This window comes from Carassius auratus, unplaced genomic scaffold (assembly GCF_003368295.1).
Source record: "Carassius auratus strain Wakin unplaced genomic scaffold, ASM336829v1 scaf_tig00008198, whole genome shotgun sequence".
Lineage (NCBI taxonomy): Eukaryota > Metazoa > Chordata > Actinopteri > Cypriniformes > Cyprinidae > Carassius > Carassius auratus.
Genome location: NW_020523920.1, coordinates 25,309 through 97,397, shown reverse-complemented (window position 1 = coordinate 97,397; position 72,089 = coordinate 25,309). Strand labels below are relative to the sequence as shown.

The following is a 72,089-nucleotide window of genomic DNA, read 5'->3' as shown; positions in this document are numbered from 1 at the left end:
GGTTCTTTTGTTTTCCTCTCGCTCCTTGTCTCCTGCTTCTCTGGCTCCTCCCACTCTTTCCACTCGGGCAGGAAGCTGATTGCCTTTTCCAGCTGCATCTACTTACCAACCAAAGGAGGAGCAGGAGGAGTTGTTTGATTGTTACCCTTTTTGGAAGCTGTAGGGAGGTGGGTGCCTTTTTTCGTTTGTCCTGTACATATTTTTCTCCTGGTTCGAGGATTAGATAGGGAGTGAGTGTATAACTTTTATTGTTGATTTTATTTTCATTTAACAGGTTTAGAAAGAATCTAATTTCCAGAATAGACACCCTTTTGTTTGTTATTTTGGTATTATTCCCCCTCCTGAAGTGTTGCTTAACTCCCACCATTCACTGAGCTGTTAATAAACCTTTTTAACAGCGACCTTGTTGTTGTTGCTATGCAGGGGCTCGGGTAAATGCTCTTCCCAAATAGTTAATATTGTTACGTTACAGTTAAACCCCTAGACGCATAAGACGTAACAGTAACACTATTAACAATGTATTGCTTATGGTACTTCCTGTATTTCTCACTATTCCTGTAATTTCTGATAATACTCTCCTTTTTCTCTCTGTATTTTTCACTCTGCACATAATTGTTTTTCATGGCTTGTTTTTGTCTGTAAATCAAATCATACTGGTATTTATTCTTCATTGCTTGGTTATGTCTTGGCCTGTATTCTCTACTTGTCTTAAAATTACTTTTCAATGTTTTATCTTAAAACATTTTTTCCTGCCGTTGTTTTAGGTAAACTTTGCGTCTTTGAGTCTTATTCAGTTTCTTTGTTTGCTTATTTAAGTTAGCTGATCCTAAATATTGAGGATTTGAATTTGATGGTGGTATAGATGAATCCAGAAGCCTGTTTCATGAGACTCACACTGCTGATTACTGGACAGAACATTGTCCAAAGACACCAATGTAACACATGGCTCTACATCAATGTTCTCACAACACTCCAGTGAGGCTTAACTGCTTACACAATTTTCTGCTGTTATGTTTAGAAATGATTAAGGCAGCAGGTCAAACTTTTCATGATCGTTCTGTGTGATACACCACTGAAACAAGAGCAGCAATCTCTCCAACATATCGTGCAAACTGTAAAAGGTGAGCATCACGGCAGTACCTGTGTCCCCCTCAGCAGACAGGCCATCTGGTGTTCTGCAGTGAGAATCGGAATAATCAAACCTTCCTGAACGATCCCTGAACACAGCAATGAATGTGCTTCCACAAATCAGCAACGCATCACTTACATCAGCTCTGAGACATTGCAGTGTGGTCTCAAGGTTTTCATACTCGCCAACGGCTGGTGTGTCTCTGAGAAATCCAAACTTTTGGAGATGTTTTAGGATGTTGTAGCACTGTGAGCTTGTCGCAATAACGTTAGGGAGCTCATCAAAATCTAAAAAGTTACCCACAAACTGACCCTTATCCTGCAATGTTCGTTTGACACTAGTGTACAAACCATCACCTTTCTGTATAATCAGTGTTGGGGAGTAACTAGTTACATGTAACGGCGTTACGTAATTTAATTACAAAATTAATGTAACTGTAATTAGTTACAGTTACTAAGAAAAAATGAGTAATTAAATTACAGTTACTTATGAATTTTTTAACGATTACAAAGGGGATTACATTTGAATATTTACACACATCAACATACATATTTAACTGATTTCTTTCCCAAATTGCAGTGACTATTCTAAGACATACGCCCTAATAATTTCCGGGATGCGGAAACACAGTCTGGTTCGTAGAATCCAGTCAGAAAAATGGAATGCCTAACGCGGACGGAATATGCCACATTTTGGATGACTAAATCAAAAGTAGGTCAGTACACTTGAATCAAAACATGACATGGACTGGTGTCTGTGAATATCAAGCCCCCAAAATGCAATATATGACTCCTGCACGTTCTGCGTGTCAGTTGAAATCACGCGCGGACTGGACACCGGGAGAACCGGGACAATTCCCGGTGGCCTGCCAGCGTCCTCAGTCTTCCTCAACTTGTCCCAATATTTTAATATCATTATAGTATAATTGCCTGCCGAATGTACTAAAGCGATCATTTGCGAATCCGCCATTTGATAATTAAATCTCTAATAAATCTGTTAGTCGTGACTCGCGTGCTCTCCGCGCCTCCGCCAAACGGTTTGGATCAGACTCCGAGTAATCAATGCGAAAGAGAGAGAAAAGAGTGGACTGTGGAAGCGCACAGCTGGAACAGAGAAGAAGAACTACTGTTCAGGGTTTCAGGTCAGTTTTATCTGTAAAGATGCTTTTTTTTTTTTTTTTTTTTTTTTTTTTTTTAATCAAGCAGCAGCACGTTGTTCATCAGTCATCACTCAAAATATATAAAGGACATCATTATTATCTGTTGTAATGTTACAGTAGTAATTTAGTAATTTAAATGTTTACTATTGTTTAACTGTGGTAACCAAAAATTTAAAATTATTTTACAAATTTATTTATTTAAAAATAAACACGAATCCATTTGCAAAACAAAAAACCATACAAGGTTATTGTACTTTTATATAGGCTAATAAAAGCATGGTAAATTTTTGTAAGGGAAAAACATGACTCGTGTACAGTATTAGGATTTTTCTATAAATATATTGTAGTATTGTAGAGTATTGTATTGTAAAGTACAGTTTTGTTCAATCTTGAGTATTAAGATGGATAAGGGGGCAAAATAATGAGACTGAAGAGAAAAATGGAAGTGAAGGTGCCATTCAGGAGAGAACTTTTAATTATTTGACATGTCCCCATATTAAAGATTTAAACCTTTTTTATGTCAGGTCCATACAAAAAATAGTATTGTCCATGAATTTGTTTGTATGAGTTTGAATTTTCCATTCTGATTTTTTTTCCCAGTCTGCCCCTCCTGTAAATTAATGGCAAAGACATGCAGTTTCATTTACTACACATAGGCCTACTGAAGCTCGCAGTGTTTTCAACCTCTGCCGTCTCAATATATGAGTACACGAGCACATACACATAATTTCTAGAACTGCTCTGTCACTTCATGCATTTTACTTATTTCGAGAAAACTATCATCATATCATATATAAAGAGACAGCAGTTTAAAAAAAAAAAAACACCAATGTTTCAGGAGTTTATTAAACAGCATATGACACATGCTTATTAGATAACTGTATTTGAGTTGATATATATGCTTTTTTTTATTATAATGTTCACAAATTTAGAAAAGTAATCAAAAAGTACTCAAAAGTAATTAGTTACATTACTTTAATAAAGTAATTGAAAAAGTTACACTACTATTACATTTTAAACAGGGTAACTTGTAATCTGTAACCCATTACATTTCCAAAGTAACCTTCCCAACACTGTGTATAATGTGATCTAAATCCAAATTGTTGAGGTCATTACACTCATTGTGCACAGCCAAAACATTAATGAATTGCAAGTACACTGACGGCCTCTAGAGTAACCACTGTATCTTGAATCATTTTGACAATGAGTCACGGTAACAAAGATCACATATTGGTTCAACTGGTGCTGCAGTTGGTGACAGTTGAAGCTTCTGCTTTTCTGCGTTGCTTCTGAGCTTTACTTCTCTTACCTTTTTTGGCATGGCAACAAAACAGCGTTTGAAAGTCAAGAAATATATGTTTTGGAACCCAGAAACGTCTGGTTTTATAAACAAACAATACCTGTAATTGTTGAAATTTAAAATAGTTGAAAGTAGTGGAAATTAATTTAAAAACTCAGTGCAAAACAGCTTATTTATATTTATATGTGAACATCAAACGTTTTTTTTTTACAGTGCCAACAACACTCTTACACTGTACAGTGAAATATGTTATAAAATTACCAAAAGTATATTACTTTAATGCCAAACACAGACAATCAATTTTTATTGTGCAATTAATGTACTATGTAACAAGAAAACAGACTGTAATATTATAAATATATAAAAATGTATGCTGTAATGTTGATGATTTGTTAAAAGGAAGTCCTCCAATCCAAGGTCTTCCTTAAAGGAAAGAACAGATTTCTTCAGACTGCATTCAGGGCAGTGCATTTTTTTTTTTACAGGTTAGTGTTTAGCACAGTAAAACATTTTACAGGTAAGCGTCTAGCACAGTAAAAAAAATTTAAGGATTAGCGTTTCGCACAGTACTTTTTTTTTTTTCTTACAGGTTAGTGTTTAGACAGTACAGTTGCATTTTTTGTGAACCTATAAGAAGGCAAAAATAACAGAATGAAGCAAAGGTGAGAAAAGATTCAGAATCACAAATAAGTGGACATACACAGGGCAAACACACAAAGGATAAACACATAAGACAAAAAAAGAGAAGTTAATTACATGATTTTTAATTAAATGACATAACTGTACACAAATTTCTGAATGCTTAAATGGATAGTTCAAGCTCACTTTGAGCTAAACTCCACAGCACAGTTGATCTTGAGTGAAAAAAAAAACAACCTTCCAGGCGAAACCAATACCAGTAACTCAATCCGCAGTCTCTGCAAACAGTCCTGAGCACTTTCATGACAGACTGGAGTATGAGCTTCCTTTTGCATAAATTACTTTTAATTGTATTTTGCCTGTATATGTTTTTTTCTCTCAAAGTGATGTTACAGTCAACTCACAGAGCACTACATTTTTCACTAAATAAATTAAACTAAAAGCTAATTTTATATTTTGGGTGAACCATCCCTTTATTTATTTTTAATATTTCAATGTACAAGTTTAAAAGTATTTATTAGTGATTGCTGACTAATCAAGTGTTATATGCATGGGAAAATAAGAGTTGCAGGATGCAAGACTGATTACTTACAACAATCAAGATGACTGCAATCAACATTGTAAAGAAAAATGAGAAATAATGTTAATGGCATTTTATTATTTGCAAACCAACTTAAAGGATCTAATTTATAATTATAAAACGGTTAGTTCTATTCCTTGATTCTGATTGGTCAGCAGCTGTGTTTTATTCAGAATACACCATGGCTGACCAACACCCTTAGCAACCACCCTTAACAACATAAACAATCAATAATATAGCACTAAAACTGTTCCATGTATTATGTATTTCGCAAAATTAAATGTTTGTTATTTATTTAATGAAGTCTGAGTGACCCTTGCTGGCGTTATGTTGCATCTTTCATCTGTAATTTTGAGACCCTTCCCTTCCCCTTCTGATAAACGCTTCTCATGTGGAGATATGTTGATGTGTGCGAGCGTTGTGCCTAACAACAACCTTCAGCCGTGATTTACACACATCTTTATAACTTACAGTGAATAAATTAGCTATCAGTAGCACTTACGTGAATAGGTAAAAAAGGCACTGTGAACAAGATAAATTCATTTAGTTTGCCATAGAATCCACTAAAGCAATTGTAAGCCTCCCGGTCAAGTCTCTGTCTGTCTCTCCATCAAGGTGCCCGCGTCCGTGTATTTTATATTTTGGGATTTTAATGCCTTTATTATATAGGATAGTACAAAGTGGATACAAAAGCACAGTTTAGAAAGAGGACGGGGGTGGCAAAGGACCTCGAGAATCGAAAACGGGGCGCAGTTGCCCTTAATCTAAAGTTACGTGCGTCAACCACCAGGTTATTGATGCCGACTGTTAAGCTTAAGTTTTGTATGTACACTAAAAGCCTCATTTGCAGTGTTTGGAATAACGGCATTTAAAAGAACGGCGTTAAGTAACAACGTTATTTTTTCTGTAACGGGGTAATCTAACTAATTACTTTTCCCGTCGTTATAACGGTGTTAATATTACTTGACGTTAAATGCAGTGCATTACTATCGAGCGGAAACCTCCCGCTCTCTCTAGTAAAGCCAATAAGGAGATGACTACAACTGCAATTCATCAACTGGCCGCTTGAGGCTGGCTGCAAAAGAGAGTCAATCCCATAGACTCCCCATGTTAAAATGCCCAACTTTACAGCAGAAAATGCTTTCAGCCTGGTTCAAAAAATTATTTTGGTCTATATAGCTAATTTTGCCCTTCATGACAACTGTGAGGGGGGTGAATTTTTTTATAACTCATCCGTTTAAATTATATTAAGCCTTAAAGTTCTGCATAATTAAGACGGCCGTCGCGCTAGGTGGGCGTGGCTTCAGCAACCAGCTCCCGCCCTTTTGTCCATTTTTGATTGTCCGGGAGAGTCGCGCTGTGACGCGCTGCCAAGATGGCGACGGCTCGCTCTGCACACTTTAGGCTTCAAAAACTCTCTTCAGGAGTCTACGGGTGACGTCACGGACACTACATCCATGTTTTTATACAGTCTATGGTTACTTTGCATTAATTTAATAAAACTATGTAATCCGAACGCACCCCTGGCTCACACAGTGAGTGAGGAGGTGGGTTAATAACGAGATAAGCGATTATGATTGGCTAAGGCAGAGTGTGTTTCATGGTAGCCGATCAGAGCCAGTGTTTTCACGCCAGCGGCGTCAAACACGCACACACACAAGATTCGCAGCATCAGCAGAGATGGCGAGTCAGGAGCAATCCAATGAAAAGTTGGCATTTTCAAGGTGGAGATACAAGCACTACTTCAAATTCATTGTGGGAATTCACTCACTGGTACAACTTAATTTTTGAAACTTTGTCCATGTTTAGCATGGGAATCCAACTCTTTAACAGTGTAAAAAACACAATAGAATTTTCACAATTTTCACAATAAAAAATAAATCAAACGAAAAACAATCACCTCAGATATGTAAACCCCTTACCTGCAACAGTGAGGTGCTGGGAAGAATTAGCCGCTTGGTCGTATTGTGGAAAGACAACGGATTAGATATTCAAATTCCCCCATCTCATTGGTAAGATTCAATCACGTGCTGATTATCTGATGACCGCTAACTAAAGTATACCAATTGAAATAAACTTTATTTTATATATGTTTAAATAATGAATTGCTATCAAATAACGATTTTTGATTAAAATATTTACGTTTATTTTAAATGAATAAAATGCTTTACTATAATAAATACACGTGCACAAAAAGCTATTTATCATTATTGTTAATGGAAAGATAACACAAACTCATAACTAGCCCTTTTAAGTTTGTTATAAATATGTCTTATCTTTGTATTATTATAACTGGCAAAGCTGTGTAAACACCTAGAATACGATAGTAAAAACCTAACATTTTTTAATCAAATAAACAAATCCATCAGTAATTGAATAGTCACAGGCTAACATTTCAGTTTTTTTTTTAATAATATTCAAGTAATTCAAAATAACACTTGTATTTCTTAATGTAATGATTGATTGATTGATTGATTGAACTTTATTGTCCAGTCTGTTTACACAGAGAGGAAATTTTTCTTTGACACTGTAACATACATTCACTGCTTAAAAAACACATCACACATCAACAGCACAAATACAAAAAATAGTTAAACACTGCAAGAAAGAAAAAAATAAATTTTCAATTAAAATACTGTACGATTCAAGATAATCACTGCCAATGGAAAAAATGATATTTTATAGAGGTTTTTCCTAGCCAAGGGAATTTTTAGTCTACGTCCAGATGGGAGCAATTCAAAAGCAAAGTAAAGAGGGTGTTTGTTATGTTTAAAAATCGCAATTGCCATTTTACCCATAAAATGATCGAACAAGCTCTGAAGTGGCTGTTGTTTTTGTCGAGTAATCTTATTTGCTTGATTAATTATTTGTGAGAGTATGTTCTTTTGTTTTAATGTTAGATTGCCGTACCATGAAATATTGAATATTGCTGACTAATATTGAAGCTTCTCAGTTTCCTGAGGAGACCCAGGCGTTGTCGTGCTTTTTTATGAATGTACTCCACATTACTTTCAAAATTTAGTTTCTCATCTATAATTGTACCCAAGTATTTAAAATTTGAGACCTGCTCTACAGTTTTTTCCTTTATGACAACTGGTTTATATTCAAATGCGGTATCTACTCTCCTCAACTGATTTCTCAAACATAGCTCTTTTGTCTTTTCAATATTAAGATGTAAAAAACTACTCTCAAACCAACAGATAATGCTGTCAATGTACTCAAAATATGAGGTGCAGTTAATTTCTTTCTGACATGACACCAGTGCCATATCATCGGCATATTTTATAAGGGTAAGGTTATCGTCATTGCATTTCAGTTCATTTATGTATACAGAAAAAAGTATTGGAGACAGTACACATCCCTGAGGTACCCCAGTATCTAAAACCAAGCAGTCCGACATTACATTATTAACACAAACTCGCTGAGGGCAACCTTTTAAAAACTCCTTAATCCATGAAATCATCCAACTACTAGCACCTAACTCATAGAGGCACTTTGAAAAAAGATGAGAAATCCATTGAAAGTATTCGAACATAAGAATTTGAGTTATCTAGATGATTTTGAACCTTATTTAAAAGAGTGAGAGAGGCATCCACAGTGCTCCTATTTGACCGATATGCAAATTGCATGGGATCGAAGCATGTCTCAATTTGGGATAAAAGTTCCTTACATACTATGCGCTCCATACATTTACATAGAATAGATGTGAGTACGATTGGGCCAAAGTCTTTGAGAGATTTTGCATTAGGTATTTTCGGCACCGGGATGACAGTGGAATTCTTCCAGGCTAATGGTACAAAACCATTGTCCAGGAAGATTTGAAATAACCTTGTACACACATGTCCAAGTTGTGCTGCACATTCTTTCAGGACTTTACCCTTCAGGCCATCTGGGCCAGATTCCTTATGTGGTTTGATTTTATGAAGCACTGTGACAACCTCCCCCTCCTGTATAATCATAGGCTGTGATTGAGTCATGGTCATCGTAAATTCATTATTAACAGACGAATCATCATTAAAATCATTATCAAATCGTGAATAAAAAATATTAAGATTATTTGCAAGATAATGAGGGGTCTTCATATTGTTGAACTCTTTTCTTTTGTCTACCCATCATTGTATTCAAACCCTTCCATGCGTCTCTTACATTGCCTGTTTTTAATTTCTCTTCAACATGCTTTGTTTAACTCTTTTACTTTCTGCTGATCATTCTGCAAGAAGGAAATTTTCTTCATGTTTAGGTCATGTTTCAAATCTTTGTTAATCCGCGGCTTATTATTTGGATAGACTCTGATATTCTTTGTTTGAACCACTGAATTTACACAGAAATTAACATAACAGGTTATTGTATCATTCAGCAGTTCATGATTACTACAACAGTCATCATCGTTAAAAAATAAGCCTCATTCAGTGCACTCAAAGCAGCCTCTTAGCTTTTCTATTTCGTCCCTGGACCACATTTGAACCTGCTGAACGGCAGGCTTGATTTTAAAAGCTCTTTAAAAGCTGCCTGTATTTTGGTAATAGATGAATAACGCTGTGATCAGAGGTGAAAATAGCTTTGGCACATATGCACCTTCCACGTTACCAAAGCATTTGTCCAGAGTCTTAACCAGTCTTGTCGGACAGGTTACGTATTGCTCAAGATTTGGCAACAGCGTAGATACATTGCATTTATTAAAATCTCCAAGCAAGAAGACTGGGTCATCGGCAGAATTGCAAAGTGCTCTGTTGTAACTAGCAGCTATGCACTCGGCAGCAAGTGCAAAGTTTGGTCCAGGCAAATAGACTAAGATAATTGTTATTTGTCCGAATTCACAAGGCAAATAATATGGCCTAAAAGACACAGTCCATAGTTCATAGTGAGCAGAGCAATGTGTTTCACGTACTGTAATATTATTGGCCCACCTGCTACTGACGAACATACACAGTCCTCCTCCGATTGTTTTGGTTGACTTGGCACTGTCGCGGTCCAGACGGATTAATGAGTATCCTTCCAAATGTATGTTGTCAATCGCCTCCGTCAGCCATGTCTCCGTAATGCAAATCAGGTTGGCTCTTTTAAAGTCTCTGTTATATTTCACCAATGCTGTAAGTTCAAGCATTTTATTTTGAAGCAAACGAGCATTAGTTTAAGTTATTGTAGGAAGAGGAAACCGACTGCCGCGAGATTTAAGTCTGTTCCGGATTCCGAAACTAGAGCCCCTCCGGTTTATTTTCTTCTTTCTATTTGTAGTGTGGTTGCAACAAACTATTTCGGAAGGTTCATGAAGGAACTTTAGTGGGGTTCTAACATTGTGTCGGAATCTCAACAGATCTTCGCGAGTGTAAAACAATGTCCTCATTAGTCTGTTGTTCCTTAGATTTCCCGAATCCACTCCATCTCCCAACGCAGACACACAGTCTATATCGCATTTTAGAATCCAGAACACAACGATTATCTTAAAAAGCACGTTGCTTTTAAAACGTGGCCTGTTTAGACAGTTTAAACAGTTTAAAACAAACAAACAAGCAAACGAACACACGAGCACACCAGCGTCCGGGGTGAGTACTTGCGCATGCGCCCCCAATACTCCAATACCAATTAAAACGTTTGTTTGGCCGTTTGAAATGTAAATCATTTCAAGTTCAAGTTGCACGTTCAGCATGTTTTTTCTTCTCTGTAGTACATGTACTAAACATTATTATTAAACTAATATTCAATAGCATATCATGTTCTTGGATAAATAACACTTAAAATTGAGATCTCGTATGTAAAAATTTCATGTTCTCTTTTACATATGTAAATAACATTTTACATTCTTCTCCTATAACACAAATAAGTTCTCTTATAAATAATATGCAAATAGCATGTAAATAACATTGTTCTCTTGTAAAAAAAAGAAAATGGCATTAAGTGCACTTATAAATAACATTCAGAAATATTTTTTTCTCTTGTAAATAACATGCAGATAGCGTGTAAATAACATTTTTCGCTTGCAAATAACGTGTAAATAGCATTAGGGTGTGCTTATAAATAACATTCAGAAAACTTCACAGCATTCAAATTCTCAACAAGTTATTTCTTCTCTGTATTACATGTATTAAATTAATATCCAAATTACATTTCAAGTTCTTGTATTAATAATACTTAAAATTTAGATCTCTCATATGTACAGATCTCATGTTCTCTTTTACATATGTAAATAACATTACATATTCTCTTGTAATTAACATCTAAACATCGTTCTCCTATAAATAACACAAATAAATAAGTTCTAGTATAAATAACATTAAGTTCTCTTATAAATAACCTTCTATTAGCATGTAAATAACATTGTTTGCTTGCAAATAACATGTAAATAGCATTAGGTATGCTTATAAATAACATGCAGAAAACATATTTTACAGCATTCAAACTCATTCAAAATGTTTTTCTCTGGTAAACGTTTTGGGATAGTTCACCTAAAAATGAAAATTGTGTTATTATTACTCATGCTCATGTTGTTCCAAATTGGTAACACTTTCATTCATTTCCGTAACACAAATAGATATTTTTGATGAAGAGCTTTCTGACCCTCCATAGACAGCAAAAATTCTACTATAATTAAGGACCAGAAATGTACCAAGAACATTTGACAAAATAGTCCCTGTGACATCAGTGGTTCAAGCGTAATAAGAAGGTATAAGAACACTTTTTGTGCTCTTGGTACTCTAAATAATGCTGGTAGACAGTAACTGTAATAATAAAACCTTCATATTCATCGGGAAGAAGGAGGCGGGAACCGGCGGACAATCAACTGAAACTTTAATTACAAAAATAAACACACAATAGCGCATCAGCCCCTCACGGACGACTGATGCGCACAAATAAAAACCAAAACATAAAATAAAACCCAGGCCTGGTCCTCTCTCGTCCTTCACTGTCATCGCTCCAGTTTTATATCCTTCCATCTCTGTGGGACTCGAGACCGGTGGTGGGTCGCAGGTGTCGCTCATTTCCCAATCACTCCACCGGCCTCGCTCGTTCCCACGTCCATCGACCCCGCCCCACTCGTCACAGTAACTCTGGGAAGAAGAATAGTCATTATTTTGTGCACAAAAAGTATTCTTGTGGCTTCATAAAATTACAGCTAAAACACTTGTGTCACAAGACTATTTTCCCAATGTTCTTGTTATCTTTTTGGGGCTTGAATGTGGTAAAACCTTTGCTTGTCTATGAAGGGTCAGAGCGCGCTCAGATTTCATAAAAAATATCTTAGTTGATATGATATGAAAATGAACAAAAGTCTTGCAGATTTGAAATGACATAAGGGTGAGTAATAATGACACAATTTTCATTTTTGGGTGAACTATCTATCCCTTTCAGTAAAAGACTACTCTTCCATTTCCAGTGGGTGTTCAATTTTTGAGATTCTCCTCTTTAGGTGTACGACGTAATTTAACTGGCAGCATTTCCAGCATCTCATCAACCGACATGCTGTAAACATCAGGAGTTGTTATGAACTCTTTGAAGTCTTTTGTCAGAAGACAGACCATCTTCAGTTTCAGATACGCTAACCACTTCAATATCCTCCTCCATAGGCTTTTGATCAACAACCTGGATGAAATTACAACATTTTAAGAGTGAAAATTTATATATCAGACCTATCTGCAATGCAACACAAAGATGATTGTGCTATAATGTAAAAGCAATAATGTGCACAACTGAAAGTGGCCCAATTAAAGCTAATATTTAATTGAATAATCCACTACACTAAAACTAGAACTCAAAAAATTAATTTACACTCTACAACAAGTAAGGTTCATTTTGTCTACATTTTGTCTTGTTTTTTGTGCATTTATCTTTACAATGTAACACACCCTAAGATGAGGTATTATGGTTTCTTTGCATTGGATAATCACAAGCAAAGTAAAAAACTTGGGTTGGGGCCAAAATGTAACCTATATATATATATATATATATATAGACACACACACCGCTCAAATGTTTGTGCACACTTGTAATGTTTTTATTTTTTATAAGTCTTACCCTCATTAAAACTACATTAATTGGATCAAAATACTGGAAAAATAATACTCCAAAATGGTATTACAATATAAAATCATTTTAATATACTTCAAAATATAGTTTATTCCCATGATGCAAAGCTGAATTTTTATCAGCTGTTACTCCAGTCTTAAGATCCTTCAGAAATAAATTTAAGAGTAGAGTCCAATTTAGTGGTTTTCATGCATTTTGTAAAGATCCGATGAACAAAAATCTGAACTTCCTTTTTTATATTTATATGTATCTAATTGGGCTCAACTGCTGAATTATGTTTTAAATTCAGAAAAACTGTTATTGATTAGCGCTAGCTCAGTTGTTGCAGAGGGTTACTTGTACCTTGACTGAGGTGTACGAGGAGCTATTAAGTTTGTTGACTCCATTTGAAGTGCTTGGTCTTAAATGAGTGAGAATTACTTCATCGTCCAAAGACATTGGAATCAGGGCTTCATCGCGCCACAGAGTGATGCTTAGTATGGAGCTTCCACACTTCAGGTCCAAGTCTAAGACGGGTATTTCTCCCATCTCAGACTGGGTCATTCTTATGACCTTCACCTGTAAAAGGTAAAATGTTAATAAAAATAATTAATACAATAGCAATAAAAACAATAGTTAACTACTTTCGTAACAATAAAAATACTTCTAAATAATTTATTAATCTTCGTTAACTTTAATTTAAAAGTTTAGTTTAATAATACATTGTTAAAAATACAAGTTTAATATGTTAATATTAATTATTGGACCTGGACTAATGTGAATTATGAACAGTTATTTATGAATAAAAAATTTGCAAATAAACACTTTGTTTATTTAATGTTAGTTAATGGTAGACAATGCATTAATTAGCATGAACTACTGAAACCTTATAAAGTGTTACCAAAATATGAACCAGCCGGCGATGATTCTTTTGCTCATGTGTATATAAATTGTATAACAGCTAGGGCTGGATGATATCTCAAAAATTATAATATCACAATATAAAATTTGTTTGATAAATGTTCGCTATTATGTTTATCCGCAAAATAGTTCATTTTAATAAAACATACTCAGAATAATTAACTTTCAGTATAAAAAAATAGGTTGCTACAATTTTTACAGATGTTACTTATTTTGATAATGAACATAAAATTACACCAGCATCCTTACTTAAGCTACTACTAATATCAAAATGCATTGCTGAGACAAAAAAAGTAAACTATATCGCCCATTAGAACACACAGGAACTTATTAATATTTCTATTATGATTGTTTTTTTTTTATTAAAATGACTGTAAAAGTGTATAGAATTCCAAAACATGAAGTGTTTATGATGTTATGACCATAAATATTAGTTTTAAACCACAATTAAGTCTTGGTTCTACAACTTTCACTTTGGTGCTGTCTTTAAAATTGAAAGAAAGATTTGACGATATTTTGATTGTGATAATCATCAATACTGACTAATATGAAAAAAGGACATATTGCCCAACCCCTAGTGTTTCTGAACGTGAAGTGTTAGAACCATAGACTGTAAAAAAAAATGGACGTAGTGTCCGTGACGTCACCCATTGAATTCAGAGGAGCATTTTTGAAGCCTAAAGTGCAAGCCTAAGCGGCCGCCATCTTAGCAGCACCTCACCGTGCGTCACTCCCAGATAATTGAAAATGGGCAAAGAGGCAGGACGTGGGTGGAGCTGAGGTGCCTGGTTGCTGAAACCACGTTCGCCTACATCGACATATTGGCGGTTGATTTTTGAATACTTCCAGAGGTTTCCAGCTTACTCGAGGTAAGTTAAATTAACATGAAACTACACATTAAAACTTTAAATAACCATTTATCTGTTATTGATATTACCAGGACACTCAAATCTCACGCATTTACACACACACACTGGAATCGCTATCTTTGTGAGGACTTTCCGTAGACGTTATGGTTTTTATACTGTACAAACTGTATATTACAGTGTATGCACCCGTACACGGTGTATACCCACTTCTTTAACAGTCGGCTTTGGATATACCCACTTCTAACGTTAAATCCCCTCTGATGCGCATCATTCAGTATTGTCCTGCATTAGCCAAAACCATTACAGTCCACCACATGAATAGCTATTCCAAAAGAATGTGAACAAATGCAAATATTCCCTAAAAACACCCAGTAAAGATAGTGATGTGGTCAGGACCGTTGCGCCGGCTCTCTCCAGCCTCCAACCCCCGACCCAGTTAGAGAGGATGCCTGTTCATGCGCCAGAGCATGTCACGGGAGGCGCGCAGAGCGTTAAAATAATAATTCATTATTGATTACTAATTTAATCATTACATTATAACGAAAACAATACCTTAAAATGAAAAGCAAGTTTTTACGATCACAGAACCTAACCATCATACAAAACGTTATGCATTTTTTTTTCAGTGATTAATTCCTTTTGCCATGGCCACTTGTGAAGCATCCACAGCAGTCTGTGCACACAGCTTAAACTGTAAGCACTAGTCTTGGCTACTTGACATTTTAACAGCTGATGTTACACGGTACGTTTTAAAAGGTCAGCAAAAAAAAATAAGACTGTCTATATTTTGAGGTGTTGCTCCCTTGTTCTATTTTCTCCCACATGTGGCAGTATTGTCAATGTAAAAAAATTAAATAAAACTAAGCTACCTTTCATAGTTAACTTCTTATTTTTCATTACCTCTAGCATTTATTTAACACATTTATTTTACTTCCATAGACACAGTGTGGATCATTGATGACAGCTATGCGAGACGCGGTGCACAGAGAGCTGCCCAGACCATTGGAAGCAACCTCAGTCTGCCAGGTGTCCGTGTCTGCTGGTTTGGCTGGGGTGGACTCCGGTGGAAAGGGCTTCTCCCCTTTTTCTATCGCTCCCTGGAAGGAAGAGCCGCACCGGATGTCCTCATCATCCACTGTGGTGGCAGTGACATAGGGGAGATCAGCGGCGTCAAGCTGGTCAATGCGATGAAGGAGGACCTGCACCAGCTTCAACTCCGACACCCTGGCATGAAGATCATGTTTTCAGCTGTGACCCAGAGGTGCCGGTGGAAGGCTGGTGCCAATCCGTGTTATGGCTACATTTGTTCGTATCCTAAATGGTGCCATGATTGAGCACCTTCACATTAGTCATGACAGTCCTGGGCTATTTTTGAAAGATGGAGTTCATTTCACATCTAGGGGAAATGATATGTTTTTAATTACTATAGCTAACTGCCTTAAAGACACATCCAAATGCAGTGAGCTGCTTACAATTGGCAGTGTCACTGCTTTTGAATTTGGCCTTTACCGCCCATTTGGATATGCTTAAATATAGCCCTGACTATCATGGCTAATGTTGAGTTTTTATGTTCATTATTAAGCAACAAATGTAGCCATAACACTATCACCTCTGCTCTTCCTTCACTCCTCCTTTCGTTTAATTGTTTTTATTTTTTATTTTGTTAAGCCTTCAATAAAATCACTTGATACAAATGTTCCTGCTATGTGTTTTTCTCTTATTGTATGAATTAATGAAGAGTGTTGCTTGTTTGTGAAAGATAGAGCTGGGATAGAAGAAAAGGGTTTATGAACAATGTTTGAAACATTTTGAGTGTGCTAAATAAATTAGATTTTTGAAATGATTTAACACAAACTGCTTTTAATAAAGAAAAAACTGAACTATAGGTTCAAATATGGGGTGCTTAATAAGTAGTGTTCATGTGGATGTGTGTTGATAACATAGAATACAGTGGAGTACAAGTTAAACACAAGGCTTAGCAAAGCAATAGTGTGCAGGCAACAGCAGAGAAGAGAATAAGCCATGATGGAAACTGGGACCACGGCACTCCACATCTGGAGGATGGGTACAGAATCAGCTCCTCTCGCACATCAACAGACAACATGAGGTACAGTTAATGACAAAAAACACAAGCAGGGAACATAACCTGTCCTACGTGAGAAAAGGATGACAAGGTAAAATACATTCAGTATGGCCTGTCTTGGTTAAAAGCCCACTCACCTTTGCAGGAAGATATTTCGAAAAATGTCAGTAACCAAACAGTTAACTGGTCCCATTGACTTCCATAGTAGGAAAAAATATATACCATGGAAGTGAATGGGACCAGTTAACCAGTTCAAAATATCTTCCTTTGTGTTCAGTAGAAGAAACAAATTCATACAGGTTTGTAACAACATGACGGTGAGTATATATGTTGACAATTTCCATTTTAAGGTGAACTATCCCTTTAATGTATTATTTCTAACTATGTGGATGGAGTATGTATAATATTAAATTTAGCAGAGAATATGGTATAGGACAATGTAATATCAGCATTAGCACTCTTTGGACTGTAATTGTTTCCCTTGGGGACATCTTAGAAATGAATTTTCATGGACTCTCAGGGATAAAACCATTGCATTTGGATGATCATTTATTCACATTAAAGAAAAAATCTAATACAAAAAAAAAAAAAAAAATCACATACTAGGCCTTGTAAATGTTGAAATTTCCTTACATCCCCATGAAAAACAGTTACTATCCAAAATAAAGTTTATTTAGAGATATATTAGAGAATGATTTAGAGAGATTCTCAAAGTGATTGAAATGAGTATTCGAGCACCCCTTGTCATGAAGGTAGCACTTAACAAATCATGTTGTGTTTAAGTCTTTGAGCTTCAGTGTTGTATGTGTGAAAGCACATTTTGAAGTTGGTCGTTTTTTTAATACAGCACACACAGATTGTGAAGAATAACTGATCAGGGACATGACTCTAGGAATCATCACAAGTGGTGGAAGATGTGACGGACCCCATTCCATGCGACTCTTATAATGTGGCCCTTGTTACAGAGGAAGCAGTTGTTCTGCGAGGACTTGGTGACATACCAAATGCGTATGTGAACATGATGAGATTGCTTTATGCTCTTAACATAAACTACCCAAAAAAACTCAAATACACATTTGAGGTATTCAAGCGGCTGCTGATGTACATTGGAGCGGACACGTGCAGTGCAAGAGTGCACTCCCTTAAAAATACATTGTTAAAGATGTTGTTGAGGTAAGGTGTTGTGTATTCCTACCAAAGCCCTGTGTTTGTTGAATATTTTACAGTTTTTCTTTACTAAGTTCTCTGCATCGATGGCCTGACATCTGTTTTCAACAAGATTTTTTATGTGTTTTAAAGTTATTTCATAATTAATGGGGCATTAATGTGAAAAGTCTGTGTTAGTTTACCCAAAATGAAAATTCTTTTGTTAGATAATCACCCTCATGTTGCTCTAAACCTAAAAGACCCTATGTTTGTCTCTTGAACACATATCAAGTTATTTTTAATGGAATCTGTGAGCTTTCTGTCCCTCCTTTGACAGCCTACACAACTTTCAAGGATCTCAAGGATCTAGAATGGAAGTAAAAGACATTCTTAAAGTAAGTCAAGTGATTACAGTGGTTTATATATTTGTTTACATGCAAATATATATGTATCTGCTTTCGCATTCAAACTAAAAGCATGTGCTGTCATGTTCTTGTGAACATGATGGAGAAAACTTTTAATAAAATGGAATGAAACACTCACAGTGATTAGTAAAACTGAGCTTAAACCACTGAAATCACTTGGATTACTTTAGGGATGTCTCTTCTGGACCTTGAAAGTGCCAGTTGTGTAGGCTGTCAAAGGTGGGACAGAAAGCTCACAGATTTCATTAAAAATATCTTAATTCGTCTTCCAACAAAAGCAAGTCTTAACGGGTATTGGATGGTATGAGGGTGATCAATTAACAATGGTATTAACAGTCTTTTTTTCTAATGAATACACTTTCCATGCATTTTTCTTAATACATTTTCACCATTAAACTATGAAATTGCAATACCTTTTTATTTGACAGATTGTTTTATTTTTAAATGAAATAATTTTTCTGTAATTACTATATAATGTAGTTTTGAGTTTGTATTTATAAATATTCAGAATTGTTTAGAATTTTACTAAGAGAAGTGTTTGCTGTATTTTACAGTTAGAAAGTTGTTACAAAGAAAAAAATAATGGTAATCCTTTGAATATGTTAACTGAGTTTGCCCTTAACATTTATTGAATTGTAAGGAAAAATAAAATCGTTTGTATTGAATTATTTGGTTGAATGTGTCATTGCAAGTTGAGAAATAAATTGAGTTCAATGAACAAAGATTTTAGTACAGATAACTTGAAAATGTAAGTTATCGTATTTCAACTAATCTTTACAAGTCCAGGTTACTTGAAATAAGTAGTTGGGTCAACTATTTTAACTATGTCAACTAAACTTTTTAAGTTGAACAAACTTGGTAGATTAAGTCAGTAAAACTTCAAAGCAAAAAGATAACTAAAAAATGTAAGTTGAGTGAACAATATTTTTTTTTACAGTGTAGTGCATATAAGTTGTATTGCCTGCTTTTATTTAAGCCATCATTTACTTGAGCGGATTTGGAAAAAAAGATGCAGTTTAAGTGAATGGCGACTAAGTATATCACTCCTTATCATTTTGCATGATCATCTCAATCTCATCTCGATTCCATGGAGGAAAGTAATAAAATTTATATATATACTTGTTACCAACAGGTTACATGCTTATTCAAACCGATTCATGCTTATTCATTTGGCCCAACTACTTTATTAAAACTACATTAAAAATAATTCCTGCTTTGATCAGATGCCTAGGAAACCAGCCTGTGGAAGTCATCAGTGCTGCAAAGGAACAGATTATTACAGGAACAAACATCGCAGTTCCCACAGAAACGGTGTGGGCAGATTTAAGCAAACAACTAAATAACAAAGTTTCACCAAAGAACCTTTATACTATTGTGAAGACAAACAGGGACAATATATGGCAAATCCTTTAGCTATGCAGAATCGACACAAACACCCAAGATCAAGGTCCAAACTGTAACAGCTCACAAGAAAGCTCAGCAGATTTTCATTCAGCAGCGTCAAAGGCAGTCACAAAGCAGTCAATGCTACGACATTACATTTGAGATCAATCTCTCATCAAAAATGGGTAGAAATCTGGCCTGAAAAAGTTGATTACAATGACAAATCACTCAACACATGTAAAAGAGAATACACCATCCAGAAACGTGGTGCATGGACGAACGTCCTGTATGAGGGGATATGGAAAAATATCAAGACCTCATGCACTCTTAGATTTAGGAGGGCAAAAATCTTTCCAATTGTTGCATCTCACTACATAGACGTTATTGGGCACTGCACAGAGTGTGACGCACAATTGTCTATAACAGCAGAGAATATGCCAGTGGATAATGAACCAGTTGTGCTTCAATGCATAATCCGCAATGTTGATGACAGTCTCCATACTGGCAAAGCAAAATGGAGGTTATCAGGGGATCTGAGAACATGTGTGTCCAAAGAACTCTGGGAAGGCCGAAAACCAGCACATGTATGGCGAGCAACTGAGGCTTACAAAATGATGGATGTTGGTGACCCAGAGCCTAGCCACCTGCCAAATCTGGCAACATTTAGAAAAGGCAAACAAGAGATGGGTGACAAAGAGCTAGGAGACACAGAACCAATCATGTCATTGCATCTACTAAAATACAGTGTACCCCACAATGGAAGCATTCATGACATAGGCCTTAATAGGTTTTTTTTTTTGCCATTACTGGACCCCATCTCAGATGCAAGTGTATCAAATGAAATCCAAGTACTCTGGTTCATTTATGAGTTTTGATGCAACAGGTTGAGTTGTGAAAAGAATGAGAAGACCCTGTGGCAATTCTGGACATGTCTTCCTGTATCAAGGAGTTTTGTGTTCACAGGGAGATCATATTCCAGTAGTGCAAATGCTATCAGAGAGCCACACCATCAATTCTATTGCCAACTGGCTTACTGAATGGAAACGCGCAGGTGCTGCTGTGCCCAAAGAAGCAGTCTGTGATTTCTCCTTGGCTTTGGTTGGAGCACTGGTTAAGGCCTTCACTCCTTACCCAGACTTGAAAACATACATCAATCAGTGCATTGGAGTGCTGGCAGGGAAGCCCGAAGACTCAAAGCTACCACTCTGCTTCATCAGAGTAGATGTTGCACACTGTATCAAGCTCATTAGCCGATGGGCCAGTTAGAGAATTTTATCTACGATCCATGGCACAACTTTTACAGTCTGATACACTGGAAGATGCAAGGGAGCTTATTAATTCAATTGCAGTTATTGCCTTCAGTGAATCAGAAGGAAACGATGACAAAGGTTTACCTGTAGTCTCAGAAACATGCAAAGCACAATTGTAGAGACGATTTGCAGAGGGGGTCTTGCCTTGTGTCACTGAAGATTACCATTTACCATTCTTATTATATTTGGGACAAGCTCCGGAAGAAAATGAAGATTGTCTCTGTCACCATGATGTGCTGCAATCATCTTACTTTCTTCACAGATTTCTGTAACCCATGTTTTCAGATCTGTGTGAAGCGTCTCCTCGACTCCGACCCCCTCTGCAAATTGTCTCTTCAATTGTAACATAAACCTGAAAAGAAAAAAGACAAAAATTCATGTCTTGAAAAATGGCAACTACCAGGCTAATAACCCCATCTTGGTTGACAAGATGCTTGTAAGTGCAAATAATACCTGTGCCTTTGATTCCTTTTGCCAGTGCCTTTGCTCTGCATTCTGTGACAGTGGATCTTTCAGTCATTATCTCAACAAAGAACACACAAAAAATGAAATGTTTGATTTGGTGAAGACCATAGTCACAAAAGGAGTTGGAAAAGATGCTTATGGAAGGAGGGCAAAAATGCAGGTCCAAGTGTCTGAAGCCACTGAAATCACCACAAGAGTGTCCAGATAGCTGGAAAATTTAGGATGATCCATCAATGAAATTCCTCTGCAATGGCTCGGTCACACACAGATTCATACCTCGACAACTGCTGTGTATTGAAACAAGTTTAGATACTAACCATCCACTGCCTGAAATCCCTGTCGACATTGAGCTGGACAATCAGCTGTTCACTTTGCGAGGGGTTGTCGCATTCATTCCAGGACCAACAAGAGAATCTCTTGGACATTACGTGGCTTACTGCAGAAGAAACTCTTTTGCCTGGGAGAAATATGATGACCTGTGTGAATATGTCACAACAGTCTCACGTTGTTCACGAAGGAGGACTAAAACCTTTGATTAATGATTATTTTGGACTGGTTTCTGCAGAAATTAGTTCATAATCAATAAGAGATTGGACTATATTGATTTTTCTATTGTTGTTAATCACCATGATCTCTATTCACTTTATGACTGTTTTAACAGCATTCTTTTTTTTAACCCTAAGTTCTATTTTTCTTTAGTAATTGTTCTGTTATTTGTACCCAGATGTATTAATTTTAGGACTACTCTTACATGAAGTCAACATATTTTTGTAGTTCTCTTATTTTATGGTTATTTAAAAAAACATTTGTAAATTCTTTCACAGAAATCGCTGTTATTTTTACATTAATCTTTGCATTTAAAAGGAAACAAGTTTGGGAGCTAAATAAAAAAACTTTAACCAGGTGGTTTGCTTCATACTTCACCCAACAACAAAAAAAAACTATATGACTTTCTTTTTTTCGGCAAGTACGAAATGACAGAATCCTAAACTGGTCAAAAGTGAGGGAAGACCTGCTAGTTAACCCCTTACTAGTAACCCCCCTTTTTTGGCATGGAGACAGAAATGACATACCCAAAATAAAAAGGTTTCTGCTCATGATTCTTTCTGACTAGATACATATTCAACATATGTTCAAAAAGCTGACACTTTAAAGTTTACTGTTCAGGAATCAGAATCACTCAGACTGTTATGATAATAGAGATATATAAGCTCAAACATAAAAACAAAAATAAAAATATTAAAAACATATGTTTTAAATGTATTTAAAAAATTGTTGATGTAGGAAATGAGTTTGAAAACACAGTGTAGCTAAGGCCAGAAGTCTTCCAAGACTTCATAAAAAATTTCATAATCGAATCTGTAAAACTGTGAATTTTATGAAATATTTTCTAAGGCCATGTCATGTGTGTTTTTAGAGAAGGCTAATCAGATTGATTTATGGCCCTTGTCATCTCTGTAAGATCTCACATGTAAACACTGATGTGTGTTTTATATGTGTGTTTGGCTGTGAAAACTGCCCGAATCATGATTGTATTGTTCTCACCAAACGAGTCTTTCACACCTCCGCCAAGTATGACACATTATCCGCATTATTCTTTTATCATTATTCTTTTGTTTTTATTCCACCTTTATTAGCCTTGATTGTGGTTTTTCAGGCTTTACAAAGCAACAAAGCAGCGATCTCACTTCAGTCTCTCTTTGCATTTAGCCCTTATTTATCAAAAGTCTTACTATAAAAATACAACAAAACATTTTCTTACGACCTTACGTGAATTATTGAGACAAAAATGCATTATGAAGAAAAGCACCTGCTATTAGTAGCATTGTAGCTAACGTTAGCATCTAGCTACAGCAGACAATTTATGAAATTATTAACACACTTTTACTCAAAACTCACTTTAAACCCCGATCGAGTGTTTATAATAACTTCCTTTAGCGATAAGGGATGGAATTTGGTCGTTTACTGTTGTAAAAATATGTTATTTGTAGCCTTTTTCATCGCTGCACAAGTTAGCATTTCCCATGTACATTTTCGATTTTTTTTATTAAAACGCCCCAGATCTCAAGAAATTCTCATACCAAGCTTTACTATCGTAATCGCGGGTTTATTATTTGGATATTTCGTGTGTACAGAGGTGTTTCAGTGTTGTTTTGGCCAGATAACTTCCAGGAAGTGTGCAGGAAGCATGTGACACGATGGGGCGGTGTCCAGATATGACACTCTAAGATTGACATTTGGCAAGGCCCAATCAGAGTCTGAGTCACACACCGCACGAGCTGTGACTACTGCACGCACACAGAGATCGCTGGGAGAGACTGTTTATCATCAGATCGCGTAAATCCGTGGAAAATGAATAGAAATGACGATTCTGTCTGAAGAAATATGAAGTAAACATCAGTAAAAATATCCATATATCTCCGCAGATATGCATCTTTTGTCTATAAATCCTTATTGACGCTGTTCAGTGAGTCTATGTGAACACAAATAAACCGCTGCTGACCTGACTGAATATTAGTTAGTGATTAATTTCTATTCAAAATGTGGCATAATACGGATTTATTATTTTGCACTTCTGACATAAATCACTAAATATGTCACTGCAACAATGTTTTATCAAAATATTGGTCAAATATCGAAACTAGAGTCTTTAAACTTTCAATTGATGCACAGTTTGTCCAGATGAAGTAAGACCGTGATGTTTAATGTGCTGTGAAAGTGAAACAATAATAAACTGGGGCCGTCGGCGATGTTCGCACTTAAAGGGGTTAAACAAGCTATACTGCAGACTAACAAGTAACAGTCATCGATTAGTTGCTTTAAAGACGTATTAAACAAACATAAACACTGCTTCTTGGTTCTCTTTCTCCTTCAGAGAAAGATAAAATGCACAGTTTGCTTTGTGCATCTGTAACAAAGGCCTAGATAATGCAATATAGCCATTTAAAACAAACTACAGTACCCTAAACTTCCATCTGATAAATTAAGCTCGATTTGAATAAAAAAAACATAACAAAAGGAAAAACAAACAAACAAAGAGTGTGCGTCGCAATGTTCCGACATGCTACAAAGTTTTCAAAAAGCTGGGAGACACCACATTAATTTTTTAATAAACAAGCAATAGCCTTAGCATCAATCAATCACATAACCTACCTTTTTTTATCTGGAGATTGATAAAGTAACTGAAAATAAAACATTTCCATATCTAACAAAGAAAAGAACAATGACAGCTGTGGCCCTGTGCAAGCACAAACCCGACAGGTTTGTATTCAAGATGGATGGAGATCGCGGCCTGCTTGCGTGACGTTACTACTCCTCCAAAGATTTTGTGATGTTTAAACTAAAGAATGGAATAATTTTTGATGGTTCTTTCTACGGCACAAAACAGCACAAATCGAGCACAAACAAACTGCACAGGTTTGGGGCGATTTGGATGGCATAGGGTGGAGAGTGACGTCACTGCCCCGAGTTATATTTGTTATTTCTTAAGGAGGGGATATAGATAGAATGTTAATTTTAACAACACAAATGGGCACAAACCAGCACAAACGAATGGCACTGGTTTGGAGGGATTTGGACAGTATGGGGTGGAGAGTGACGTCACTGCCCCGAGTTATATTTGTTATTTCTAAAGGAGGGGATATAGATAGAATGTTAATTTTAACAACACAAATGGGCACAAACCAGCACAAACGAATGGCACTGGTTTGGAGGGATTTGGACAGTATGGGGTGGAGAGTGACGTCACTGGCCCGTTTTGTGTTTGTTATGTTTGAGGACGAGAAATAGATACAATGTTCATTTGAATGGCACAACCCAGCACAAATCTAGCACAAACGAATGATACCAGTTTGGAGAGATTTGGCTGCCATGGGGTGGAGAGTGACGTCACTGTTCGTAAAAAGTTTATTTTTGTTATATAAAATAAGCGGTCATAGTTACAGAGTTTCTCTTAACAGCACAAACCAGCACAAATCGAGCACAAACTAATGACACCAGTTTTGGGCGATTTAGACGAACTGGGAAGGAGACTTCGAAAATATTTTGGATATATCTATGGAAGGAAAATAGATACAGTGTTTGTTTTAGTGGCAAAAATCGAGCACAAATGAACTGCGCTGGTTTGGAACGATTTGGGCAACATGGGGTGGAGAGTGACGTCATACAGTCAAAAAAAGAATGTTTAATATCTCAAACACCAAACCAGCACAAACGTTCATTTCTGCGGCACAAATCAGCACAAACGTAGCACAAACGAATGGCATAGTTTTGGTGATTATTTTTTTTTATGGGGTGCCAACACCAGTTTATTTCTAAACAATTAAATTTCTCCTTGCATATTTTGGAACCAGCAGGCCATTCTGGGTTGAGCGACTGACCCCACGGAGTGAGTGAGCAGAGCGGGATATATTCAGCAATGTGCTTATTGATGATTTTTTTCAATTCTTGACAAAATTAGAATATATTAAAGGTGTTTTTTTTTCTTGCCTAGTTCCTACGTATATGGCCCAATGACGCTACGATGGGCATTTACTACTTTAAAAAAATGCAGGTCAGGAAGCGGGTCGGATACAATATTGTCTTTTTCTTTTTTTGTGTGGTCCGAGTTGCGTGCGAGTTAGTTGAAAACATCGGTCGGGTGCAGGTTATTAATACATTGTCCCGCGCATCACTGCAAGGAATAGCCAGAGACTTTAACTTCTCTAGTAATTTAATGATTTCTCGGTTTAATTTGACATTTTCTAGGTCTAGCTTTGTCCATTCTCCTATTTGCAAGATCTCCTCTTCTACTTTCACACAGTCAATTTTGATAAGCCTATAGCTGCTATAGTTTGTTTTTATCGAGCTCATTTGGATGTTTCCTTCTCTTTGTATTTTTCAATTAGCAGTTCTTTGTCTTGTGTGTTCTCTGTACAAGTCTGGGTTAGGGTTAGGTCTCCCACTAATGCTGGCGCTACAGTGTTATCAGCTCAAGTTTCTGTTGCAGAAGTTGGCTGACTTCATGCAATAGCACCCATGGATGAATAAAGAAGAAACTTGCTTTTTTTTTTTTTACTTTACAGAACTGTGTCCTAATTCATGTAACGGGATAAATATTATAGATGAGGGTTCTTTAATTAAATCCTGCTGTAATGTGATCGCGCTTCCTATTGGCTGCGCTGGTGGCGCTATAGCGCACGGATTTCGAATGAACTGCAGCAGAGCTAGAGGGAACTGCTGTGGGTGAGTCGTTTCTGTTGCAGCTCCACATTAAAAGTAAAAAATACTGGTTTTACATTGAATGTTAGGAGATGTATGTTAGGGATTGCACACAGTGGACATTAATTGATTTTTGAGTGTGTTTTCTGTTCGTATTTTTGGGTAATTTGATAGTTTTATTTCTGTTTGCACAAACTTTTAATGTGCGCCATTTTTTCCATGTGCTCTCTAAAAAAAACTGATATCATTTCTCAAACAGATGGAGCTGTATTAGCGTGACTCACAATTCTCTTCTTTCCACTGCTCTGTGTGCAGGTAATTTTCATAAAGCATTTAAGAATTTACATTTGTTTAGAATGTTTATTGTAAACTGTATTTTGTAGAGCTCTCAATTCATTGTTTTACTTAGTTTTCCATTCAATTTTATTCTACTGTTACCGTAAAATGGATGATTATTTTGTACTCTGTATATTATATGATCACAAAACATTACATCTAGAAAGAGTATTGGAAAAAGTGTGTATAATTTCCTGGAGAAATTACATTTCAAAATGTGTTTTACTTTTGTTGTTTTAAGTACAACAATTTGAGTAAACCGTTATACTGAGAATAGCAGAGATAGAGGGAATTGCTGTGGATGGAGCTGTATTAGCGTGACTCACAATTCTCTTCTTTCCACTGCTCTGTGTGCAGGGAAATAAAGTAAAACATCATCCACAATCTGAATGTGTGTGAGTGCTGTGGAAGAATGGGGCAAACCGGGCCAGATTAACCAAAGGTCACATATATATATATATATATATATATATATATATATATATATATATATATATATATATATATATATATATATATATATATATATAATGTTGCTCTGACTTTTTTCTCTCACTACTGGGAATTTTGCCTTACACTGCTGTGTATCTCATCACCACGGTAAGCAGGGAGGGGACCAGAGCATATTACAGTGTCTGACATCGTGCTTGCAAGTTCAGACACCTCTTTAACCTGTTAGCCAGCACCCCCCATTATGGGACTCACATTATTATTTTTCTTTTTTTTTACCACACTTAAATATTATTTTATTTGATATAAAAATACATGCCACATGTCTCACGAGTTTCTATTTCAAATCTGAATAAAATATCATGAAAAATTAGACTCCTGCTAATATTTTTATGAGACTATGTCTACACCCCCCACCCCCCAAAATATAAAAAAACTGTACTATTTAACTATTTAATCAGTAAACATACCACTGCATAGTTTTCTTCAATTATAAAACACTAGACAGAAACTTAGACATCATATAAGTGATTTATTTGAGCACTAGAAAAATACAATAAGAATAATTTGAGTAAGAAAAATAAGAAAAATACAAAAAGATTTAACTTTGTTTGCCAATTACAGAAAATCCTGAGATTGCTTGAAATGCAGAATTTACTATGAATTACGATGCAAATAAGTGCTGGTGGCCACTTATACAGATGGTAATAACACAAATGTGCCATAAAGTAAATAATCCACTCTCTCTATTCATATAGACGCGTTCACTTTGATAGCCGTGATCATACAGTAATAGCGAGCTGATTTGTGCTGATTTGTACTCAAACAGATGGTAATCATGCAGATACATTCAACATAAAACACACTCTCACATATATAAAAAGTGTTGAAAAATAAAACAAACAAAGACAAAGGCGATCGCTATAAGTTCCGCCTCCATCAGCTGACAGGTGCGTCAGAGCGCGTCACGAGCCGCCATGAGCGCCAAAATTAAAATAAACAATCTTTCGCCTATCTTTCATTCATTCTTTTTTCCGGTGGAATGTCTCATTCCGTTTGTGACACTGTACGCTGCAAAACCATGCCGTGTTTTTACTACCAAGACGCAGTTTCCTACCGTGAGTTATTCCTTAACAGACGCAAACAATTGTGTCGCTGAAAAACACAAACGTAAACAAATGAATTATGATCCATAATACAAGGTTATTGCTTCGTTGGACCAAACGTGCTTCATGAGATGTCGTTCAGTGGACCCTTACCTTTCTAACTAAACCGGGATTTACAGCCGTGGATGTTTATGACTCGTTATTATGACAGATCTGGTATGTACAGCGTTTCTAATGTTCATGTTTTGATGTGTACTGCTTACACAAATCTAGCAAATACAGTCTTTATAAGCTTTCCATTGAAACCAGCGATCTGTTATCAATGCATGAGGCTTAGATCTTTATAATGAAATATAGTTTTTCAAGATTAAATTTGTCCCGTTTCATTTAATCTATTTGTAAACACAGACACATGCGAGTTGAGGGGCGTTGAGGGGCATTGAGGACGCGTCGGGGTGCAGGTTTAAAATAACAGTTTAATGTTATTTTTAGTGATCTCCAACTGGGGAAAAGTTGAAGATCATTAGTGCCGGTGTGAATAACAATCTTACTGTATTTACATTTAGCATCAGCCAGCACTTTTAAACTTGCCAAGATGTCAGGCGCTCTGGCTCCCAGTAAACATTTGACTATGGTGGCTGGTGTCTCTATATTCATGCTCCGTTCAATAGAATCACCAATAACTAGAGCACTTTCATCAGGTTTCTCAGTGGGTGCATCACTGAGTGGGGAGAACCTGTTTAATGTTTTGATCGGAACAGAAGAGCGGTGTTTTGACCCACGATTATGCTGCCTCACTGTCACCCAGTTGCCCTGCTGCAGAGGCTCTGTTTCCGGAACCTAACAATGTACAGGACTCCCTGTGCTAGACGCATCCAAAGCCGTATCTAGAGCCCTAACATTCTTACTGTCCTCAAAGTTTGGATGCATGTCTCTAATTCTGAAATCTTCCCTGTAAGCCTTGCTATTTCTCTGCATTTATAAAATGTATATCCCTCGTTGCCAACGGAGAAAGCTAAACTGTACATTTGGCAAGCGATGCAAACAACAATAGCAGGAGAAGCAAATAACTCACTCTGAATGAAGAATGATTCTGACTTACCAATGGCGTGTGAGATAAAAGAAATGAGGCAAGAGAAAAAAAAAATCGGTAGTAGATGCGAATAGAAGCACAAGTGGAAAAGTGAATGACAAGCTAATGAGTGCTAACGCGGTGTATGCGCAAAGCATTTGCAATGTAAAGTTTAAAATAGGGCTGTGCGATTAATCGAAATCTAATTGAAATAGCTATTTGAGACGTTGCGATTTATTAATTAAGCCTGTGACGTGGACGTGATATTACTCCGTTCCAGAGCATATGCATGACTGTCAGCATTGAGTGACAATCTTGCTACCCAATAGATTTGAGGGCAGCTCTGTTCTCCCCAATCAGCACCGCTCTAGCCAACTGTGTAAATGCCCACCATTAAAAAAAAAAAAAAAAACTGAAAGCAGGACAGAGACAGAGTGGGATTATGGCATCTACATTTAGGTCAATAGTTAGACAAATTAAAAGTAAAGAAAAACTTTAGGCTTTGAAAAGACAGACAACGAACAAAAAAGATAATTTACTAGAGCTGCGTCACAATGCATGTCAAGAACATGTTCGCTATTCCCCATTCAGAAGACCGCACACACAGCCTGTGTCTCTAAATGCTTCTCATACTCGCCCGGAGCCGTTCACACTTGCCGCACTCACGCAGCCTGTTTCGTAACACTCGGTTATATTCTCACACGGCCTTGCCCCGCAAATCCCACGAGCGCATCTGGCACATGTCGCAACCTGTGTCGACTCGCGCCTGGCTCCACGTTTAAAACGAATGTAAGTCCAGTCAAACTGCTTGCTAATTTCACTAGAATGTAATGAAACATTAAACACATTTTCCACTTGTTCTTAAAATCAATACAATGTAACATGTAATACTTAAATAATTGACTAAAGAAATACAGCTCTTTATTTATATAAAAATAAATATTTCCAGTGAAATTTCCAAGTCAATAAAATTAGTTTTACCATCATAATCATGATTGCTATATATATATATACAGTATTGTTCAAAATAATAGCAGTACAATGTGACTAACCAGAATAATCAAGGTTTTTAGTATATTTTTTATTGCTACGTGGCAAACAAGTTACCAGTAGGTTCAGTAGATTGTCAGAAAACAAACAAGACCCAGCATTCATGATATGCACGCTCTTAAAGGGGTGATAAAACACGATTTCACTTTTCTAACTTTAGCTAGTGTGTAATTTTCCTGTGTGAGCATAAACAACATCTGCAAAGTTACAACGTTCAAAGTTTTAAGCAAAGGGAGATATTTGCTTTTAAAGAAATCAATTTCTAAGGACTACAGCAAACGGCCGGTAGGGACTACACGACATTCCTCCAGGGTTGCTGACGTCACTAAGCCCAATATTTACATAAACCCCTCCTCCGAGAATAATAAATTAGGTGGGGGGCGAGGCCATTTTATATTGCTGTGGAGATTGAGAAGAGTTGTTGTATGCTGGAGTATCTTTGCCGCGATGCCGACGAAACGCTGTTATTTTCATCCGGATTGCAGGTCCACTTTGTTCAGCCTTCCTAGGGACGGGGAAGTTAGGGATCAATGGTTAAAATTTATTTTTAACTCGGTCCCTCAAAATTATTACCCAAATCTCGCTCTCTGTGCTGCACATTTTACGGAGGAAAGCTTCCACAATCTTCGCGAGTTCAATGCAGGATTCGCCCAACGGCTTGTCCTGAAAGATGGAGCAGTTCCAACTTTAAAAACAGAAGCTGTTTACGGGCAACAAGCTGTAAGTATGACTTATTTTTCGTCGATGTGTTTTACTGTATTGGTTTGTATCGGCTGTATTGCTAATTGTACGTTGTATCAAGGAAGTGAACAAATAACAACGCTGTTTGGCTCTGCATACCAGTTTGTTAAATGCTTATTCATACTTAACGTTATGCGACAAACCCCCTAACGTTACAAACTTTTTTCCTTAATCTCAACAACGAACTTGGAATTAGTGTATATTATTATTTGATTGGAGCGTTTATGTATTGTTTATCTACATGTTTGTTAATCTGCAGGCATGCTAAACATGGTTCTGCGTTTGATTTGGCTACTATAGTAAAGCCAATGTTTAGTGTTCGTTTTGGGTTTATAGTTATAGCGACAGATATTTGGCTAGAAGCGTTCTAAAAATACAAAAGTAACGATTCCATTCAGTACCGATTACTATAGATCTTCACTGTTTAATCAAAAAAATCCCTTTGAGGACTAATATAATTTGTCAGAGCAATTATATGAAAATCTTGCTTATGAAGCTTATTTTTGGTGGTCCAATGATTACTATCCAGTAATTTTTTCCTACTATTTTACATGTCAAATGTATGTTTTAAGCTGTAATTTGAACATTGATTACATATTGTCATTATTTCTTACAGACAACATCTCAGCAGGGTGCGAGTTCCCAAGAGCTCTCCACTACATCTACACTTCATGAAGTTGGATGTCAGTCAGACCCTATAGAGACCGAAACTGTAGCCACAGAGATAAAGCCAAAGATGCGATCAGTGGGCACACAACTTTCAATGGGTACATTGAGCAGTTTCCACTTAAGGAGTAAAGATATGAAATACACACATTAAATATGTTTGTGTTACTTTATCATATGCTGTTCTAGTACATATTGTCTTTTTTATTATAATTGTTATACCGGCTACTGAAACTTATGTGTATGAGAAAGTGGCTTATGTTTCTCACTGTAAAAAAAATTGTAATAGCATGACCGATGGTTATGAGTAATTGTATTTTTTACTTTTTTTTTTGTAGGCATTCAGGCAATATATTATGGTCATGATGTGGGCACCCAAACAACTGACATGTTTCCTGATGTGCAGCTGTCTTCAACACCAGTAAGGGGCTCAGTCTTCAGGCCCAGTAAGAGACCTCGTCTGGTGTTCGATGAGGAAGAAGTATCAGAATTAAATGTCGAACCCACTGATTCCACATATAACCCAGATTCTGTTGTCACTGAAGAATCAGAATTGGCGTAAGATATAAATACATATTTACACACTTTTTTTTACCAATACATTTGTGTTTAAAAATATATATATAAAACATGAAAGCAACTTCCTAATATTTATTCTTTTTATATCGCCTTAGGATAGATCCACAGCCCGACCACAGCGATAACAAATACATTGTTTTTGAAAGCTGTCTTCGAGAGCTGTTTGTGTCCTGTCCAATTTGTAAGACAAAGTGTGTTGTCCAGAGCAGACGAAGGGGGACTTTTGTTGCATTCACCCAGCTTTGTGAAAAGTGTAACTACTACAGACAGTGGCAGAGCCAGCCCATTGTTGGGAGTACCCCACTTGGAAACCTGCTATTGTCTGCTGCAACGTATTTTACCGGTGGATCTTTTAAACAACTAGAGAAGGTATTACAATTTACAATAAAATTCACAAAAAATACTGTGTTGTTTCAGTATGTATGTACTGTATGATTTCTATGTTAATAGATTTTCAAAGCCATGAAGCTCCAGATGATGCATTTCGTAACTTTTAGGATTCATGCCAGGAATTTCATTGAGCCTACCATAATACACCAGTGGAACCAAGATCAACTAAATCTTATAAGACAGCTGCAAGAGGGAGGAAATGTTGCTGTGGCTGGAGATATGCGTGCTGACACGCCAGGTACGTTTAGAGTATATTTGAAAAAATCACAGCGTTTATTTTATAGTCTTTGAGTTCTCCTAAAATATTATGATACTGATGTTCTCAGTAATGTTCTATATCTGATTATGATGTTTACAATAGGACACTCAGCAAAATTTGGCAGCTACACCATTTTGCACATGGAAACCAACAAAATTCTGGATCTTCAACTAGTTCAGGTTAGTAATTAAGCATTTAAAAAAGTGTTACATTTTCTTTTATCTGTTATTGTTTATACTCTACTCTTTTTGTACATTTGAAATGTTGTGTACCCAACACCAGAGCAATGAGGTTGGTGGAAGTTATCATATGGAAAAGGTGGGATTGAAGCGTCGTCTTGATAAGCTGGAGTCTAATGGTTTAGCTGTTGACTACATCGTCACCGATCGCCATCCGCAGATTCAGAAGTACCTGAGGGACCGCAATATCACTCAGTTCTATGACGTGTGGCACTTTGAGAAAAGTAATTATTTATCTTTGTATTATTAATTGATACTTATTCAGTTAATTGTTAAACCTAACATGTACATTTTTATTTTTGGGGTAATTTGATTTTCTTGAAATAATGATTGTACAACGAAGCTTTTACTTTGAACAGGTTTATCTAAGAAACTTGACAAACTTTCAAAGATGAAGGACTGTGAGGTGCTGAAAAAATGGTTGCACAGCATCAAAAACCATGTTTACTGGAGTGCGATTTCCTCTGAGTCTGGGCCAGAAAAGGTGGCGAAGTGGAATTCACTGCAGAACCACATACAAAATGTACATGTTCATGAGAACCACCTCTTCCCCAAGTGTGAACACCCAGACAAAGTTTCCAGGGATCCAAAAAAATGGTTCCAACCAGGTATGACTGTATAGAGAGACAAAAGACAATAGAATGACAGTAAAATAGTAAAATTATGAAGATTTTCTTCATATTTGATCTGTTTGGCTACAGGATCAATAGCGCTTCATAAAGTGGAAAAGCTATTATAGAACAAGAGAGTTCTCAAGGATATAGAAAAGCTCAGCCACAACTTTCAGACGTCATCACTGGAGGCTTTCCACAGTCTGATTTTGCGTTTTGCCCCAAAGAACGTGATTTTCCCTTTCATAGGAATGTTGTGCAGGTAATAATCTTTGACATGATCAGTAATATTTGTAAACATTGTTTCTAACAATTGTTATGGAAATGTTTTTTTATTCATTATTTTATTAATATTAATAATCTAGCAGAGATATAAAGAGATCGAGAGCCTCCCATCTTGGCGAGCACTCTCACATTGTCTTGACTGACTGTGCAACTGTGAGCCTTTCTTGCAAGAAAGAAACCATTATAATCATTGATTGAACATTTGTCTCTTATTCTGAATTGTTTGTTTATTTGTCACAACAGTCTACTAATCTTTCCATATTTTATGGACTGTGCACTGATTACAGGCTGTATCTTGCAGCGATGCACTATAATGAAAATGCTAACCGTGAGCAGGCAACAACAACAGCAAAGCCAGTGAAAATAGAAACAACATACAGTAAGTTGTAAAATGTTTTATTAACAATAATATAAAAAAAGCTATAATAAAATAAATATAAGCTTACAAAAAATATTTATGAATATTACACAAATGTTAATTATAAAACAAAGGTAGATTATTTATCAGTAATTATATAAACCCATAGAGGGACTCAGTATTCTGTTCTTTACAGACTATGTCGATGACCTTATGAGCCTTCTGTTACATAAAGTCTTTGTGGACCCCAAGCCATATGCGGAAGAGCTGCATGCAATCCCCATTCCACCTCCTCTGTCATCACAGTATGAAAAACCTTCATAGAAGAGGTGATTGCCCAGCGTGTGTCACGATTCAGTCGAGGGGTGGCCGGAACCCAACATACTGTCCCGCTGGATCAGGAAACTGTAGGCGGATCCGGTTAACAACACATGAGGGGATGACAATCCTCACACTACGTCCTAGGTAGCCCCAGCACCAGCTGACAAAGCTGCGATAGGCCAGATAACGGAAGCGCCTATGGCAGGAACAGAAAACGTCAATATAAAAAACCAGTGGTATATTGGAAACATGTATATGTGATGTGAAAATATGTTTGATAAAAATTTATATTTTGATTAAATTTTTTTCTTTGAATAACATGTCTTGTGTAAATGTATATTGTATCTATTGTCTTTTATTTATATTATTTTACACAACATAATTTCATAAAATGTAATAAATACTTACTCCTCTTCATTTCTGCGTCTCACTGGTCCATAGTCGGCTCTGTAAATATTATTGATATTTTGCAAAGTATACGGATTTAAGCAGTTTGGTTCAAAACCTGGATGCTCAACCATACATTTAGGAGGGTCTGGAACCTCCATCATTCGTTTTACAACCTAAACAGTAATGTAAGACAATGAGAACATACTCTACAATTAACCTATGTTCATCTTTTAAATATGAAAAAAGGATTATACAGAACTATTAAGACGTTATGCATAATTTTGGTACTAGCTTATTACACTACCTTCTGTATTTCTTTGCAGCAGATGTTTTCCTCTTCAGTTGGCATTTTTGCACAGTTATTACATGTACACCTAATAAAATATATATATATTTTAAATAAAAAAGGTTCTTGAATACTTTTGTTAATAGACAAACACTTATTATTGTTATAAATTCAACATCAACTATTATAATTAGTACAATTAAATAACAGCGTATCTAAAAAAAGTATTAGATAACAACAATAAAAAACATACCATTCTGAAACGTCATTTAACAGCCGTTCTTGAACAGGAAATGCTCCATCATCTTCATCAAAATTTTCTGGGTCCGATTCGGGCTCAAATTGGTATGGTTTTATTGACGCCATTGTTTCTAATACCCCCAAAGCACTGACTACTGGTAAAGGTAAGGGGCGTGACGTTACCGAAAAACACAGTGTGTTGTGATTCGCTAGGCGGTTAGCGAATCACAACACACTGGGGCAGCTATCCAATCTGAGCCCATTGCCATTTTTGTGGGACTGGCTTCATGGAACCCGGAAACCATCAGACCGTTTTACATGGAGGGACGGAGCAGTGTAGAGTAAAGGTAAAATATATGAAAAATAATGATTTTTTTTAAAAAACGAAGCATGAACATATGTTATAGTGCACCCCACGAACACAATCAAGCCTTCGAAAAACCGTGTTTTACCACCCCTTTAAGGCTGTGCAATTGGGCAATTAGTTGAAAGGGGTGTGTTCAAAAAAATAGCAGTGTCTACCTTTGACTGTACAAACTCAAAACTATTTTGTACAAAAAAATGTTTTTTTTCTGGGATTTAGCAATCCTGTGAATCACTAAACTAATATTTAGTTGTATGACCACAGTTTTTTAAAACTGCTTGACATCTGGGTGGCATGGAGTCAACCAACTTGTGGCACCTCTTTTATTCCACTCCATGATTCTTTAACAACATTCCACAATTCATTCACATTTCTTGGTTTTGCTTCAGAAACAGCATTTTTGATATCACCCCACAAGTTCTCAATTGGATTAAGGTCTGGAGATTGGGCTGGCCACTCCATAACATTAATTTTGTTGGTTTGGAACCAAGACTTTGCCCGTTTACTAGTGTGTTTTGGGTCATTGTCTTGTTGAAACAACCATTTCAAGGGCATGTCCTTTTCAGCATAGGGCAACATGACCTCTTCAAGTATTTTAACATATGCAACTCTTCTGCACATGCCTTTTTTTTAACAGAGGGACTTTGCGGGGGATTCTTGAAAATAGATTAGCTTCACACAGACGTCTTCTAACTGTCACAGTACTTACTGGTAACTCCAGACTGTCTTTGATCATCCTGGAGGTGATCATTGGCTGAGCCTTTGCCATTCTGGTTATTCTTCTATCCATTTTGATGGTTGTCTTCCGTTTTCTTCCACGTCTCTCTGGTTTTGCTCTCCATTTTAAGGCATTGGAGATCATTTTAGCTGAACAGCCTATCATTTTTTGCACCTCTTTATAGGTTTTCCCCTCTCTAATCAACTTTTTAATCAAAGTACGCTGTTCTTCTGAACAATGTCTTGAACGACCCATTTTCCTCAGCTTTCAAATGCATGTTCAACAAGTGTTGGCTTCATCCTTAAATAGGGGCCACCTGATTCACACCTGTTTCTTCACAAAATTGATGACCTCAGTGATTGAATGCCACACTGCTATTTTTTGAACACACCCCTTTCAACTAATTCAACTAATTGCCCAATTGCACAGCCTTAAGAGCGTGCATATCATGAATGCTGGGTCTCATTTGTTTTCTGAGAATCTACTGAACCTACTGGTAACTTGTTTGCCACGTAGCAATAAAAAATATACGAAAAACCTTGATTATTCTGGTTAGTCACATTGTACTGCTATTATTTTGAACAATACTGTATATATATATATATATATATATATATATATATATATATATACACATACATACATATATATACACATACATACATACATATATATATATATATATATATATATATATATAGAACCCCTCCCAAAACACTCTTGAAAGGTTTCATGACAACTGTAAGAAATTCGTTTTTTTTTTTTTTTTTTCAGCAGGGTAATGATACTCATACTGTGGTGCACATTATTGATAGTGATGTGTCGTTCGTGAACGAATCGTTCTTTTGAACGAATCTTTTAGGTGAACGAATCATTCTCATTCACGTAATCCACTGACTCATATTTCTCGTTCAGTGAAGTTCCTCCCTCCACAGCAGCGCGGCGCTATTAGTAGCGCATGCGCAGCTCGGTGAACCGGGTAACTGAACCATTTCATCCTGTCAAAGAATTACTCAACCTCGAGCCAATAGCCTTCAAGTATGAGATGTGACAGAGTATGTGATTTGTTCAATGCAGTGAACGAATACGCCCTTCAATGAACGAGTTTCATATGAGTCTGAACTACATCTAGAGATCTTATCGTTTGTGATTGAAATGACTGAACTGATACCCATGTCGCTCTTGCACGAGTTGAATGATTTAGTACATCTCGTTCGTGAATGAAATGAACTCTTACATAGCTTATCTCGTTCATGAACTTAATGAATGAGAGTAAACCGGGTTAGTCTGCCATTTAGCATGTCAATCTCGCAAAATGCAAAGGTACAGTACTTTGCACATACGCTTGTTTTGATATTTAGCAACTCCACGTTTAATCCCCGATTTATGAATGTTAATATATAATATACAAACTGTCTGACCAAACAATTAAAATGCTAATTAGACAAGAAAACCTTGTGCTTTGACTTTATATATTGAATGCGATTATACACACGTTTTAATAAAGCCAGATCAGTTTTTGTAACAAGTGAATACGTTCGTTGACTAAACCTTGACATAACACACTCTTTTTTTGCCACCTGCTGGCATATTTTGTGTAATACGAAGAAATGATAACTGAACGAATCATTGAACGATTCTGAACGAATCATTTTGGTAAACAAACTGAAAATGAACGCATCTATATAAAATAAAAATTGCAATTAGATATTTTACCCATATCAGACTGCCCTAGTTTAAAGTGAATGTTCAGAATAGTTTGATAGATAATATCGGATACATGGTTGGAATTAAGTTTATGTTTGATCACTTTAGACAACAGAGAGAGATAGTAAGAAGGAAATTCAACAGAAAAGCAAAGCTACATGGAGCTACAACCACACATGGAGCACTTATACACACAATGACAACTGGATGACAATGAAAACAGGAACTTGGAGAATACACCGGAGTGATCACTGGAAAGTGGGAGCACAGGTAAGCAGTTTATTCTCAATAGAGTGGCCACATGCGCCGTTCATACGGGACACGTCCCGGCCAGGAGTTTAATATTGCCTAAAATGTCCAGGTTGTGTGACATTCATGAGCTATAGAGAGCAGAGCAGACAGCTCCTAATGCTTTCGATTCACTCTCTCGAACCTACTTTGGTGTCTTTTTTTGCTTGGTGTGCAGCAACGTTTCAAGTCAAACGTTTTTTTATGGGTGAAAGATCTGGACTGCAGGCCCAGATCTGCATTTCAGTACCCAGATTCTTCTTCTACGCAGCCATGATGTTGTAATTGATTCAGTATGTGGTCTGGCATTGTCATGTTGGAAAATGCAAGGTCTTCCCTGAAAAAGACAACGTCTGGATGGGAGCACATGTTGTTCTAGAACTTGGATATATGCAACCCCATCCCATCAGAGATGCTAGCTTCTGAACTGAGCGCTGATAACAACTTGGGTTGTACTTGTCCTCTTCAGTCCGGATGACATGGCATCCCAGTTTTCCAAAAAGAAATTTTGATTCGTCTAACCACAGAACAGTTTTCCACTTAACCACAGTCCATTTTAAATGAGCCTTGGCACAGAGAAAACACCTGCACTTCTGGATTAAGTTTAGAAATGGCTTTCTTTTATAGAGTTTTAGACTGCAACGGCAAATGGCACGGTGGATTGTGTTCACCGACAATGTTTTCTGAAAGTATTCCTGAGCCCATGTTGTGATTTCCATTAGAGTAGCATTCCGTCTAAGCATGTGATGTAGTGCCGTCTAAGGGCCCGAAGATCGACGTCATCCAGTATGGTTTTCCGGCCTGGACCCTTATGCACAGAAATTGTTCCAGATTCTATGCATTTTTGGATGATATTATGCACTGTAGATCATGATAACTTCAAATTATTTTCATTTTTTAATCTGAGAAAATCCTTTCTCATATTGCTCCACTATGTTTCGAAGCAGCATTGGGGGAGTTGGTGATCCTCTGCCCATCTTGACTTCTGAGAGACACTGCCACTCTGAGAGGCTCATTTTATACCCAATCATGTTGCCAATTGACCTTAAAAATTGCAAATTGGTCCTCCAGCAGTTCCTTATATGCACTTTTAACTTTTCCTGCCTCTTATTGCTACATGTCTCAACTTTTTTGGAATGTGCAGCTCTCATGAAATGCAAAATCACAATATTTGGCATGACATTTCAAAATGTCTCACTTTCAACTTTTGATATGTTATCTATATTCTATTGTGAATAAAATAAATGTTAATGAGATTTGTAAATGATTCAATTCCTTTTTTACTCACAATTTGTACAGTGTCCCAACATTTTTGGAAACGGGTTTGTACAAATATTAATATGACAAGTTGTCACATTCAAATCAACAAGTTCTCGAGTTTTGCTATTCTTTTACCTTCATACTTAAAATGTATCCACCTTTTTCCTAACGTTAAAACGGGCGCCGTCATTTGTAAATTCTATAGGTCTAGCTTCTGGTCTCATTTGCGTTTAGCTATTTTAGCTGTACAAAACAGTTTGTTTTGCTGCTTGATATTGACAATTAATGTGTCCTATCATGTTATTTTAATCTGTTATCAACGGAAGTCTCACCCATAGGCTTACTTACACATCGAGGAAAAAGGTGTGTGGGGGGGGGGGGGGGGGGGCTATATAAAATAAAATATCAGTACAAAATATTATCCAATTATTCAATAGCTGCATGATAACCTTACTGGACATACTCTGTCACACCACACAGAGAATATGTCCAGATCAGGGATAGGCAACGTGGTCCTGGAGTGATGATGTCCTGCAGAGTTTAGCTCAAACCTTGAAAAAACCAACACCTGCCTGTAGCCCTTGTAAAAATGTAGCTTGTTCAGGTGTGTTTGATTAGGGTTGGAGCTAAAATCTGCAGGACAGTGGTACCCAGAACCAACGTTACCTATCCCTTTATTAGAGTGTTGAAATTAACAATCAGTTATCACCTTCAAGATATTTAAAAGGGTTTCCATATCTGTAAGAATCTCTTCAGTTTACCAGCAATTTCACATCTGAATTTCTCCATATGTAGCACACTGCTAAACTCTGTTAGCCACATCTCAAATTTGTGTACAAACTCTTTCTTTCACATCTTCAAAATAGTATTTTCTTTGTTATTGTCATCCCATACTGGACTGCTTGAGTTTGACTGGGACTATAGGTTTCCAAACATGGAGACCAGATGAATACAGTAACAAGAATTCCATGGGGAAAATCAGTCTTAACACCCTTGAATAAAAACAAAACAAACCAGAACTTATTTTTGGGGGGGCAGAACCAAAATAAATGACCCAAAGTTCCCTCATTGGGCCTACATTTAATACATAAGGGTGACATAGAGGGGTATGTAGAATGTAACCTTGTACAAGAATAATGCTGTCTGTGCACTTTATATTGAATGAGCTGAAAGTTAAATGTGACGGATTTGTAAGTTTCAAAATTGGGACAATATTTTTAAAATAAATCTGCTCCTGAATAAATGATAAGAGAGTAATCCAAGAAATCACTCTTTTTTTCTAAACCTCTTGTTATTCTGAGGAAAATGGCATTTTCTTGTCAGAATGACATTTCAAATGATGTTTCAGGTTTTTGTAAAATGAGAAACTAATTTCACACTGATCACATTTGAATGGCCTCTCTCCAGTGTGAACTCTCATGTGAATCTTTAGGCTTGCTATAGCCCTGAAACTCTTTCCACACTGTTCACAGGTGAAAGGTTTCTCATCAGTGTGAATCCTCATGTGATTCTTTAGGTATATGTTATGTGAGAAATTCTTTCCACAGAGTTTTCAGATAAAAGGTTTCTCTCCGGTGTGAATACTCATGTGGACATTAAGGGTATTTTTCCTTGTAAATTTCTTTCCACACTGAGGGCATATGAATAGTTTCTCTTCACTGTGAATTCTCATGTGGACAGTAAGGTGATCTTTCCGTGTAAAACACTTTCCACACATTTTGCAGGTGTAAGGTTTCTCTCCAGTGTGAATTCTCATGTGGACAGTAAGGGTATTTTTCTGTGTAAATCTCTTTCCACACTGAGGGCATATGAATGGTTTCTCTTTACTGTGAATTCTCTTGTGAATTTTAAGATCTTCCTTTCGTGTGTAACTCTTCTCACACAGCTCACAGGTGTAAGGTTTCTCTCCAGTGTGAATTCTCATGTGGACATTAAGGTGATTTTTCTGTGTAAAGCACTTTCCACACATTTTGCAGGTGTAAGGTTTCTCTCCAGTGTGAATTCTCATGTGGACATTAAGGGTATTTTTCTGTTTAAATCTCTTTCCACACTGAGGGCATATGAATGGTTTCTCTTCACTGTGAATGCTCTTGTGAATCTTAAGCTCTCCAATACGTGTGAAACTCTTCTCACACAGCTCACAGGTGTAAGGTTTTTCTCCAGTGTGAATCCTCATGTGGACATTAAGGCTATTTATCTGTGTAAATCTCTTTCCACAATGAGGGCATATGAATGGTTTCTCTCCAGTGTGAATCCTCATGTGGACATTAAGGCTATTTATCTGTGTAAATCTCTTTCCACAATGAGGGCATATGAATGGTTTCTCTTCACTGTGAATTCTCTTGTGGACATTAAGGTGAATTTTCCGTGTAAAACACTTTCCACACATTTTGCAGGTGTAAGGTTTCTCTCCAGTGTGAATTCTCATGTGGACATTAAGGGTATTTTTCTGTTTAAATCTCTTTCCACACTGAGGGCATATGAATGGTTTCTCTTCACTGTGAATGCTCTTGTGAATCTTAAGCTCTCCAATACGTGTGAAACTCTTCTCACACAGCTCACAGGTGTAAGGTTTCTCTCCAGTGTGAATCCTCATGTGGACATTAAGGCTATTTATCTGTGTAAATCTCTTTCCACAATGAGGGCATATGAATGGTTTCTCTTCACTGTGAATTCTCTTGTGGACATTAAGGTGATCTTTCAGTGTAAAACACTTTCCACACACTTTGCAGGTGTAAGGTTTCTCTCCAGTGTGAATTCTCATGTGGACATTAAGGGTACTTTTCTGTTTAAATCGCTTTCCACACTGAGGGCATATGAATGGTTTCTCTTCACTGTGAATTCTCTTGTGGACATTAAGGTGATTTTTCCGTGTAAAACACTTTCCACACATTTTGCAGGTGTAAGGTTTCTCTCCAGTGTGAATTCTCATGTGGACATTAAGGGTATTTTGTTGCGTAAATCTCTTTCCACACAGTTTGCAGGTGTAAGATTTCTCTCCAGTGTGAATTCTGTTGTAATTAAGGGTTTTAGTTTGTATTTTCTGAGTCTTTTCAGTCTGTGAACAACTAATTGATTTTTCTTTAGTTTTGAAATCATGATGTTTCTCATTTTTATCTTTCTCTTCTGTTTCATTCAGTCCTTGACTCTCATCTTTCAGTGCCATCAGGTCTGAGGTAAAAAGAGACAAATACTAGTTTAATTACACAAAACAACAGACATCTAAACATTTAGACTAATGCTGTCAATCGATTAAAAAAATTATTAATTGCATATTTTCAGTAATAAATTGCATATTTATATATTTATATTGTCACAACTTCACAGTGAATCTCCAAATTAATGTAGAAACAACATAAGTCATGTCAAGTCTGCTTTAGTCAATTCTTCCACATGTACAGTACATACATACGGAGAATTTAAATTGGATTACTCTCAGACCCTTGGTGTAGACAGGTAACACTAACAGTAGAACATTAAATACAGATAAAATATTAATTTAAGCTGCAAGCAGCGATGAAAGGGCCCTCGCACCCGGGCTCAGCACCACCCGGTTGCCATAGGAGAACAGCGAACGTTGGGCCATATGCTTATAAAATGGTAAATATTTGAGCCACATTTCCTGCTGCCAACAGGTGGTGCTATGATTATAACTGAATATCGGCATGTAAATGTGTTCGGGCCAGGACTCTAATTAAACTTGTGAAGTTTGAGGCAGATTGGACATTGTATGGACAAGTTATAGTAATGTTCTAGTTTCACTGCATTTATAGCACGTTTAAAACCTTAGCTAAGTGTTGCTAGCTTTTAGAATGCTTCTAAAATGTTGCAAAGCCTATACACTTGTTGATGCTTTTTATTATGTTGCTAGGAGTCCAACCATGTCACTTCCTGTTTCCAGCAGGTGGCGCTATGACAATAACTGAATTTGGGCATGATGATGTGTTCAGAACAGGACTCTTGTCAAATGTGTGAAGTTTGGGGCAGATCGGACATTGCTTGCCTTAGATACAGCAAATTTCTTTATCACTGCATTAGTAGCATGCTTTAGCACTTAGCTAAATGTTACTAGCATGTTTTAATATGTTTCTAGCGTGTTGCCAGCCTATTTAGAACTTGTTCACACTTTTTAATATGTTCCTAGGAGTCCAAAACAGTGTTAACCATGTCACTTCTTGTTGCCAGTAGGTGGCACTACAGCTATGTGCTCAGGAAAGGACTCTTGTCAAACGTGAAGCTTGGGGCAGATGAGACATTCCTTGCCTGAGTTACAGCAACTTCCTTTTCTCAACAAAACAAGTAAATTTGTCAGGTCGCGAGGGACACACCCCTTGACGAAAACTCAAAATCTTCGCAATTTAACTTCGCAAAGGTCTTATGATGGCCCTCACCTCACCAATTAATCAAATCACAGGTCTCCACGAGGGCATCTAGCAATATAGATGAGACTTGACCTGCCTTGGCTCCGATTAAAAAAAAATTACAAATTAGGCTCCACTTCAAAAAAACAAATCAGTCTAACTGTTTGGCTAATTTCACTTGGATGAAATTAAACATTCAGCACATTTTCAAATTGTTCTTAAAATCCCAAATACTTAAAAATTAATTTATCAGCCTATGTAACCCATGTAATACTTTAATAATTGACTAAAGTATAACAGTTCTTTATTTATACAAAATAAACAAATCTTTCCTGTGAAATTCAATAATTTGAGTAAATTCTGTAAAAGTAGTAATACAATTATAATATTCCCTGCTAAAAAACAAACAAAAAACAATAGAACTCCTCCCAAAACACAATAGAAATTTTCATGGATTTAAGGGTTATAATGGGAATTATTTTAGGCTTTATTGTAAACTATAATGGGGTCTACTGGTATATGATGGATCCTATTGGTGGGATGAAATCTTTCAGATGGGAAACAATAGAACAACAGTAATTCCTATGAAAAAATTTTTTTTTGTAACTGTTCTAATGGAAACCATGCAAATTTGTGTGATGGTTTTTATTGTTTTTTTTGTTTGTTTTTTGTTTCAGCAGGATAACGATACCCATACTGTGCTGCACACTATTGAAAATATTAAGCTGAAGCTTGACATTGCAAAAGTAAAATCGCAAATCAAATCGCAATTTAAATATCTGTCGCAATTAGATATTTTCCCCAAATCCCACAGCCCTTATATTGAGTACTGAAGATGTCACTTCCACTATGCTTGTCATAATTTTTGTATTTGATGTGATAATGAACACAGCACATCTGAGATTTAATAAATAACAATATATTAAAATAATAAATGATCTTTTATTACAATTCTTCCACACTGAGCCTGTAATTGATGGTATTTTTAGGACCTTAATATGGGTACAGCAAGTGTAACACTTAGCCCATAATAATGAAAGGTCCTGATCACTCTAAACACTTTTGAGTCAATAATAGTAAGAAATATAACTTACTACACAATCTGAAATTAATGTTTATTTAGATAACATTAACACAATTGATCTTTTTCATTAATATATTTGGACAAATCAATGCTTTATTTGTGAACATAGCCATTCAATGAAATCTTTAAAAGGGTCATGACATGAGAAATTATCAACAATTATTAACAATTTGTGTGACATCATAAGGGGCACAAACATTTGCATAAAGGCCACCTCCAGGGCAAGACATGATGAATGGTCATCGTCTCACCATATGCCATGCCCACTGGCATTTATTCACTTAATGGCTGACACTGACACTCTGAAAACCAGTCAGTATCTGGTGTGACCACTGTTTGCCTCACACAGTGCAACACATCTCCTTTGCATAGAGTTGATCAGGTTGTTGATTGTGGCCTGTGAAATGTTGGTCCACCCCTCTTCAATGGATGTGTGAAGCTGCTGGATATAGGCAGGAACTGGAACATGCGGTCATATACGCCGATCCAAAGGGTGACATGTCAGAAGAGTACGCTGCCCATGCTAGAACTGGGATGTTTACAGCTTCCAGGAATTTATCATGCAACATGAGGTGATGGTCGATGATGAATGGCACAACAGTGGGCCTTAGGATCTCGTCGCAGTATCTCTATGCATTTAAAATGCCATCAATAAAACACACCCGTGTTCATAGTAAATAACATACCATAACCCCACCGCCACCATGGGCCACTCGATCCACAACATAGACATGAGCAAACCGCTCACCCACAAGACACCATACACACTGTCTGCCATCTGCCCTGTACAGTGAAAACTGGGATTCATCCGTGAAGAGAACAACTCTCGAAAGTGCCAGATGCCATCAAATGTGAGCATTTGCCTACTCAAATCGGTTATGACGATGAAATGCAGTCAGGTCAAGACCCCGCTGAGAACGACAAGCATGCAGCTGAGCTTCCCCGAGACGTTTTCTGACAGTTTGTGCAGAAATTCTTTGGTTGTGCAAACCAATTGTTGCAGCAGCTGTCCAGGTGGCTGGTCTCAAATAATCTTGGAGGGGAAGATGCTGGATGTGAAGGTCCTGGGCTGGTGTGGTGACACGTGGCCTGCAGTTGTGAGGCCGGTTAGATGTACTTCCAAATTTTCTGACATGTCTTATAGTAGAGAAATGAATAATCAATTCACAGGCAACAGCTCTGTAGGACATTCCTGCAGTCAGCAAGCCAACTGCATGGTCCCTCAAAACCATCTGTGGCATTGCGCAGTGTGATAAAACTGTTTACATTTTAGAGTGGCCTTTTATTGTGGCCAGCCTAAGGCACACCTGTGCAATAATCATGCTGTCTAATCAGACTCTTGATATACCACACCTGTGAGGTGGATGTATTACCTCCACAAAGGAGAATTGCTCACAAACACAGATTTTGTAACAGACACGCCAGGTTCCACCACCAACCAATCACAGCGCACTCCCTCACCTGAGTACTAATCACTCCCACCTGACCCTCATCCACCTGCAATCACCTCCTAACTACAAATACCACACACACGCACCCAGTCAGCGTATGGTCTCGTTCACAACGAGGTTTTACCTGAATGCTTACGCTAAGGACTAACTCCCTTTCTACTAACCTCTCTCCAGCGATCTCCAGAAGCTCCCAGCCTTCCTCATATGCGTGTCCACTGCCTCCAGAGTCTTGAGCCATTCACCTACGGATCCCTTCATCACTGCCTCCAGCACCATCACATCACCCTGCACAACCTGCTCCTCTACTAATGCCTCAATAAACTGTTTCTCTGATACTTTCAGCCTCCTGTCCTGGTATTCCGTAACAGAAGACCGGACCAAGACCGATCAAGACAAGCATGAGCCTCACGAACCCCTTCCAGGACTTGGTTGACGCTTTGCGTCAAACACTCACCACTCTCCCGGCATCCCCATGACCTGCAAGCACTTCTGTCGACAACACCACCACTTCCTCACCTGCCGTGCACACCAGTCCCATGGCCAAGCCGGCGCCCTACTCTGGTTCGGCGGAGGATTGCAGCGGATTCCTGCTCCAATGCTCCCTGCTCCTGGAGATGCAACCACACTTGTACCCCACCGAACGATCTAAAGTGGTCTTCCTGATATCTCAATTACAAGGCAAAGCCCTTCAGTGGGACGATTCTATTTGGACACAGAATAACCCAGTTACCCAGTCTTATTCTAGCTTCATCGACCATTTCCAATAATTTTTTGGCAAACCCGCTTGCGACTCTTCTATTGGTGAGAAGCTTTATAATTTAAAACAAGAAAAGATGTCTGTCAATGAATATGCTCTTAAGTTCAGGACTCTTGCGGCCACTAGCGGATGGAATGAGCAGGCCTTGCTGACCACCTACCATCATGAATTTAGAACCTCGAGTGCGGTTGCATCTTGTTGCATATGAGGATACCATCGGGCTTGAATACTTCATTCAACTCTCCATCTGCTTCGCCAACCGTATGCAGTTGTGCCTCAAAGAGCACCAGGGCCAGGCGTATTCTAACTCGCCACTCTGCCGATCAATGGCCTTCAGCTCCCCAGAACCAGCAAGCGAGCTCATGCTCGTCGACTCCTATCGACTCACTGCAGCTGAACGACAAAGACGGCTGTCCCAAAATCTGTGTTCTACTGTGCATCTCCGTATGCCCCGTCCGCCCTCCTCGTCCCATGGTGAGAGCAATTCTCCCTTCAAAGTATCAAATGAAACCACTCACCACAATAGTGACACTTACTGCCGCTGACATCTCTCTTCCAATTTCCATCCTCCTCGATTCTGGGTTAGCCGGCAACTTCATCTCCGGTGCCCTCTGCCGTCAGCTGAAGCTCACTACCACAGCAATGCCGTCAGCCTACCAGGTCCACACAATAACTGGAAAACCACTGAGTTGAAGATGTATTTGTCATAGTGTGGGCCCCATTAACCCTACAAACCAGGCAACTTCATATAGAGGAGATCCATCTGCTGGTTCAGGAGGAATCCACCGCTTACGTCATCCTAAGGCGCCTGTGGTTGGAGCATTAAACTTGCAAATTTCCACAAACAAGCATCCTGGCGGCATGGTGGACAACTTGGGTACTTAGTGGACTGGGAAGGATACGGTCCAGAGGAACGCTCATGGGTCCCACTCAACAACATCCTGGATCCAAACCTACTAGACACCTACCACTCCAATCATCCCGAAAGACCAGCTCCTACAGGAAGAGGATGTTCACCACGTCGTCGGGGTCCTCTGCCCTCAGGAGCGGGCCGTGGGGAGGGGGTACTGTAACAGACCTGCCAGGTTCCACCACCAACCAATCACAGCGCACTCCCTCACCCGAGTACCAATCACTCCCACCTGATCCTCATGCACCTGCATGCAATCACCTTCTCACTACAAATACCACACACGCATCTAAGTCAGCGTCCGGTTTCGTTCACAACAAGGTCTTACCTGAATGCTTACTCTGAGGACTAACTCCCTTTTCTACTTACCTCTCTCCAGAAGCTCCCAGCCTTCATCATGTGCGTGTGTGTGTGTGTCCACTGCCTCCAGTGTCTTGAGCTATTCACCTACGGATCCCTTCATCACTGCCTCCAGCACCATCACATCACCCTGCACAACCTGCTCCTCTACTTATGCCTCAATAAACTGTGTTTCTGTTACTTTCAGCCTCCTGTCCTGGTATTCCATAACAGATTTAAACATATTTGTGAACACTATTTGATTGAAATATGCTTTTTGAGGACCAAAAAAGGCTAAGATCTTTGAATTCAGCTAATGAAAAATGGGGGCAAAAACAAATGTAGCATTTATAATTTGGTTCAGTGTAGTTATTTGTTTATTACATTGCTGTTTGCTTTGATTTTGGATTAGATTTGTTTTCTTGTTGTTAGATTAATTTTGGAGTATTTCACAACCCTTGTTTTTAGATTAGGGATATTAGTTTATGGCGTCGCATATGCCAAAAAATCACACATTTTTCTTTTTAGTCTAGAAAATGTTACATTTACATTAAATATAAAAAACTTACAAATGAGAAGAGCAAATGGAAGCAATTCAGACCTATATAAGGGCAACAGTATTCAAGTGCTGTAACAAGCCTTAAAAAAGGGACTTGCTGATGAAAAATATTTCTTTAGACGTTTTTTGAAGATGGCTGCTCGAATTGAGATTACACCAGCTTGGAACAGTCCAGGTAAAGGTCCATGAGAATGTTTTTGTGCTATTTTGGGATGATAAGACGAGGTGTCATTCATTTGCAAAACTCTGGAAGGCGTATAAGTCTGGAATAGCAAGATTAAGTTCTTTAGTGCAGAGCCAGTAGTTTTCTTGTATACAAGTGCCTTGATTTTGATGCTAGCAGCTATCGGCAGCCAGTGCAAACTGATGAAGAGAGGTGTGACATGTGCTTTCTTCAGCTCAGTTGCAGAGTCTCAATAGTACATGAGGGAAGGCCTGCTAAGAGAGCAATACAATAGTCCAGTCTGGAGAAAACAAGAGCTGTTTGGCCTGCTCTGATAGGAAGGGTCTAATCTTCCTAATGTTGTATAAAGCAAATCTGCAGGACCGAGCCATTGTAGTAATATGGTCTGTGAAGCTTAGCTGATCATCAGTCACAACTCTAAGGTTCCTGTCTGTCCTAGAAGGAGTTATGGTGGACGATCCTAGCTGTATAGAGAAGTTGAGATGAAGTGCTGGGTTGGCAAAGACCACAACTCATTCTGTCTTCACAAGGTTGAGTTTAACCCTGTAATAATATTATCTCCATATTCATCGGGAAGAAGGAGGCGGGAACCGGCGCACAATCAAATCACATTTTAATTATTCAAAATAAACACAAAACAGCGCACCAGCCCCTAGCGGACGACTGGTGCGCTCAAACAAAAACCAAAACACAACTTAAAATCCCAGGCCTGGTCCTCTCTCGTCCTTCACGGTCGTCACTCCAGTTTTATATCCTTCCATCTCCTACGTGGGACTCGAGACAGGTGGTGGGTCGCAGGTGTAGCTCATCTCCAATCACTACACCTGGCCTCACTCCATGTTCCCACGTCTCTCGGCCCCGCCCCACTCGTCACATACCCCCATCGCCCCTCGCAGGTCGGGTGGGTACCCTCGAGACTGCGCTCTACTCCTCCCCCCCCCCCCCTCCGGGGGGGGGCCGCTCACGGGGACCTGCGGGAACCTGGGGGTAGGACAGACGAGGCGAGAGAAAAGGAGATGGAAGGAGGAGCGACAGGGACGAGAGAGGAAAAAAAAAATTCCGGTTCCCAGACGCACTGCTGCTCGGCCCTCTGGAGCCGATTAACGCGTATGCATTTATCTTTTGAATATGCCCACACAACTGAAGACAAATCAGCGAGACTGTTCTTCAAGTTTTTTTATTTTACTGTTTGCTTCGTGATGAGAGGAATAAGACATAATTCACCCCAAAAAGATGTGATGTTGTTGAGGATTTGAGATTTCCTCAGAAAAAAAGAATGCAGCACTTTATTCAGCAGAGATCATAAACATGAGTAAGTCACTTTTTATGTATTTATATACTTGTACTAGTTTTCACATAATGTGTAAACATTTTACTAGTTAGACTTTTTCCAAACTATAATTCCTGATTAAATGTATAGTGTCAAGTGAAACATTATGAAGTTTCAATAACAATATACAATGCAGTCCGCCCCTGTTTGTAATTCAGCCTATTACTACCTATAATGATAAATGAACTTGGCGAATTAATTGAACAATTGTGCCAACACACACACACACACACACACATATTAACTGACTCATCACGGGGAGCTTTGGTGGATTCCTGGTTGTCCCGTAGATTATCTGCTCACGCGCTTTAATTTAGCGCACGAGCAGATAGGTTTCTTAGATTAGAAGCGTTCAGCTTTTCCACCATGTAAACATTACGACCATTACTTATTAATAGAAAATAGGGACAACCCATTCCAAAAATGCACCCAGGCGCACGGACCATTTTTCCGTCATTAAAATAGCAAAATTGGATTTGGACACGCCCTGAGTGCACTTGCGCCGTGCGCTTTACACTTTGCATTTAAATTTTTAAAATAGGGCCCTATGTGTAACATCTCGAGCTAATTCTGTTTTTAATAGTTTCTAAAATCTGTTCCCTATCATAAAAATAATTGCCGATGATCAGGGGTTGAATAATTATGACATATCTGTGTGATTAAAAATACCTATAACTCAAAAATATTACATTGTATATTGACATTAACACATTTAATATGCAAGTAAACTGTTATAGATGCAATTTTATGAAATTCTAGATCCTTAGAAAAGCTTGCATTTCTACAGTATTAGTCTCTAATAATTTTGATTGCAACTGTATCTTTAAGCTGGCAGTTATCAACATCTCAAAAATCATGTTAGAGGACCACAAGACTTAGGCTACGTTCACACTGCAGGCTGAAACGACCCAATTCCGATTTTTTTGCCCCTATGCGACCTGTATCTGATCTTTTCATGACAGTCTGAACGACAGAGATCCGAACTTTTCAAATGTGACCCAGGCCACTTGGGTATGTGGTCCTGAATCCGATACGTATCCGATCTTTTGAAATGCAACCTCCGTCTGAACGGCCAGGCCACATGTATCCGACCCGCACGTCATTGATACGCTACAAACGTCATTATTCTGCATTGCAGTAGGCGGGAACGAGAAGAGCCATTCACATCAGTATCCCACCACTCCTGACTCAGCACCCACACGTTTCTCTGTACCGACGTTTCTAACACTGCTCCACAAAACGCCATGGCCAAAACCCTTGCTCTCCTCCTCCTTTTTAATTTTCTTCTTAAAACTAGAAGTTTGTAATTGTGCTGGCTCTGTTGGGAAAATAACTTTAATATTGCAAAAAGAGCTCCGCTGTTGACTACACTGTTGTTGACATCCATGTTTAATGTTAGCTACTTCCGCAAGCAACGAGTGACGTCGTTGACCGTTGAGTACTCTTCTGCGGATGCGGGTCACTTCTGGGTCATTTCACGTCCACACAGGAGATCACAAAAGGTGGTATTCAATTGGAAATTTGAACCGCCTTGCAAAAAAAATCAAATTTTTTCGAAGCATTAAGCCCTGCAGTGTGAACGTAGACTTAGACCCAGCAGAACTGGTTTCTTACAGACATTTATGTCTTAAACATTAGAAACACTTTCCACTACACTAGGTTCAGTTTTGTAATAGCAGTTTTGTATTACATTCAAAAGATCAAGTCACAAGCCAAAAAACAACAACAAATCTCCATCCATCTTGATCTTGATGGAGGGATTCACCATCACATAATTTTTCACAATTAGGAAAATAACTGTTGCTTTCACAGAAATAGTTTTTTTTTTTGTTAATAAAATAGCTTTCTATTAAGACTACTTTTATTAATAACTGGAAATATCAACACTAGAGTTTAATGTGTTCTGTAGAGCTGGACATTTGAATAATGATCAACTGAGTTCAGCTTTGAGAATAAAAACTAACCTGTTTGTTCCTCAGTCTCTTCATGTTTGACTCTGAATGTTTCTTCAATCTTCACATCTTCTCTCTCCTCTTTAATAAACTCCATCTTTATAATATTGTGTGTCTCAGTCTCTTCATGTTTGACTCTGAATGTTTCTTCAATCTTCACGTCTTCACTCTCCTCTTTGATAAACTCCATCTTTATAAAAGTGTCACATGGACCTCAGTTTATCTGTGATTAAGATGAGAATAATTAACAGAAATAATCAGCTCTAGTTCAGTAGTCAGCACACTGCTAAGGGAGTCAGAGTTCATGGACATTAGCGTTCAAATTAATAAAATGACACAAATTGGTTTAAGACGTATGTTTAGTATTGCTTGATGAGTAGATTATATTTAATAGATTTCACTTTCAGGAAAACATTTGCAGTTGTTTAGTAAAGTTATCATTAAACAGGTTTGTGTTTGTTTTCGTCGCATTTACTCTGTTTTAAACAGCAGATGAAGTCAGCACGCGATGATTCGATCGAATCACTGAATCATTTTGCGATTCAATTGATTCATTGCTGTTTTCTCCAACACTACTAACCAGTAACCGAGTTTGTTTAAAATGATATGATTCACTTTATAGGGAGCGAAATGAGACGCACTGTTTCTCTTACTTCTGTTCGGGAGCACTTTACAAGCATTAACCATCATTAATATCACTAGTTAAAGCATTACAATGTGACACGGGTTCAGACTTGTTTTCACAGTGTAATAATATACGACTCTCTAAATGAGTTTAGTCGATTAAAAAACTTTAAACTATTAAAATCACACACCTTTCTTCAGCCGAATCACAGACGCGGGAGTGCGCACAGCCTTATGACGTCACACCACCAGAGCAAAATAAAAGTCTTTTTTCTAAAAACATATAATTTTACATTTAAAAACAAATGTAATACAGTACAGGAGAAATTGAAAAGACAGTAAAATATTTAACTGTTTAATCAACTGAATTAGCATGTCAATATAATCATCTTCAATCTCAGTTTCTCCTCAGAATGTAACAGGCAATAAATAAAAGTTCATCTTTATTTAGTATTATATTAAAAGATTACAATGATGGTAGGTTTAAAACATTTGCTTTTGATTCTCTGAATGGCAATCTTTACTTAATTAAAATATCATCTTCTAAATCAGTGGTTCCCAACCTTTTTCAACTCGCGGCCCACACAACCAAACACATATGTTTGCGCGGCCCACTGCAAAAAAATTCACTGATCCGCTATTGTTGGGTTAATAACTTAGTACTCAGAAGATAGATTGTTATAAATGCACACACATGCAGTATATATTTATATATTTTTTACTGTAGGCCTATATATTTACATGTGTATACACGTTTTTATATTTACATTCTTATATTTTATATATAAATATATTTAATATATAAACATAACATATTTTTCTTAAACATATACATGCTAGTGTTTGTATTTATATCCATTTACATTTAGTTGTTTAGCAGACACTTTTATCCAAAGTGACTCACAAATGATGACAAATGAAGCAATCAAATCTAACAAAACAGCAATTATAGATAAGTGCTATAACAAGTCTCAGTTAGCTTAAACGCAGTTCACGTAGCAAGTTTTATTAAATAATAAAAAAGAAAACGGGTAGAATAGAGCAAGCTAGTGTTAGAGGCCTTTTTGCTTTTGTTAATTGCATAATAAATAAAAAAAAAATAGATAGAATGCAAAAAGAATAGAACAGCTAGTGTTATTTATTTAAGTAAGTAAATTAATAGAGTTTAAGTCTAAATGGGGCACTTTTTTAAAGAATAGAATTGGAATAGTGAGTGTTAAAGTTAGAGGGTCAAATAAAGATGGAAAAGATGGGTTTTAAGCCAATTCTTGAAGATGGCTAAGGACTCAGCTGCTCGAATTGAGTTGGGGAGGTCATTCCACCAGGAGAGAACATTTAATTTAAAAATCAGTTAAAGTGATTTTGTGCTTCTTCTATCTTCAATCTTCAATCAAGATCTGTATACTACTCATCAATATATATATATATATATATATATATATATATATATATATATATATATATATATATATATTATAATAATACATTATAGTTCTAATGCCCACAAAGTTTGCATTTATTTGATCAAAATACAGTGTAATAGTAATTTACAGTTATAGTGTAATTTAAAATACCTGTTTTCTATTTATATATATATATATATATATATATATATATATAAAATCTAAAAATAGATGCAGAATTATTTTTATAGTCTCAATAAAAAATGTTTACTAAACTTGGGCTATTGTTCTTTACTTAGAAAATATATATATTTTTAAATCAACCCTTTCACGCGTTAATTACAAATATTTTAACTGACCCCTTGTTTCCATGGCGACACGTCATGATTGTCACATGACACACCGCAGCCATTAACAGATGTATCAGTATTCGTTTTATTTAGTTTTTCATTTTTTTATTAAAATATATAATATAAACAAACTTGCTTACCATGTCATCTATCTGATATTCCGATTCTTCATTTAAAAACCTTTATAAATGATCTTGATCTATAACGAGAGCTCTGCAGTTCAGAGTCCTGTCAGCCGGATTTAACGTAACGTTACAGCAATTGAATTCCCCAGTTTCTCCCGAAATACATGAAAGTAAGTGGCTGTTGAACTGGGCGAAGAATAGAGTAAACTTTATTGTTCTGCTATGTGTGTCTGATATATGAATTAAACACATCGGCAAATTACATTTGATTAGATAGTTTTTGCGGCTTCCATAGACATCAGTGTGTTTTTGACAAACTACCAATGTATTGTTTTACTAGTGATTATGTATATTTAAATTAATGAAACCTAAAATAAACATTATGGGGTTGAAAACACTGCATATTGTGATATATGACAAGTGCTGAGAGCGTCTGTCTCTGGCTCAGTGCCAGCCAACGCACGACAATTCTGTGACGTCACTAAACATTCTAAATCATACTCTCAGGAGCACAGAAATAAGAATCCAATATAATGTGCAATAATGCTAAAAATGTTAAAATGTAATTTACATTTTAAATTATTTTTGTTAAAATATATCTGCCGACATTTGGACTGCCAACCAATCAGCAAACAGCAACTGACTGTGACCCCAGCAGTCTATGATATAAACAGATCATTTTTGATTGCACATTGCTAGCTATCAATATGTTGCAGAGCTCCTTTCTTAATTTTTTTTTTTAGCAAAAAACCTCGGCTTGATGGACAGCCGGACACAAGGCCTAAGGTTACAACTGATGAGGATGTTTCTCCCTCCCCGGGCCCAACATCAACAGACAGTGTTCCCAGATTGGAAATGTCCAAGCATCGTACCAGAAGTTCAAAATTATCGTATTTGGAAGAAAATTATTACATTTAACAATTAACTACATTTAGACACGACCTGCAAATTACCACTAGGAGCAGGGCCGGATTGGGACTCATTTTCAGCACTGGAGTTTCATGACCTAGACCGGCCCACTTCAGTTCACAACTGACACTATTAAAATAATGTATTTAAAATCTCAGAATATAATTCCCTACAGCCTTGTCTTCATACAATTCATTGTATTTTTTAAAACATCATCATTTCCAATTCAGTGCAAAAACAATAGCCTAAGTTTTGCTTCACAGTGAAGATTTATAAAAACAAATATATAAAAACAATATAAAATAAAGAGATTAAAATCAATGTATTGCACTTTCTAACGACAGTATCATCTCAGTTTCATTAATGTATTGCTGAATCATCAGGTATCATTAATTATCTCAGGGCATTTTTCATTGAGCAGGGCTCTTCATTCATTAGCTGAAGAGTTCCAAAGTTTCATTGTCATTAATATCAGCACAGCTCAGCACAGGTCTTCCAGTCCAACCTCAGTGACTGTCCTCACAAATACTCTACGACATAAATAGACAAGAAGCTGTTATAGCTATCAAGGGGGAAACAGCTCCATATTAATGTTTATGTGTTAAGAATGTGATGTCATTAATGTCCCTTTTGTATGGAAGCATATGGGTAGCAATATTCAATTTGGAATGTAATATGAAAAATGACAATGCATTTCTCCAATACATTTGTGCAACATTTGGTGCAAAATGGAAATGAAAATACACTTATGGTTGCATTTTCATTCAGTGTCCCGCAATGAATGTAGCAAAATTCAATATGCACATTGAAAATTCTGAGCCGATTCACGTTTCCGCCCTCTCCTGCCACGTCAATCACTGCATGAACAAGCCAGGGCTTGCAGAAGGTCATGAGACGCAAGACTCAAGAGGATTCAAAGAGAGAGAACATGGACAAGACAGTTGGTCCGTGTACGCCTTGATTATAAAAATGATTACATTACAAATAGGTTTATGGCTTCAATATTTCATTTGCACATCTGTCTCATTGGATAAAAGTGAAGTGAAAATCAAAAGCAATAATAGACTGAACAGTTCCATGATAATATATCTGTAACATTTACCACTCTTGTCTTTAAAGTCAAAAGGCACTTACTTTTGTCCTTATAGTGTATCGATTGGAATCCCAGCTTCTGACATTAACACAGAGATCAGAGGTATTCCGTTTGTTTCTTGTTTTCCACAGGATCGTTCCTGTTCTCGGAAGGTTCTGTTTCAGAGACGGTGGAACATCGTCTGAGTGAATGTCAGTGGTTTCACGGTTCACTCTCCCGTCTTAAGGCAGCCCAGCTGGTGCAGGCGGCAGGCATGGCCTTCCATGGAGTGTAGCTTGTGAGGCAGAGTTGGACACCTTCAACTTACAGGGCAAAGCAAAGGTAAATGCCAATGTGGGTGATTTATTTACACTCTTTAAAAGTTTGACGCCAGTTTCAAAGTTTGAAACCATTAGTTTTTTTTTGATCATCAATGCTCCATTTACTTTTTTACATAAGGTTTTGTTCAATTAAAAATATGCATTAATGTATATATACAATTTCATATATATATATATATATATATATATATATATATATATATATATATATATATATACACCATATTTCCGGACTATAAGTCACACTTATAACCAAGTCCCTCACACCACAATCACAAAAAATCTTAGTAGAGCATGCATTAGAAGAGCTGCATCGTCGTCAGATAAGAGTGGTGTGTATGACAATGAATGGTCATGCATCTAATGTCAGTTTGTGCACTCAACTTGGGTGCGATCTAAAAGCAGACCCCTGTGAGCCCTTGAAGACCCATTTCTCACATCCAGTAACCCATGACAATGTTTTTGTTATGATGGATGCTTGCCACATGCTGAAGCTGACACGCAATATGTTGCATGTACGTGCTAATTGTTGCATACATTATTGCGCATATTTGCTCTGGTTGACCTGGTCAAAGTGCTTTTTATATATTTTGATTGTATTTAAATAATTTTGCAGAACATGGTGCTTTACATTTGACGTGTGCAGTGAAAAAAAATCTGATTCTGCAGGCATACAGCCCAATTAGAAGCACTTCTGGCACAAGTGGACTACATGCTGCCAACAGAGTCACAGATAAGCATGTGAACTTTGCTAATCAGAAGATGAAGGTATATTTGTATGATGATTAATGTATAGAGGGGCGCAATAGTAATGGGCTCTAGGGCATTATTGTGTTTTTATACTTTTTGATGATGTTTTTATCTTGTAGTGCTAATTTGTACTTCATTTCTCCTTATAAACTCAATCAAGGTCTCCCTGGATGCCCAGACTTTGAGTAGCTCTGTTGCAGTGGCATGTTACAGGAGGTGGGCTATCCAGAGTTCAGAGATTGTGAGGCTACTTCAGAATTCATTAAGGTAATGCAGCTAGGGATTTGCATCATTTGACCAAAATGATTTCTAACATTTGAGTGATTAATTGGTTTAACCCCTTTAACCCTTTAACACCCACCCTACCTTTGTGGTTGGTCTGCTGGTCAGCAACCCCAAAACGAGGGTAGTTGTTAAAAGGTGAATGCCACCAGGATTAACCCTTTATCTTTTTCTTATCAAATTCAACAATATGTAAGAACTTGGATAAAACTGTTTATACCTACCTCATACTTACCTCAGAAGCACCCTTATTGTCACATGTCAGATTTACATGTTTAAAGCAGTGCATCAGTTTAATTTTAAAAAGCATAGCCACAGAGGAAATGGAGAGAAATTAAACTATGCCTCATACTTTGGTGTTTGCTATCTGATACCTGTTGACACTCAGTTATAGTGATGATTTCAGTGCTTCCGGTTAATTTAGATATTTGTTTATAGATAACAGACAGGCTGTTTGACATCTTGAACAGCCGCAATCTCAGAGCCAAAGGGTTCAAAGCCCCCCTTGGTTCTAGGAATTGGACAAGCACCAGGGAGTTCTTGTCAAAAGCCAGGGGGTACTTGCTCATTTTGAAGATGGAAGATGGCAAACCCCTTTACCGAACAAAGAAGTCTTAGTGTATTAGTGATGCACTGACACCATTTGTAGTCGTCAATACCCGGTACAAATTCTTTATTATAATTAAATTATCAGAATGAGGTGGCTGATTTAGAAAATATGGTTTTATTTTATTCTTCGTTTGATGTATACAAGTAGTCAATTTACGAATCATTAAATTAAGGTAAAACTCTACCGGTTTCAGTGCATCCCTCAAGTCCATGATATAAGTTCATGAGATGCTCTGTTCTCTTGTATATCTATCTTCTGCATCGAGTTCATAAGATGCTCTGTCCTGTAAGATGTTCGGTCCTGTCTGCATCAAGTTCATAAGATGCTCTTTTCTGTCTGCGTCAAGTTCATAAAGTGGTTCGTATTATTAATATGATACTATCTTGCTCCAATGTGTTTGCTGTCTGCAAATTTGTTTCAGTTCCAATTCTCTTGTATTCAGTTTTTTTCTCCCCAGATGCCGGTGTTAAAATGGTATGTATTGGATGGTCTGCATGTTATGTTGTGAATTGATTCCAGAAGATTAGTGTCCTAAAAGTAATTTTAAGTATCCTAAACCTCACCCTGATTATACTTTTAAGGTCAGGGATGCAAACTAGTCAGCTTTACACCCAATTATGGCAATTAAGTTAATTGTGTGAAATGTGGATTTGTGTCTGTCCTGAGAAGTGCTGCTCTGGGAGCATTCACCATTTTCATGCTGTACCGTTAGTTTGCATCCCTGCTTTCTTGTGTCCTGTTTTGGGAGGATCATCATAGTAATACAGTATTTGCTTTTGAAGATTCCTTTCTGTCCTGGGCTTCATCATAAACATTGACACATTGATGTCGATGGTTCCTGTGCTGCTTGAAGGACAGCGATATGTCCTGACCTACAGGTTCAGCCAGGACCACTTGGAGCTTCTCTTCAACTTCATCAGAGCATCCGGTAGGGTTCATCATTAATATTTACCAGCCGCTACACTAAGTGACACAAAGTGCCAGGAAATGCTTGTATTGTTTTCAGTTTGTCGGTCCATATGTTTTTATTTTTTGTAAAATATGTTTTCTGAAGACATGCACAGTAACCCTAACCCTAAGACATACACAGTACCTGGAAGTGTCACAAACCATTTTGAGTATTTAGAATCAATTTATCTGTTTGCCGAATTTATCACCACTGATACAGTCTGAATTGTATGATAATGTCTTCAACTTAATTTATATGGAAAGATCATTCAGGGGTGGTTAGTTCTAATTTTCTTTTTCTTTTTTAAAGCATAAAACATTTTTAAAGCATGTATTTAATATCTGTGATCTATTCTCATATATCTTTTTTTTTTTTTTAAGGTGGCTGGAATAACAACCCTAATGCCAGCCAGTTCAAGTACATCTTTAGGAAGCTGATGGCCCGGTGTGGGGTTGTTAAACCATGCAGAGGCAATGCGACGGCACAGGATGACCCAGAGTCCCTACCAGCTGTCATTGACACCTCTACAAGCCTGTCAGCTGTAGATATGTCCTCTGCAGCAGGAGGAGAAGATCTTCCATCCCCATTTGCTGACATTCCTGCCCTAGTACATGACCACAGCTACCTTCCCATCCACTTTGATGTTCTTGTGGACAACGCTCTCGTGTAAATTTCAGGTAAAGGCTGACTGAAAGTCGATTTTGCCTATAACCGATGGTGCCAATAGTCAAATTCTGGGGGAAAACAATCTCGCGATACTCCATAAAGAGAAATCTTCCCATAATTTCCACATCCTTATTAATGATTATTATTATAAGTTATGATATTATTATACTAACTCAAATTTCAGGATTTGTTGTGCGACGGGCTCTGAAGAAGCTATCGTGTGATGTCTGCCGTGCCAGCCTAGTGACAGACGCTGCATCTGCCTTCAAGGACCAGAGCTACCACCTGCTGACCTTAAAAAAAAATTCGAGGTCTGGTGATTCCATCAGAAGGCACAGTGAGGGTCGTCAGGCCAGCAGAGTGGGTCATTCGTCAGGCATCAGCAAGTTCCAGACGATCACAGCCCATCAAACTGCTAGAGGTCGTGTACACCGTACGGAAGAGGATAGGGTCAGAGGATGTGTTTGTGCTCAGGGAGCACATAGTAAACATAAATTGACCATTTCAAATAAACATACTTGTACTTCAGTAAACATAAACCATCTTAATTAACCTTAACAGTACTCCAGTACAGTATCCTTCATTCAGAATGTAAAGTGCAATTTGACTTAGGTCAGCTATCTATTCTTGGATTTTGAGGTTCTTCTGTAAAAAGATAAGCCTGTCAACATTCTCTGCAGCAAGGCGAGAGCGTTTTGCACTTACAATGTCCCCGGCAGTGGAGCAAATTCTCTCACTCGCAACGGAGGTTCCTGGGACACAGAGGTGTTGTTGTGCAGCTTTTGCTACATGGGGGAACTTGCATTCATCCACATGAATACTGTCTGCTAACTTGTATTTGGTGACTTCCTCCTCAATGATCTGGGGAAATGGCTTACCCTGCTTTTCCTCAGTTTTGAAAAGCTCCCCAAATACCTCTGACATTGCTGTCTTCTTCTTGGGAGGGGGATAGGATGGATTGTGTTCATCTGTGGAGGGCACAGGATTCTCCACTAGACCCTTTGCATCAAAGAGAATGATCCTTTAGTATAATTATTACACATATAAGCACACACAGCTCAGAACCACAACCACCTCTAGTGTAACATATGACAAATGTTAAATTATTTTGATCAGTGAAAAGGACACAATTTATAAGAAGCATCTAAATAGATAAAACAATCAAAATAACAAACGATAAAAATAAAAAAAAATCAAATAGTACCTGCTGTTCATGCTCCAGAATTTCATGGATGATGTTCCTGTAGAGCTTATCGCGAGAGTCTTCAAGGTAAGGCAGGGATTTAAACCTGGGGTCAAGGGCTGTGGCAATTTGGAGGCAATCATGAAGATTGGGGTCAGTGTACCTCTTTGCCAGGTCATTTATAATGGCTGCTTTAGCTTCTTTGACTGTCGCACTGTCCTGGTCTCCTGGTGACATGGATTTGAGAATCATCGCTTTCAGAGGAAGGATCATTGATATAGTGGGGGTTGTTTCACTGCTCATGAGAGCTGTCACTGTTTTCAGTGGTGTGAGGACCTGAATCAGTTCTTCTGCAAGTTTCTGTTCACTGTCATTCAACATGGTTACGTTCTTGACAGACAGCTTAAAACTTTTGTCCAGTAAGGCAGAATAGATGGCGGGCTGCTGTTCTGTGTATCTTTCCAACATGTCATGTACTGTATTCCACCGAGTTGTGACATCATGAATTAACTTGTGTCTGGGCAAGTTTAACATCTCCTGCTTCACAGTCAAAACATGGTGGGCTTTGGTGCTTTTGTGAAAAAATGTCACTATTTTTCTAACCCTCGCCAGGAGGCGGGACACTGTGTTGATTGACACTGCTTTCTTGGCTGCTAGGTTTACAACGTGCGCAAAACAACTTATCTGTGGCCCCAGCCCATCAGCTTCATGGACTGCATTCACAATATTCGGAGCGTTATCTGTAGTGACTGGGAGTAACATATTTGGCCTCCTCAACTTCCACGTATTCACTGCGTTTGTCAACTCTTCTGCCAAATGAGCGCTTGTATGACCTTCATACAGGGGACGCGTTTGGAGTACAACGCTTTTCATTTCCCAATCCGACATGTAGTGAACAGTTACAGTGAGGTAACTCATGGTTGCCCGCGAGGTCCAACCATCTGTGGTCAGAGCAAGGCTCTGTGCTTTAGCCAATTCGTTCACAATACTGTTGAACGTCTTTTCATAGAGGTCGGGAATTATCTCGGTGCTGAAAAAAGTGCGAGACGGTAGTCTGTAACGCGGATCGATAGTTTTTATAAGATGACAAAAGCCCGCGTCTCCAATCACCGAAAACGGCTGCAAATCTTTCGCAATGAACACCCCCACTGCCTTTGTTATTTTTATGTGTCTCTCGGAACTAGTTGGGTATGTGTGCTGGAAGGATTCAGCGAGGGACTGTTGTTTTTTGGAGGACTTTATTACCTGCTCTGCTATCCTGCCTTCAGACAGTGATTGCTGGGTGATGTCGCCGCAGATGTGCAGTCATGTTGGAAGTGTTACCGTTTGAGTAGGCTACACGTGTAAAACAATGCTTGCAGACAGTCATTTTTTTGTTTACCGCTTTTTCTTCCTCTGCGTTATAGTCGACGGCAAAACCGAAATGTCTCCACACTACGGATTTGAAAGACGCCGGCGCTTCCTTGTACTGTAGCCTCACTTCACCGCTGCTCGCCATGTTAAAGTGTGGATTGGAATAATTGTTCAGCGCCCCCTAAATATTTACTCGCGGGGAGGAGTTTCCTCCTCTCAGCTCGTACACCAGGCACACACAAACAGTAAATTCGGAGAGAAATAAGACACATTTAAATTATTTAAACGTAAAACCGGAAAAAAACGCAATTCACAAGCGCGTATTGAACCGTGGATGTCGTACCGAACGGTTCAATATTATATTGAGAATTGTGACATCCCTAGTTTGTACTAAACCCAGAGCAGCCCTGAATGAATCGACAGATTGACCCTGCTCATATTCCAACCCCACCCCCCTCTCTGTTTCTCTCTGTAAAGATAATTTTTACAACAATATATTTTAATATAAATAATATAATTACCTTATTAAATGTTTCTGTAGTTTTTGTCAAATATTTGGAGGTAGATGTGCACACTGGTGGTGTTTGAGGAGATTCATCCTTCTATGTAAAGTGCTTTGAGTGCCCAGAAAAGTGCTATATAAATGTAAGGAATTATTAGTTATTAATAATTAAATATAACCAGTTTCCTCAGTCGATCACAATATTGTAGACTGCATTTAAAAAGCTTTGCACATGCTGTTTAATGCTGATCATGTACTGTGTGTATCTTTACACAAAAACTACATGATGTTAATAGCCTAGAAATGAAAAACACAGGAATTCATAGTGAGTCCAGCTGCAATATCATTAATGAAATCATTGTGATGTTGTTATAATGATTATTAATTTTGATTAATATAAAGTTTTTTGAGGGGACCATGTCATATTCTGGTCTGTGATAAACATAACTATACTTTGAGATTTTGTTGTACAAGGTAAACCTCACACACTCACACCCAAACATTCATATGTATTAACAAAAACAAACCACTTTTTAAAAATGTGTGTGTTTTCTGCATCAGTGTGTGTAATGTGCATTATAGAACAAAATGTCATTGTACTCACTTTTCATATTATTCACTTTACTTCAAGTTGTACTACATATACTTTTTAATATAACATATCACTTTTACTATATTTTTACTGTGCACTGTATCAGTGCATAATATTTTAATTTTCACTGGATCCATGAAGGCTCATCAGTTACATGTGTTATTATTTGTTGTGGAGTTTATCTGTAGATTATGGAGTGCTATCAAATGAAAAGCAGACTACAAGTGTGACACTTTTTGATGTTTTATTCAATTTTCTCAGTAATAGCAAATTATTCGTGCTTAAAGATGTATTACTTAGATTTTTTTCCCAGTATTTCAAAGGGGATGAGCTGTGTTTTGACCTGAGACACAAGAAAGAAAAAGAGTGGAATTTGAACTCAGATAAAGCAATAAAACAACTGCATTTAATTGAATGTACATTCAAATTACATTACATGCATATGTCACAGTTATACTAAATTAACATTAAAATTGTAAACCGAAAATAATCAACGAAATCAACAAGTGAGACAAATGTGAGCTTTCACAATTCCTTACGAAAATTAATAATTTTCCAAACCTAACTAAATAACTGGAGGCAAAGTTTTTTTTTAACTGCACGTGGATCACAAACCTGAAATCGGTTGATAAATGTGAACGTTATCGTGTTTTTATTCAGAATAAACCGCAGCTCCCCGTTTACTTCCATGTATTTTTAAGACAGTCTTGCCCTCACTAACATGGCGGACGCGTTGACGTATCGCAGCAACGGCTCAGAGCGGCCAATGAGGCGTCGCTACTGCCTATTGGCACGAATGAGCCGTGGAGCCGCCATCTTGGACCGGTCGCCAGCTCCACTCATTGTAAATTGTTTGCCAGGTGCAATGAGCTGTCAGCGCATTAAATTAATCATATCTCACTGAATACCTAACTGATTTTGACGCGGGTTTTTTTGCAGCAAAGGTCATTCATGCAGCTATGATACAGGACACATGGTTCAGCGTATTTTAATATTCATAATAGGATTTACAGTAACATATTATATTCTGATATAAGATATAAGTGACCAGACGCCCAAAATCTAAATATGTGAGGTAGGATATTCATAAATCACACTATAAATATGATAAAGAAGCAGAAACAGATAGTTGCAGTAAAATAAGATATTTTAATAAAAATAAACAAATTATTATAATTTGTGAAATATACACTCTATCTGTTTCTCTCTATCTCTCCATCTCTCTCTCTCCATCTCACACACACACACTCTTCTCCCTCCCTCCCTCTCCATATCACACACACACACACACACACACACACTCTTCTCCCTCCCTCTCTCACACACACACACACACACACTCTTTTCTCTCTCTTTCTCTCTCTCTCTCTCTCTCTCTCTCTCTCTCATACAATCCCACACACACACACACACACTAAAACCCCTGAAAGAGGACTGTTTTGCAGAGCTTCTTTCTCGTGCTCCCTTTCTGTAGTTCAAGAGAGGAGAGTTTGGCAACATGGTGGAGCCTAATCTTTAGAAACACAGACACAACCAGTGACAACATATCAGACTGATGGTTGTCGATGCCAAACTGGGTCTCCTCAATGTGCTCCCCAGGAAGGAAAACATCATATTGTCCTAATCTCCTCCCGCACAATGTGTGTGACACCAGGGGCGTAGCAAGCTTTTCAAAAGTGCGGGGGATGGATGTGGTTTGTTTATAAACAATAAAAACGATGAATACATTGATGGAGGGGTACAAAATGCAGGGCTTAAAGTTCTCCGGCACCGTGCCGGATTTCCGGCTTGCAGCGTTTGGCTGGGAAAAAAAATAATCCTACATTTTAAAAAATATAAAAATCATGGCCACATCCTCACATACACCCTAATCAAAACATTTTAAAAGAAAACACACCAGACACACATGGAAATAAGCACCACCCACGACACAACACACACACACACATGGCCTCTCTTCCTTCATAGACCTCTTTCTGAAACTGATGCCTCCAGCAACTTCCTCTCCTAAAGTGGTAATAATGGGCAGCGGTAAAGGAATAGGGACAAACAGTTACAGCTGTGGCACTGAAAAAAACCTCAGTGAATATTGAAAAGTAATATCATGAAATAAACGCAAACAATATCTAATGGGCTACTGTTGTTTAATGTCAAAATTTTTCAACTTTCAGCTTTCAACTTCACTTATATGATTTCTCTTGAAAAAGGTGTCAATCTTCTCCTGCCTCTTTCTTTTTTGCATTTTAATGATACTGCGTGACAAAAAGACAGCGGTAAGCTTGATAGTGACATGGGTCTGACAGGACTGTGACTGAGACTGCTAAATTTTGCTTACTTGCGCCCTGAAAAGGGGAGAGCCCACAAAAAGCTTTTTCTCTAGTGGTATAAATAATTTAACAATTTACTGTTTTTAAACATTAAAATAATATAAACTTTTCTTTATATTATTACGTCAGCAGTCCAGCCGACCCCTTGTCCTCTTCCTTGCCCACACGAACTCACTACACTGGTGCCGAAACCCGGGAAGGAAAAAGGACCGTCGCCGCCGCCATGCAAAGCCCGTCCTCCATGCCGCTTGCGGACATCATTTCTTCCCTTGCGGTCCTCCACCGCGAGCAACACCAGGCGCTGCTGGACCTGAGGACCGATCAGGAGCGACGGTTCCAGGCTATCGACCAGACCCAGCAGGAGGACCGCGAGAGGTTCCGGGGCTGGATTGATCGGGAGGTTCGCGCCGAGGCCGCCGGGGCGTCCGCCGCCCCCGTGCACCTGCCACTGCACAAGATGGGGGCCCAGGATGATCCGGAGGCCTTCCTAGAGCTCTTCGAGAAGGCGGCCGAGGCCTGCGGGTGGCCCCGCGAGCAGTGGCCGGTGCGCCTCATTCCACTGCTCTCCGGCGAGGCCCAGGTGGCCGCACAACAACTTCCGGTGGCGAATCTCCTGGTCTTCAACGACCTGAAGAGGGCCATCATCCAGCGGGTCGGGAAGCATAGTGTGGAAGTTGCGGTTAGTCCCCGCCTCCGGCATCCAATAATTTTGGGGACGAATTGGCCCACGTTTACGGTTTTATTGGGGTCGTTATGTGCGGATGCCTCTTGGGGAAATAAGGCATGGAAGGAGACCGCGCAGGTTCAGGTGGGGGAAACTGAGCCAGGACTGCTGAGGTCTGCTTCAGGGGAACCGAGTGGAATCGGGAGACTAATTCTCTTGGAGCACGATGACTTTCCTCTGGAGCAGTCTCAGGATGAGACGCTAAAACATGCGTTTCAACAGGTCCGCACCATCGATGGCCAGTCTCTCCAACCTGCCCTCCCGCTCTCCTATCCATATTTTGCCATTTTAAAAGACCGGTTGTATCGAGTGACCCAAGATGCTCAGACAAAAGTAAATACAACCCAGTTGTTAATTCCAAAGAGCCGCAGGGAATTGCTTTTCCATTCGGCTCATTCTAATCCTATGGAGGGCCATTTGGGACAGGCAGCAACACTAAATCGCCTCATGACCCGATTCTTCTGGCCGGGCATTCATGACAACGTGCGCAGGTGGTGCGCCAAAAAGTGTTGCGGATGCCCTGTTTCGTCTTATCTCCCAGGTGGGGGTTCCGAAAGAAATCCTTGCTGATCAGGGCACGGCGTTTATGTCACGTACGTTACGCAAACTATACGGATTGTTGGGCATTAAATCGATTCGAACTAGCGTCTATCACCCACAAACTGACGGCCTGGTCGAACGATTTAATCGCGCTCTTAAATCCATGATCCGGAAGTTCGTTCAGGAAGACGCCAAAAATTGGGATAGGTGGCTAGAGCCCTTGTTATTCGCCTTGCGAGAGGTCCCACAAGCCTCCACGGGGTTTTCCCCCTTCAAGCTTCTCTATGGACGCCAGCCCCGGGGGGTGCTTGACATTCTGAGACCATCTCAGGGCAAAAACGAAATTCAATACGTACTGGACTTGAGAACAAAACTCCACACATTGGGGCGGCTATCAATGGAAAATTTGTTGCAAGCCCAGGACCGCCAGAGCCAGCTGTATGACAGGGGAACTAGGTTACGCAAATTTGCACCAGGAGAGAAAGTACTTGTATTACTCCCAACGTTGAGCTCTAAATTATTGGCTAAGTGGCAGGGGCCGTTTGAGTTCGCACGCCAAGTCGGGGATCTCGATTATGAGGTAATACGGTCCGATAGGAACGGGGCTCATCAGGTTTACCACCTCAATCTCCTCAAAAAATGGAATGAGGCGGAATCAGTGATGTTGGCAACGGTGATTGGGGGGGAGGATGATCTCGGTCCAGAGGCGAACGTCAAACCACAATCCCTCGCCCTGGCTCCAGGTGGAGATCACCTCTCGCCGTGCCAACTCACTGATTTAACGAAGTTACAGGCAGAGTTTGCCGACGTCTTTTCGCCCCTACCGGGCCGTACTAACCTAATTCAGCACCATATCGAGACTGAGCCTGGTGTGGTAGTTCGCAGCCGGCCGTACCACTTACCGCTTCGACGCGTATCCAATGCCGCGGGTTGACGAGTTGCTTGATCGGTTAGGCACGGCTCGCTTTTATTCGACATTGGACTTAACGAAGGGTTATTGGCAGATCCCCTTGTCTCCATTATCCCGAGAAAAAACAGCTTTCACAATGCCGTTTGGTTTACACCAATTTGTTACCCTTCCGTTTGGCTTGTTCGGGGCACCTGCGACCTTTCAGCGCCTCATGGATAGAATTCTGCGGCCCCATGCTGCATATGCGGCTGCCTACCTGGATGATATCATTATATTCAGTAATGATTGGCAGCGGCATATGCAGCATCTGAGGGCTGTTCTGAGGTCAACCCAAAGAAGTGTGCGATTGGGCGTGTGGAGGTAAGGTATCTGGGCTTCCACTTGGGGCATGGACAGGTGCATCCCCAAATTGATAAGACAGCCGCTATTGCGACCTGCCCACGTCCCAAGACCAAAAAGGAGGTGAGGCAGTTCTTGGGGCTGGCGGGATATTATAGGCGTTTTATTCCTAATTATTCGGACCTCACCAGCCCCTTGACTGACCTTACTAAAAAGGAGGTGCCAGATACGGTCCAGTGGACGGAGCCGTGTCAGCAGGCTTTTACCCAGGTCAAGGCTGCTCTATGTGGCGGGCCTTTATTACACTCCTGATTTTTCTCTCCCTTTTCTGTTGCAGACAGACGCGTCTGGGGGCGGTCCTGTCCCAGGACATAGAGGGGGAGGAAAGGCCGGTGCTGTACATTAGCCGCAAGTTCTCAAAGAGAGAGGCTAGGTACAGATTTATTCAAAATTGAAGGCATACTGAACCAGCATGGCTACCACAGCATCTTGCAGCGGCATGCTGTTCCATCCGGTTTGCGTTTAGTTGGACCATTTATTTTTCAACAGGATAATGACCCCAAACACACCTCCAAGCTGTGTGTTACATCTTGAGACATATAGTGTGTGTGTCTTGCTTTGCTGGTCCCCTCGTTCTCTCTCTTTCACAGGATTGGATCCTACCAAAGTGATCTCCAGATCTGATTGGTGCAAATGGGACCAAGGAGCAGCAATAAAAAGATCTGCTGTGCCCGAGGGGGGAGCTCTGCTCATCTTGTGATTTCCTGTTGTTCCATTGTACATGTGCTGTTGTGTGTTTGCTACAGAGTGTTGATGCTCTTAGTTTGCCTGGTGCTCTGCCTATTGTGTGCAGTGTGGATTGAGATGATAAGGTGTTGTCAATCTCATTTTCCATTTTGTAAAGTTTTGTAAATACCCTTTTCTACACTTTGAAGCTGTAGGGGGTGAGTGCCATTTTTCTTTTACAAATATTGGTTTTGTTTGGGTATTTTTTTTTTTTTTTTTTTGCTCACCCCTGAAGTTGTGCTTTTACTCTGTGGCTCTGTAAATAAATGTACAAAGGATCTTTTGATTGCTGATTTCAGTTTGTTGCGGACTTAACAATTGGCGGCTCGTCCCGGATCCTGTAAAACTAGATCATTTGATTAGGCCTGAGTCATCGTGTTTGATCTAGATGCAAGCGCATGAGCATTGGCTGTTGTGTTTGCGGGTGATAGAGCTGAAGATTCCAAGATTACATAGTCATGATAGACCTAGCTCTTTTATCTCCGCTCAGCCCACAGTAGATGTTACTTCTACCCTCTCTAAAGTTTCAACACCTTACTTCATCAGTATTTGTTGCTAGCAAGGATGTTACGTTGGCGACTCCTTTCACGGAATCTGAGGTGGATACATACTTCATTGGCTTCGCGCTAGTGGCATCTACCTTGAGATGGCCCAAAGAGAGGGTGGTATCGTTACTGCGGTGCAGGTTGGTAGGTAAGGCTGAAGAAGTGTTTTCCATTTTACAAATTGAACCAAGGTTGCATTAAGTTGTGAAGACTGTCATGTTTAGGGCTTATGAATTGGTATCTGACAGGCAGAAATGTAGAGCCTACGTGAAATCATCTAATCAAACTTTTTGTGGAGTTGGTCCACGAGACGCAGGTTTTGTTTTAGAAGTTGTGTGTAGCAAGCAAAGTGTCTGATTTTTGTACAACTGTTAGTTATTAGATGAGACCAAGTTGTGTGTCATTTAAAAGTCTCTTCTCTCTCTAAAGCCACCAAGTTCGCGGATTAGTTTTATCTGACACACAAGACTGTTTCACCCTTTTAGAGTTAGTAGGAGTACATCTGTTTAGATGGGATTTGAAAGAAGAAAATATCCACGTTTTCTCGAATGAATCCCATCCAAAGAAAAAACAAGTCTGTCCACAACAACAGTGGTTAAAAGTCTGTTCGTTGCTTTTGGCTTGAGCCAGATCATATAGCTAACTGTGAGGTCTGGAACAAGAGAAATCCTTTTGCTCAATTCAGACATTGATGTTGCATCTGTAGACCGTCGTAGATTCTTTCTCAAATCGTAATGCTCTCTACATGCCTTTTCTTTTCTTTTTTTTTTTTCTTTTTTTTTCAGTGGAACTCATTAAGGAAATCAAAAACTACAGTAGGCAGATCACCATATTGAGGGACATGGGAGCAGGCCAGTCTCTCATAGTATATATTCTTACCATTTGTAACCAAGTCATGTATATGGGCTAAAGTTCTTGTTTGTGGTGTTGGACTTGAGCATTTTGAGATTCCATT

The 72,089-nt window shown here is 38.3% G+C and overlaps 3 protein-coding genes and 3 long non-coding RNA genes across 8 annotated transcripts; 3 read left to right on the top strand and 3 right to left on the bottom strand.

Annotated features, from left to right (window-relative positions):
- Positions 1-19,201: 19,201 nt before the first annotated feature.
- Positions 19,202-30,632, bottom strand: LOC113071822 (uncharacterized). 2 transcript variants are annotated; one of them, XR_003280246.1, is made up of 3 exons: positions 29,604-30,632; positions 21,399-21,867; positions 19,202-21,297 (listed from the first exon to the last, which is right to left on the bottom strand). It is a non-coding gene; the product is annotated as an uncharacterized LOC113071822 (long non-coding RNA). The 2 variants fall into 2 exon arrangements; XR_003280245.1 differs by lacking the exon at positions 29,604-30,632 and having other exon boundaries at positions 21,399-21,618; positions 21,728-22,437.
- Positions 26,608-27,334, top strand: LOC113071823 (uncharacterized). The gene is made up of 3 exons (XR_003280247.1): positions 26,608-26,633; positions 26,869-26,924; positions 27,303-27,334. It is a non-coding gene; the product is annotated as an uncharacterized LOC113071823 (long non-coding RNA).
- Positions 30,633-30,880: 248 nt separating the features above from the next.
- Positions 30,881-35,085, top strand: LOC113071820 (uncharacterized). 2 transcript variants are annotated; one of them, XM_026245132.1, is made up of 11 exons: positions 30,881-31,343; positions 31,981-32,131; positions 32,369-32,588; positions 32,705-32,978; positions 33,060-33,237; positions 33,361-33,437; positions 33,541-33,721; positions 33,857-34,105; positions 34,199-34,370; positions 34,695-34,772; positions 34,948-35,085. In XM_026245132.1, exons 1-9 carry the CDS (start codon positions 31,071-31,073, stop codon positions 34,234-34,236), a joined length of 1,641 nt encoding a protein of 546 aa, XP_026100917.1. In that variant the 5' UTR covers positions 30,881-31,070; the 3' UTR covers positions 34,237-34,370; positions 34,695-34,772; positions 34,948-35,085. The 2 variants fall into 2 exon arrangements, with proteins under 2 accessions (XP_026100917.1, XP_026100915.1); XM_026245130.1 differs by having other exon boundaries at positions 34,681-34,772.
- LOC113071821 (P2X purinoceptor 7-like) lies at positions 35,082-36,563 on the bottom strand. The gene is made up of 4 exons (XM_026245133.1): positions 36,002-36,563; positions 35,767-35,836; positions 35,481-35,635; positions 35,082-35,268 (listed from the first exon to the last, which is right to left on the bottom strand). The coding sequence occupies exons 1-4, from the start codon at positions 36,112-36,114 to the stop codon at positions 35,106-35,108; spliced, it is 501 nt and encodes a 166-aa protein (XP_026100918.1). The 5' UTR covers positions 36,115-36,563; the 3' UTR covers positions 35,082-35,105.
- Positions 36,564-38,851: 2,288 nt separating this feature from the next.
- Positions 38,852-54,126, bottom strand: LOC113071819 (gastrula zinc finger protein XlCGF26.1-like). The gene is made up of 3 exons (XM_026245129.1): positions 54,068-54,126; positions 53,265-53,475; positions 38,852-43,496 (listed from the first exon to the last, which is right to left on the bottom strand). Exons 2-3 carry the CDS (start codon positions 53,440-53,442, stop codon positions 41,878-41,880), a joined length of 1,797 nt encoding a protein of 598 aa, XP_026100914.1. The 5' UTR covers positions 53,443-53,475; positions 54,068-54,126; the 3' UTR covers positions 38,852-41,877.
- Positions 54,127-59,911: 5,785 nt separating this feature from the next.
- Positions 59,912-62,082, top strand: LOC113071818 (uncharacterized). The gene is made up of 4 exons (XR_003280244.1): positions 59,912-60,075; positions 60,501-60,646; positions 61,048-61,344; positions 61,518-62,082. It is a non-coding gene; the product is annotated as an uncharacterized LOC113071818 (long non-coding RNA).
- The last annotated feature ends 10,007 nt before the right edge of the window (positions 62,083-72,089 follow it).

Excerpts from the sequence above, each read along its gene's own strand:
- LOC113071820 (XM_026245132.1), top strand. The coding sequence starts at position 31,071 with ATGCCGACGAAACGCTGTTATTTTCATCCGGATTGCAGGTCCACTTTG. Across the intron at positions 32,979-33,059 it reads CTTTTAAACAACTAGAGAAG|ATTTTCAAAGCCATGAAGCT; the intron begins GTATTACAATTT and ends CTATGTTAATAG. Across the intron at positions 34,106-34,198 it reads AAAAAAATGGTTCCAACCAG|GATCAATAGCGCTTCATAAA; the intron begins GTATGACTGTAT and ends GTTTGGCTACAG.
- LOC113071821 (XM_026245133.1), bottom strand. The coding sequence starts at position 36,114 with ATGGCGTCAATAAAACCATACCAATTTGAGCCCGAATCGGACCCAGAA. Across the intron at positions 35,837-36,001 it reads TTAAATGACGTTTCAGAATG|GTGTACATGTAATAACTGTG; the intron begins GTATGTTTTTTA and ends ATATTTTATTAG. Across the intron at positions 35,636-35,766 it reads GCTGCAAAGAAATACAGAAG|GTTGTAAAACGAATGATGGA; the intron begins GTAGTGTAATAA and ends ATTACTGTTTAG.
- LOC113071819 (XM_026245129.1), bottom strand. The coding sequence starts at position 53,442 with ATGGAGTTTATCAAAGAGGAGAGTGAAGACGTGAAGATTGAAGAAACA. Across the intron at positions 43,497-53,264 it reads AGAGACTGAGGAACAAACAG|ACCTGATGGCACTGAAAGAT; the intron begins GTTAGTTTTTAT and ends TTTTTACCTCAG.